This window comes from Salvelinus fontinalis, chromosome 42 (genome assembly GCF_029448725.1).
Source record: "Salvelinus fontinalis isolate EN_2023a chromosome 42, ASM2944872v1, whole genome shotgun sequence".
Lineage (NCBI taxonomy): Eukaryota > Metazoa > Chordata > Actinopteri > Salmoniformes > Salmonidae > Salvelinus > Salvelinus fontinalis.
In genome coordinates, this window is record NC_074706.1 from 25,186,564 (window position 1) to 25,250,514 (window position 63,951).

The 63,951-nt window shown below is 45.8% G+C and overlaps 1 protein-coding gene across 1 annotated transcript; it reads right to left on the reverse strand.

The window, feature by feature from the left end:
- Positions 1-2,374: 2,374 nt before the first annotated feature.
- LOC129841499 (teneurin-3) lies at positions 2,375-57,113 on the reverse strand. Its single transcript, XM_055909789.1, has 20 exons — positions 56,934-57,113; positions 56,553-56,688; positions 54,721-54,864; positions 39,353-39,602; positions 36,062-36,082; positions 32,386-32,618; positions 28,892-29,046; positions 24,474-24,575; positions 24,115-24,288; positions 23,253-23,863; positions 20,220-20,395; positions 18,762-18,997; positions 16,478-16,774; positions 12,548-12,773; positions 11,987-12,315; positions 10,785-11,293; positions 10,215-10,494; positions 9,782-10,049; positions 9,041-9,171; positions 2,375-7,778 (listed from the first exon to the last, which is right to left on the reverse strand). The coding sequence occupies exons 1-20, from the start codon at positions 57,096-57,098 to the stop codon at positions 7,023-7,025; spliced, it is 5,199 nt and encodes a 1,732-aa protein (XP_055765764.1). The 5' UTR covers positions 57,099-57,113; the 3' UTR covers positions 2,375-7,022.
- Between the last annotated feature and the right edge of the window lie 6,838 nt (positions 57,114-63,951).

Here is a 63,951-nt window from a genome sequence, read left to right on the forward strand (position 1 = left end):
TCGTAGTCCTTAAAAAAAGTCCTTATTTACTGTTTTATAGGTGTCAAGGGTTCCGATAGTGCGTTTGCTTGCTTGGCCATAAGGTTTCCTACCCGGTAGGGTTGTCCAGCTGTCTCTTCTTCTTCTTCTTGAGGTCCCAAGGCATACTGTACACTCTTAGGAAAGAAAAGGTGCTATCTAGAACCTAAAAAGGTTTTTAAAGCTGTCCCCATAGAGAACCCTTTTTGGTTCCCATGAAGAACCCTTTCCACAGAGGGTTCTACATGGAACCCAAAAGGGTTCTACCTGTAACCAAAAATAGTTTTCCTATGGGGACAGCTGAATAACCTTTTTTCAAAAAGTGTATGATTGATCCAAGGCATCTTCACCTATCAGGGCTACACAGCTCAGGATCTCGTTCAGTAGCCAGACGTTGTCGAACGTTGCATATAGATAGACCACAAATAGAGCCGACGTGATTCCTTTCATTCTACATGTCAGAGAGGCATATTTGCTCAACATAGCATTTTTCTATCTGAACGTTTCAAAACCTTCTGTCCTGCTGAACGCACCCCAGGCTCTCCGCAGGTTGTTGCTTGTCCTGGGAACTTACTTCCTCAGTGAATGTTACTGGTCAGCTGGAGAATGCACACACAACAGGGGCCTCATTTATAAAAGGATTGTATATGCATTTGCTTAGGATTAGGTGGAGATCATGCATATAAATAGACACTGCTCAATTGCTTAAAAATATGTCCTCTTCGCCCATCTTCAGTTCATCTGCACTGATTGAAAAAGACTTGACAGGTGAAAACAATATGGTGGAATCTCATCATTAGGTTGGCTTTCACCTGCTCAGTTTTTTGTTTTTCAAAATCAGAAGAAGACTTTTTAGGCAATAGCGGAGGTGCATAAAGATGCACCCCCATGCACTTACAAGTTCCTCGTTCTGCTAAGTTCACCGTACTGTACATTGCTCTCTGTTATATTTTTTTTGTACGGTATTAACACAGCATACATGACTCAAATTTCTGCTTCAACACCCCCAAATTGATAAAACTGTTGATTAATTGGCACATTGAACCATATTACACGCTGTAGTTTTAACAACTCAGTGGATAGTGCCAAAACTGTGACGTCAAATCTGAGTTCTGCCATCTGTATGCACGTTCGCCATTGAGAAAGAGCTTTGTCTCAGTGGTACCACCAACACTAGAAATAAATAATGTGCAACCAACAGTAAATGATATAACACTGATTAATATATACACTCAGTGGCCAGTTTATTAGGTACACCATCCCGTTCATGAAAATGGTTCGCTCCTACAGACATTGAGTCACGTGACTGTGGCTTGCTATATAAAGCAGACACGCCGGTTCCAGTACCTCAGAAGCGTCCGGCCTCCTGGGCTCTTCATGCACGACAGTGTCTAGGGTTTTTACAGAGAATGGTGCGGCAGACAAAAAACATCCAGTCAGCGGCAGTCCTGTGGGCGAAAACTGCTTGTTGATGAGAGAGGTGGAAGGAGAATGGCAAGAATCGTGCAAGCTAACAGGCGCGCCACAAACAGGAAAATACTGTAACCGTGCAGTACAACAGTGGTGGGCAGAACGGCATCTCAAAACGCACAACTCGCCAGTCCTTGTCTCGGATGGGGTATTGCAGCAGATGACCACACCGGATTCCACTCAAATCAGCTAAAAACACAAAGAAGTGGCTCCTGCGGGCACGCGATCACCAACCCTGCACAACTGAGTGGAAAAAAAACATCGCCTGGTCCGACAAATCCCTGTCCCTGGTGTGTTGTAATGGTGTGGGGAAGGTTTTCCCGGCGCACGTTAGGTCCCTTGATACCAATTGAGCAATGTTTGAATGCCACACCTTGAAGAATTCAGGCTGTTTTGAAGGCAAAGGGTTACTAGATGGGTGTACCTAATAAACTGGCCACTGTATGTGTATTTCATGAGTGAGTATGTTAAAATTGAACACACACAGTGTAGCCCAAGCCTTTATAATGTAACCAATGAACAGGTCAGATACACGACCTTTTTTATTTCTATGGCCATACCTTTATGTATTATGTTCACGCTATCATACAGTCATTCTCTTTTTGAAAGCATCTTTCAAGGAGATATAATAATGAAGCAGGTGAGAGGAGATGTTTACCTTCCGTCAATAAATACATTAAAACAAAGGTGGATGGATTGATCCGGTCGGCACATCACGTTCGGTAATAGGGATGGTCGATTATGGAGCAAGCATTTGCATCTGTTGAATTAAAAAGGGACTTTTAGCAGGTGCTAAAAGCAAACATGAGGATTAGAGTGGGATATGTGTGCGCATGTGTGTCGATCCAGTACGTTGAGAGTAAATAAAGAGCAGTTTGAGCCGAGCTTCAGAAACCTTCACAGTATGACATGTTTATTGTTATCATGATTGATGTCTGTTGGATCTTTAACATCTGGGAGATAAAAGGGATTGCCTCCCCGGAAATGACCTTTCGGAACTTACATTAAAATTGCACTTTAATTGCACTCTAAAACAGCAATGTTTGTTTATATAAAAAACAATATCTTATGATGAAACTTTCACGGAGGATGTCAATTGAAAGAAAGAAGAAAAAAAATGAACAAATCTCTGAATAAATTAAAAAGATATGTTGTACCTTCTTTACAAAGAGAGGACTGACTGAACAATTAAAATCACTTTTCGCCCATCTGTTTCATTTTCAGAGAACGAAAACAAAATGACAAAATACATAGAAAAATTATCAAATTCCCTCAATCTCCAAACCCAAAACATCAGCTAACCTGTGACTCTGGACAACAGGGTCTTAACAAAAATAAAACTACACATTTTCTTTGCTCAAAGTCTCATCACCACACAATACAGAAGACTCCCAGCTAACACACAACCACCACACGACGTTGTCTCAACGTCGCCGTGTTTGCTGTCCCTTCAGGTCTGTAAACTGTGTGACACCGCAGAACAGATGTGTGTTTTTTGTGATAGGGTGAGAGAGGTGGCTGTGGTGGTGCTAGTGGTGACATCACTATAGACATCATTCTCCAAAATGGCGGTAATATAGTATTTATAGCGACGCTGGTGCATGACTCAGCGTTACGGTCAGCAGTGGTACCAATCCCATGAGCCTCTCCTTCTAAAGTCAGGAAGTTCTTTGAGAAAGGAAATTCCTCTACCTAATCACCATCTTCAGACAAAGCGGAAGGTAGGTATGATGCCTTTAGAGACACGGATCTAAGGCCAGTTTTGTGTTTTACCCCCTAATGGTTAAGTAGGATTGGAGTTGGAGGCTGATCCTAGATCTGTGCCTAAGGGGAAGCTTCTACCTGGAGCCCAGACATAAAGGTTATGACCTGGCATCGACCAGCACTTCAAGGTTATTATATGGACTAAACATTAAGCAATAACGCTGTTACATTGTAGTGCAATATAATACAGAAGCCTTTGACCATGTAGATATGTAAATGTCAGTTCTAACATGGATAGGAAACAATGACTGACGGATGGAAGGGCGTTTTAATTTGTAAGCATGCAAACAATACCCAGAACACATTGCTTCCTGCATGTTTGTGGGATGACCCCTTTTTCAACCCCGAAACACCATTTGCTCCCCTCCTTCTAGCAGTGTCCGCTCCAATAGGAGGTGTCTAACACATTGTTAGACTGGAACATTCTACTTAGTAAAACAGAACAACACAAAAAGTGTATTTTGGGGAAGTGTTATTTTGAGAGATCAGCAAAGTCAAAAGGAAAACTCAGTATGTTGAGTCCTGGTCTTAAGCCACTGTATGTGGCTGGGCTACTTGTACTTTCGGCTGACGATGGGGGAGAGAGGGGCATCATAGTAGCAATGTGATACAGCAGGGGTAGGATCAACTATGACTCCCCCTACAGAATAAATGGCACATGGTACAGACCAAGACCAACCAATAACACCAGAGAAAATCTGACAACAACATAGTCAAATCAACACACAAGCAAACTGGGAGTATAAGTCCTTCCATCTTCTGTCCACCTTGTCACACACATGAATAGAAAAATAAGCTAGGCAATACAATTCAATGATTGATATATATATATATATATATATGTAAAAAATCATAAAGCAAAAAAACAATACTTTCTCATTCGCTAAGTCTTTTTTACAAACTGTTTACAAAAGAAACAGATTTAAACTACTGTATGAGGCGGTCACATTGACTGAAAAAGCAACATGGAAACATGAGAAACTTCTGCGAAAGGGTGTTGTAATCTTCTGTTTGGGTAGCAGGTTGACGCTTATTTTCACGAGTCTTGTCCTAGAGGCAGAACTGAGCGATTTCCCCTTAGGCCAGCTGGAAAGTCAAAGTTGGCTATATTGGAAAAATCCATGAAAACTAAAATTAGATTTTTGGTCTTAATTCAAGGATAGGATTAGGCATTAGGGTTAGTAGTGTGGTTAAGGTTAGTGTTAATGTTATGACTTTATGGCTGTGCCAGCTAGTGACCACTCTGCAGAGCTGCCTCCAGAACAACATTCATGATGAAAAACGCGTTTGGGCATGGCTCCTGGGGATGTAGTGTTCGTGTGACTGGCAAAGTTTCCTCAAGTGTGGTTCAGATCATCACAACAACTAAAATCTTTGAAAAAGTCATAGTTTGGTGTTAAAAAACTTTTCTTTCTCTTTCTGTGGGTGAATATGTGTGTTATCCCCCTCAGGCAGAGCGATGAGTAGGGAGAGTTAGTTCATAGTGCTGATGTCATGTTCATCACCCTGGCAACTCCTTTACATTACACTCACTAGCCATTTAGGTTATGTCGGAAAAATTACCCAGAGTGCACATAGAGCTGTTTGTAGGCTTTTCCCAGGTTTATTCTCTCGCTCTTTTCCCCTCCGGAACTTGAGCTAAACTCTGCCCTTTGCTCTATCTAATGAACCGTTTGATGTGATTGTGTTTGCACTTGATTTTAGCCATGTTTAGGATAAAAGAAGTGAAGTTGGAGGAATACATTTACGAGCATGATGATAAATGGTCCCTTGGATTATGGTGGTGTTGTATCTGTTCAAGTCAAGAAGCTCGTATTTGGTTCTGTTCAGTTCTCACTGCTGCAGTCCTATCTGTGCTCTCTGTGCTGGTACAAGGAACATGAGTTTTTCCAAGCCACCGTGCTTCTACACCTGCATTGCTTGCTGTTTGGAGTTTTAGGCTGGGTTTCTGTACAGCACTTTGTGACATCAGCTGATGTAAGAAGGGCTTTATAAATACATTTTATTGATGAGTTAAACTCTTCCTAAAGTAGGTAGAGAAAGAGCAAAGAACTATAGTGGTTAGGACTGGAAAATTCTGGAAACGATCCCAAAATTACCAGGTTTTTCATGAATCCCAATTGGATCTTCCAAGTTTCTGGAATTTTCCATCCTTAATAGTGATTACGAGAAGCCTTCTCGTTTGAGCTGAGATCTAAGAAACAGCATGGTTTTGTTATAGGAAAAGCAGAAATAATATCTAGGTAAGACAACCAAGGTGTTTTGTTTTCAAACCCTCTAGCTGAAGAAGGACACGCGGCCCTTTCCTGTGTCCTACTCAAAAGTACTTCAAAGGTTCAAAGGCTATTTCCACAAGGTAGGATATACTACCGTACCGTACAGCCAAACTATTCTCCTGCTGTTGATTGTTGTAGTCTAGTATTTCCTAAGACATATGGTTGTCTGACTGACATCGACCATTCAATTGACACTTTTCTAATAAAAAATATAAGTGCCCAAAAAAAACGTGGTTTCGTCTCAGATATCAGGGAATCTGATCAATGAAGGCAAGAAAATTAAAAACCCTACTTGGAATATTCTCAATGCAGAATACAGTAGGGTTGATTTTTTAAATGTTATTTCAATAAGCATTACCCTGAATTATAATAGGATAAAATATTAAAAACTTAATGAAGAGTATAAACAGTAACGTATGACGAAGGAAAAAAAATCTTCATATTTTTTACGATTTTATTTTTTTATGTATAAACACTGTACATAAATTACTTTCTCTAAGAGGCTAATATTGATGTACGGATAAGTTTGGAATTTTTCATCTTAATAAAAAAATCCATAAAGATACTGTCTCACATTGTTTTTCAAAAGATTGATTGGATATGATTCTTTCATTTCATTTAATTGATTAACTTCCTCCATACGTACACACACACACATTGTCTCGATTGTACACACACACACACACACACACACACACACACACACACACACACACACACACACACACACACACACACACACACACACACACACACACACACACCCTCCCGATTCCCAAAACGTCCCACTTTGATCTAGTATTGGCAAAGAAGTCACTTGGAGGGAGCCGTTTTGTCCTTTTTAGAAAGAAAAGCAGGAGAACGAGCAAGTGGTTTCAACAAGTGGTTTTGACTGTCTTGATGCCACCATTGGAGACCCATGGTCCTACTGCGAACAACAACACTAACTTTTTCAGTACGCAAAGGTCAATCAAAGGTCAGTCGTCAGGATGTAGAATCAGATTATAGACGTTGTCCTTTGTAAGAAACCAGAAGGCTTTTTTTCTATTAGTCCAGACGTGTTGTAGTGGTATGCGTATGTAAACACATTTTTTCTTCCTTTTTAAAATATTTTTTCCGAAAGCAAATAGCAGGAAGTCGATTTAAAAAACAAAAACTTTTTTTTCCTTTCACAAAACCGAGAGTTCTGACTTTTCCCCCCTCTCTTTTCAAGAGAGTCCACAGTCCATTCAACGCTGTATAGCACGGGACAAACATCTGCGTCAGTTGGAGCCGCTTTGTTTGATTTTCAGGCCCCACAGTGGTAGTATTAGGTTTAGTTCAGTTTGTGATATTTCTACATTTTACTGTGTTTGTTTCAGCTAGGCGGCGCTAAACACAGCACTAGCCTGGACCCTCCCCCTTTTTAGAGAAAAGGGGGGAGGCGAGGGAGGTTGGGGGGCAGGATTTGGAGGGGGTAGTCTCTTTGGAGGCCAGTGCCGAGGATTCTGTCTGTTACCTCTTCCCTATTTCGCTCTGCCTGAGGAACTGGATGTTGTTAGCGGAGTCTGCTAGCTCGGGGTACTGCTCTATGGAGAGGACGTAGTACCCATCGTAGCCCAGCACCTTCCCTCCGCTCAGCAGCTGCCTCTTCTCCCCCTCCGTCCACAGCCTCACTCCCTCCTCCCCCTCCCTCACCCGTTGTTGCTCCCTGGACCAGGCACTCGCCAACGCCTTCTGCCTGGCCTGCTCCAGAACACGCGCCTTTTCCTCGTCCAGAGTCATGCCGTAGCGCACGTGGAGCGCTAGAGCGCCGTACTGCAGCTCCACGTCGGCGAAGCGCCGAGTCCTGCCGTTCACCACGGTGGTGGACTGGGACACAGTCACGTTGACTCCGTTCTCCAGTGACTTCCTCCCGCTTGTCAGCCTCAGCGCTCCCAGGTCGCTCTCCGGGAGGCTGGTCTTGATGAAGTAGTGCGTGTCGCGTCCCTCCACCGTGAAGTGTAGGTCCTCCAGGTAGAACGCATTGTTGAGGACGGCGGCCACCTTGATGCAGTCCTCGTTGGCGATATTCAGAGTGTTGGTGACCACACGGCCCTGCGTCACCGCCAACATAACACCCTTACCGATCAGCGACTTGGCGGTGGCGAACCACAGCCAGGGTTTTTCCCGGTTGGAGTGCCGGCGGCTCAGCTGGATCTCCGGCATCCTCTCGAAGGACAGGAAAGCCTTGGCTTGCCGGGTCACTTCCTGTTGCACCCCCGAGATGGACTGATGGAAGGAAAGAGGGAGGAGTCAGAGAAGGGGGAGAAGAGAGGGAGGAGAGAGAGAAACGTCTAAGTTACACAGATATCAAATCAGAACTCTCTCTCCTTAACGGACACTTCTATGGGGTTGTTCAGTTTGTAAAGCCTGTTGTGTTTCTTTACCCACTGGGCACACTGTGGTTAAATCCACATTGTTTCCATGTCATTTCAATGAAATTACGCTGAATCAACGTAGAATAGATGTTGAATTGACGTCTGTGCCCAGTGGGTGGCTAATCCCATAGTACTGTGTTATCTCAATAAAAACCAAATTATTCTCCAAAAAACAAGGGACAATATGAAACCAAATCCCAGATTGACATGGTGAAGAAGTGTTCCAGCTCCAGTCATTCAAAGGTTCCTTTTCTTCTAGAAATGTCCAATATATATGGAGACAAAACAACGGAATTTTGTTTTAGCAAGAAAAAGGATCACAGGGAGAACTATGTTAGTTTGTTATGAGAAAAACCCCAATTGCAACGACAAAAAAAAAATAGTTTTTCAGATCAACGCTTAGTTTTTTAAAAATAAATATGGAATTGTTGGGTTTGTGAGGAGCAACAGCACAGCTTGTTAATTTCACAGAGAGAAGAAGAAGAAGCGACAGTCATGGCAACGTAGTTAAACCAATAAGGGACTCATTTGCACTTCAAATACGTATGTATAAGGACTTTATTTAAAGACAAACCGGAGGATGATTCAGCTGCGGTATAATTGGTGTGTATGTGTGTGTGTCTGTGATTTCTCTGTACTTTGTAGCCGTGGGTGAACTGTGGACCACCCTGAACGCTGTTTGTCTCTTCTTCACTGGCGTTGCGTCTTAACAAGCTAAATCAACACGGTGGGTTGGTTGGTCTTCCAGCCAGCTGTGCTGTGAGATTGTGGTCGTAGTTTCAGTTCCTCAGTACAACCACAGTACGGAAATGAGAGTGGAGATAACAAGCTGAGGTTAATAAATCCCAGAGAGAGGTGGAGGGATATGACAGTAGAGATAGGGTATATAACTAGACTAGAAGGAGGAAGGCGGAGGCATACGTCGAACTGGAATGTTGTAATAAACCAGAATGAGGCGGAGGGATATGACAGTGGAGATAGAGGGTAAATTAACCCCAGAGAGAGGCGGATAGTACGATAGCGGCGATATAGAATAAGTAAGCAGAAGGAAGGGATAGGGGAGGATGGATGGGTGGAGGGAGGGAGGTAGGAAGGCGGAGGGATACTACATACCGGCAGGTCGTCCCAGAGCTGGCTCTTCTTCATCTCCAGGGACGGCTGTGTGAGGTCGAACTTGGGGATGGGGAACCCGGGGATGGCGTTGTGAAGGTGGAACCCAAACGTCACCAGCCAGATATTGACATCTGTAACCATGGAAAAGTGAATTACATTGTGACTATGAGAGAATAGGGCCCTGAGGGATATTATGTCCCAATGTTTCAGATTAGGATAGGACAAACTGTATTGTCCCGAGGGGAAAATAGTCATTTCGAGTCATACCTTTCATGTTTAGCCAGAACTATAATCATGTGGAAAGGGTAACTGCTGAAAACAATATCAAAATCATGGTGATGCATAGCAATGAGGTAATATGCCACCGCTAGACAATTACTAAAGTTCACAGCCATAAAATATTCATACTAATAGTCTATTCACAATAGACTGTTTATCTATGGTCATCATGCAATGACAACATGTCCCTACTGTATTGCCATAACAGGCCTTACCGTTCTACATGGCAAGGTGCCAGACAAATATAATGAGACCATGGTTCTGTGCATTGCAGTACATTGGTTTGTATCTGCTTGGCTAAGCTATAGGGAGTAAATCAGAGTGCATTATAGGTCGCATCACAGTCTCTTATCTGTGATGTACTCCATTTGTGACATACTCGTTCTTTTATAAACCATCGGGAAGGTTTATGTCTTACGTAAGCTATAAGCAGTCAACTAGAGTTAATTCACCGTCTCCCACCTGTGACGTACTCCTTGACCTCGTGAACTTTGCTGACAGGGTTGTTGTTCCGGAACATGTACAGGTTGAACGGCGCCGGGTCTTTCCCGACTCTCATCCACGTCCCGATGTCTGGGGTGGTCCAGCGCCCCGCCGGGATGTCATAGTCCCGGTCCCCGAAATGCAGCAGGCGCGTCAAGGGATCGTAGAGACCCCCGTGGAAGCCGATCACCAGGACAAAGTCAGGGTTGGAGTCAAAGTAGACCTCGCCGTAGGCTGTGTACTGCACCTAGAACAGAATCATGAAATACATTGAATAACTATCACCTCACTGGATATGTAGATTTAGATACTTTTAGATTTAGACTAGCTTTTATTTGATTTAATCCAACTAACAACACATAGAGGATCGGGGACTGTACATGAGGCCTTTCCAACTGGTCTGAAACCTTACCTGCTTCAGAAGAAGCCCATTACTACTGAACACTGCTAGAGGGGTTCCGGTGTTGTCACAGGCGATATAGAACTCCTCTCCGCTACTGATCTCCATGGCGAAGAGGTGTCCCTGCAGGTCGTAGTAGAGAGATGTGATCTCTGAGCTGCTGTGGTTGTAGACGTGCGTGATCCTGGTCGGGTAGTTCAGGTCTGCATAGAAGAACTGCAGGTGCTGGCCCAGGCTGGTTCTGGAGGCCACACGGCGGCCCAACCCATCGTAGCGGTACTGGATGGTCCAACTGTTGGGGGAAGGGAGGGAGAGAGAGAGAGAGAGAGAGAGAGAGAGAGAGAGAGAGAGAAGGAGAGGGAGAGAGGGAGGGAGAGAGGGAGAGAGAGAGATTTTACAATTAGGAAACATTAAAGAGTATTAATAGCAGTGAAGGATTAATTATTTGAAACAATTTAGACATTTAAAACATACAAGAATTATCAGCAAACAACACAATACAAATTAAATCCAAGTTGGGTGTATGTTTACAGTGGGGTATGGATGGTACAGTCAGGTAAGGTCACCAATCGTCCAACTAACCTGTTGCCTTTGCTGTAGACACGTTCTAGAAGGCCCTTGGAGTTGTACTCAAAGATCTCAGCTCCTCTCTGTCTCAGGAACCCGTCATCATCCAGCCGGTACTGGACGTCCCCGAGCCGCGTGATACGGTCTCGGAGGTCGTAGCGTAGCGGGGTGAGCCGGGCGCTGTTACCCGGGTTGAGCAGGTGGAGGTTGCCGTTCAGGTCGTAGTTGTAGCGCCACATCATCTTCTCGTTGAGGTAGACCGTCTGGAGCTGACCGTCCACGTCGTACTCGTAACCATACTTGGTCGTGTTGGCAAACGGTCCGATCTTGATCTCGCGTTTGGTCACCCGGCCCATGTTGTCATATTGGATGGTGATCCAGTACATGAGGGATCTGAAGATCTCGTACTGGATCTCCTTGATCCGCCCGTGGACGTCGAAGTGCTTGGTGTAGGTCATGACGGCCGTGGAGATGATCTGGTTGATGTCGTAGTAGATCACACCGAACTTTCCGAATTGTTCCACCTTCAAATCAAATCAAACTTTATTTAATTAAATAGCATTTAAATCACAAACACACTTTTAGTAAAATAATGAAACGTGTGAGAGAGAAAAAAGCGATAAAAGATATAAATAAAATTATGTCTACATACATTTTTGGATTTTTAAATTAATTAAATATAGACATTGATTCTTGAGCAATGTAACTTATGAATGTCTTACTCCATCAGAAAGGTTTTAAAAGGTTTTAGCTGGGCCTCCTAAGTGGCGCAGTGGCCTATGACACTGTGCCACTAGAGATTCTGGGTTCGAGTCCAGGCTCTGTCGCAGCTGGCCGCGTCCGGGAGACCCATGGGGTGGCCCAGTGTTGTCCGGGTTAGGAGAGGGTTTGGCCGGCAGGGATGTCCTTGTCCAATCGTGCACTTGCGACTCCTGTGGCGGCCCGGGCGCAGTGCATGCTGACACGGTTGCCAGGTGCATGGTGTTTCTTCCGACACATTGGTGTGGCTGGCTTCCGGGTTAAGTGGACATTGTGTCAAAAAGCAGTGCGGCTTGGTTGGGTTGTGTTTCGGAGGATGCACGGGCCTCACCCGAGTCCGTAAGGGAGTTGCAGTGATGAGACAAGACTGTAACTACTAATTGGATACCACAAAATTGGGGAGAAAAAGGGATAATATATATTTTTTAAAGGTTTTAGACGTGATTGAAGAACCTCACCTTCCCGGAGATGTCATCAAACTGGTAGAGGTCGATGGGCAGCGGTGTCTCGTTGATGACAGCCTGCATGCTGGTGACCCGGAAGCTGTTGTCGTAGGTATAATCAAACCGTGCATTCACCATGCCGTCCTCACTGAACCGGAAGATCTGCCGGTCCACCAACGGTCCAATCTGCCGGTACCGGATGGAACAGATGAACCCTTCACTCTGGAGGTTCACCGTCTTCAGCACACCGGCTGTCTCATCGTAGGTGAAGCTAACCCTCGTAGAATCATACAAGATCTCCGCCATTTTGTTCTGTCGTCGGTACTTGTAGAGAATTCTACGACCTGTTGATGTAGAAGGGGATGGTTATTCTGTGTACAACACCAACATCAATTCCTAGCAATATTTGTTGAATGGCAATACAGTTTTAGGGAAGTTTTCCAAAACTTTCTGAAAGGGTTCTCTTTTTTTTTGTGATAATAAAAAATAAGAAATGTACTTGATGACAGACGAGACAAGGACGTTAGAGACACTCAACACTCAACACAACCATAGCAGCTCTGACAGTTGTCTAACCTGTCCCTAGGTGGGCCACTCTGAGGAGCTGTCCGTCTTCGCTGTAGTCGACAGTGACCGAGGCGTTGCTCTCCGGGGGGTTGTAAATGTTGCGATAGTAGCCCAGGGAGCGGATGGTCTGCATGGTGTGACGGGCCACCGAAGGCATGGTGACAGCAGACAGGCGGTCCAACAGGTCGTAGTCAAAGATGTACTGACGCTGGCTGTGGAGCAGGAGCACCATGGACTGGAGGGAGGAGGACGGAGATGGAGGGAGGAGGAAAGGGGAGGGAGAGTGATGGGAGATGGGGGAGGAAAGGAAGAAAGAGAAATAAGAATTAATTAACTCTAATGTACATTACAAATTGAAATGGAGCGCTAAGCCAGGAATTAACATTCCACTTCCTGAAAGATTTTCTCTCTTTTAATTGAGTTATCCTTGACCTCCCTCCCTCCCTCCCTCCCTCCCTCCCTCCCTCCCTCAAAACGCAGAACTCTGTTAAATGCACTCCACTGCATTAATTCTAAAGTGTTCCGTAATTATTGGCATTTGCTAGCACTCCTCTCCTTTCTTCTCCTCCCATGTGTGTGTGTGTGTGTGTGTGTGTGTGTGTGTGTGTGTGTGTGTGTGTGTGTGTGTGTGTGTGTGTGTGTGTGTGTGTGTGTGTGTGTGTGTGTGTGTGTGTGTGTGTGTGTGTGGAGTAGTGTAGGGTCTACCTACTAATCTCATAAAGGTAGGCACCAGCGGAAGTCACAATCACTTAGCCAAACAGCAGGTAATTAGCTACTTTGCATAGCGGCGGGGGGGGGGGGGGGGGGGGGGGAGAGTGGAAGTGGATGGTTACGTCTGAAATGGCACCCTGTTCCCTATGTAGTGCAATACTTTTGACCAGGGCCCATGGGGCTGTGGCTAAAAGTACTGCACTACATAGGGAATCGGCTTCCATTTGGGGCGCAGTCGTTATGCTAGTTAGCGGATGGTTGGTCGTAATTTCAACAACAACATTTTTTACTGATGAATGAGGCCCATAAGTAGGAAGTACTAAGGTACGGCACAGAATAGATGAGCAGAGAGCATCTTCGTGAGTCAATAACAACAACAACATCACTCCAGTCCCTCCAGGATTCAGATATGCATCTCTGGCTCTCTCTCTCTCTACAGAGGGAGTCTGCCTGGAGGATCCTTCACCTTGTCTGTCATACATGGACAGACATTACACAACCTCCCCAGGCACTGTGTTTGTGTCCCTGTGTATGTTTATCTGTTTCTCTGTATGTATGTATGTGTGTGTGTGTGTGTGTGTGTGTGTGTGTGTGTGTGTGTGTGTGTGTGTGTGTCTGTGTGTGTGTGTGTGTGTGTGTGTGTGTGTGTGTGTGTGTGTGTGTGTGTGTGTGTGTGTGTGTGTGTAGCTACTGTGGCAACATATGTTTGGCCGGGGATATTTCTCTTGCTGGTCACTCTACCAGAGCTCTTGGCTGGCAGGCAACCACTGGGTGGGCGGGTGGTGTGTGTGTAGTTGTGTGTGTGTGCGCAGGCAGGCAGGCGACGGCCGGGTGGGAGGAAAGGTGTTGGGGGAAACCATACATATTTAATGAGCGAACAGACAAAGGCATGCACGTGTACACACACACTTTTCAGCCCTGTTTCAAACTTATACTGAACTGAAAGATTTTAATGAGTTACAGTTCATATAAAGAAATCAGTCAATTGAAATACATTTATTAGGCCCTAATCTATGGATTTTACATGACTGGGAATACAGATATGCATCTGTTGGTCACAGATATGTTCAAAAAAATTACATTTGGTCGTAAATCAGAAAACCAGTCAGTATCTGGTGTGACCACCATTTGCCTCATGCAGCGTGACATCTCCCTCCTTCTCATAGACTTGATCAGGCTGTTGACTGTGGCCTGTGGAATGTTGTCCCACATGTCTGGTGAGAATGCAGGCCATGGAAGAACTGGGACATTTTCAGCTTCCAGGAATTGTGTACAGATCCTTGCGACATGGGGCCGTGCATTATCATGCTGAAACATGAGGTGATGGCGGCAGATGAATGGCACGACAATGGGCCTCAGTATCTCATCACGGTATCTCTGTGCATTCAAATTGCATCGATAAAATGCAATTGTGTTCGTTATATCTAGTTTATGCCTGCCCATACCATAACCCCACAGCCACCATGGGGCACTCTGTTCACAACGTTGACATCAGCAAACCGCCAGCCCACACGACGCCATACACATGGTCTGCGTTTGTGAGGCTGGTTGGACGTACTTCCAAATTCTCTAAAACAATGTTAGAGGGGGCTTATGGTAGAGAAATGAACATTCAATTCCCTGGGAACAGCTCTGGTGGATATTCCTGCAGTGAGCATGACAATTGCACGGCCGGGTTATGTTGTGGGACAACATTTCTGAGATCTTTTATTTCAGCTGATGAAACATGGGACCAATACTTTACGTTTACATTTTTGTTCAGTGTAGTTTATTTGTCATTATGTAAACGTAACCTCTGTGATCGTCTCTACAGCTTGTCCTGGAAGTGAGAACGGAGAAAAGTTTCTGCTACTCTGGGGAATTAGCTTGGGATCTCTATCTCTCTCTCTGTCCCACCCTCTCTCTCTCTCTCGCCATCCCACCGTCTATCACTCTCTCTCTGTCTTCTCTATCTCTCTCCTTCTGTACTCTCCATCTTTCTATCTCTCTCTATTCTCTCTGTGTTGTGTCCCTGTGGCCTCCCCATGCTGTCGAAACCCCGGCTCCAGCCTCCTCCTCTCCCCTGGGTCTCGTTTCCATAACTCTGGTCTTCACTAGTCCCTCTTAAGCCATCGCTCTGTACACTAACATCCACAAACAATGTCTGTTTTATCTTCCTGCTGTTGCTCTCTCTCTCCCCTCCCTCTCTTTGTCTTTCTCTCTCTATATATCCCTTACTACCTAAAGGGAATATGGTCCTTTTATAGAGCCTGTGCAGACTCCCTTGTATATTTTTCAAAGCATCTTTCCTGTTTTGACACTCATAGCTTTCAAGGGGCCTTCAATTACTTTTGTGGCTTTATTTTTTATATTTTTCACTGTTTTCATCTTCAGAAATAACCTTGTGTTCTTTGTGCTGACAATGAAAATAGACGACTATTCCCACCACTAATCCTTTTATAACAGGAGATGCACCGGTCTTTACAGATTTGAACAGCTCGTCTATGGTTAAAGAGGGACAGAAAGTGGTTGTGTTGGTGTGTGTGGGTGTATGGGCAAAGCTTACTGGGCGTGCATAGGGGAGAATCACAGTGTAGTTAGCAGCTGATGCTTTAAGGCCAGGGTGTAGGAACAGTGCGCTTCGGCACACAGCGGAGTGGAGTTTTAAGAGTGACATTCTGACAGCAAACAAGCAGCGCTGCGTTTGACATTGACCATATCGGTTCAGCTACTCACCAAAAGACTAGTTGGAATGCAATAGATCGGTGATGCAAGTGCATTCACACTAAGTCCTCAACTATTTTTTCACATTGTTTTTGCACTGCCAATATGGGGTGTTTGCTGGTGTCGCTGATCATGGCACCAGAGTGTGTGTATGCGTGTGTGGGTGTGAGTTTTTCAACTGGCAGCACGTTTTTTGAGCAAAAAATATATATATATTTTATTGTTGGAATTTTTATTGTTGGAAATAAAAGAGAGTAAAAACACCAGGAAATAAGCTCCAAGTGATTTTAATTGAAGAAATCTGTTCCCAAGTATTCCCACGCATAATAGAGAGACACGTGATCGTATAGAAATGTAGGCAATGTTTGAAATGATTATGTTTTAGTTAAACATTATATCTGTTTGGGCTTCTTGCGGTCAATTTGTCGACAAATGATTTGTAATTATGTTCCGGCCCCCTGACCATCCGGTCCAGAAATTGGCCCGCGGCTGATTCTAGTTGATGATCCTTCCTCTAGTTCCTACCTTATCCAGGTATGTAAAACTCCAGGTCTTTCCATCGGCGAACACTCGGGACACAATCCTCCCTTGACCATCGTACTCCACCCTCTCTGTGGTGGGACCCCTCTGTAGGCTGGTCACCTGCCCCGTGCTGGAGTAGGTAAGGTTGACTGACAGCAGCTTACTGCTGGGGACCCACAGAGTAGGGTGGCCCTGGGTGTCATACACGATCTTCAGCAGGAACTTCCTGTGGTCGTCGTAGATCTTTTCTGTCCGGAGAGTTCGGTCGTAATCCACCGAGAGAAGGTTTCTGCCATTCACCTTTAGAGAACAGAAGAAGGGTTGGACAGTTTTAACTTAAATATTGTACAAATCCAATAAAAAGGTTCGCAGTCTAAAAAGGTTCGCAGGAGTAATGTTTATTAACAATACATTATTTCGACTTTATACAGATTTGGACAGATTGTTGAACTTTTAAAACAAAAAACTAGCAAACACACAGGGGAAATTATGAAACTGTGAACTGAACCGGCTTTCAAAGTCAATTCCCGACCCAGAACCACTATTTATCGCCTCCCAATGACTCCGCTGTTTGTTTAAACCGCTGTTTACCGTGATCGATTCTCAAGAGCGACACTAAATTCATTTAAGGGATTGTTAGCATTCGATTAGCCGTTATTGTGAAGGGAGTTTCATTAAAGTGAGAGACTGGCTGGCGTGTGTTCAAACTCTTGCTTTTGACTGCTTTCATAACTTAGCCCCTCTAGGAATTCAGCGAGGTGGAGAGACAGAGAGAATGAGAGAGAACCAGAGTGGCCGAGAGAGAGAAAGAGAGCGAGAGAGTGAGAATGAGAATAATATTGTGATGGTAACCATGCAGAGTCTCTCTCTCAGCCTATTGGGAGCTGAGACTCATTTGAAGATGACAGGGGCCTTCGGAATGCCGCTGAGACACGCCGAAATACTAGCCAACAGAACGTGACCCCGGCCTCAATTTATTTCCCATAAGAAAGCATGTCATTTCCTGCTGGGATGGATGCCGTGGGGACACCCACCTAGCCTACCTGCCCGCCCCCCCTTCAGGTTTTCATGTTGCCAGCAAAACGAGGGAACGAGAAAAAAGAACGAGGGAAAAAAACGGCGGATGGATGTCAATATGGCCTTCGTGTTTTTTTTGTAAGCGAAGGCCCCTGATTCCTCCTGGACATTCTTCGGTAATGAGACGAGGAGGCTGAGATCCAGACAGAAACGGGATGAGTCCCAAATGCCACCCTATTCTCTACATAGTGCATATACAGTGTCCCTATGGGTCTTGGTCAAAACTAGTGCACTATATACGGAATAGGGTGCCATTTGGGACATACAGAGAGCAGTCTATGGAGAGAGAGATGAGGACAGACACTAGGAGGAGGAGTGGTTAATACCTCGGAGACCAGCCCTCTTTTCTGACAGAGGGAACGGCTCAGAATATGCAACCCCACCAATAGATGTAGCAGGAAGTGTGTGTTTGTGTCGTTGTGTGACCCATCCATGTGTGTGTCCCATTAGCTTTAGTTCACATACAGGAGGCATCAGATATGGGAATTAGGGAATTAACCCATGGCGAGTCAGCAGGAAAACAAAACCTTTTCCCTTTTTGGATAGATGGTAATGAATTACAGATATTGTCTTTGATGTTGGAGGAGACAAAACGTTGCGGCAATAACACATCGTCGTCCCTCGCTGACCGCTGACACACTGTCACTAATTTGAGCCGTTTAGATGGTGATAACGAGGAGACGGAAACGTTGACAATGAACCGAAGGCTATTTGATATGGAAAATAGTCTCACTTTCTTTCAGTGGTTAAATCCATATCGTAGTTAGCGACAAACCTCGACCAAGACCCGTCCTATATTGTAGCCTATGCTTGAATGATGTCGTGGTAAAAACGAGAAGGAAGCCAAAGATCTGACTAAATCATCTCCGAGGGAAGAGAGAGGCTGTGAAACCCCAACTGTTAGAATCCACATCAGAAACCCCTAGACAGGTAGTAATGATGTTTTAACCAGCTATGCCCGCTGGGAAGTGTGTGAAAGGTGCCAAGCTGTTACAGCAAAAAAAGGAAAAAAGAAACCCCCAATCTCCACATCTGCCTACAAAACAAAATGGCAGCTCCTCTCATAACCCTTATGCCTAACCCTAAATCCAGACAAAATACCTCATTTACCTCTTATAATTTGACGATATAGCTAATTGACTTTTGCAGCTTAAACAAAACAGCAATCAAGCTAAAATGGCCGCCACTCTCCATCATCCTCCCTTCTCACCCTGAGCTTCCTTCCGAACACGATGACTTTCCCCCGGGTCTGCTCTTTGCGGAAGCGCCACTCCACCAGGTTCTGCCCGTTCTCCCCGGGCAGCGTCATGTTCCTCCGTGCCACCGTGGGGTTGGCAGCGCCCGCCAGGATGTGGGGCTCCGTCTGGTAGTGTGTGTCCATCCCGTTGGCATAGATCACCCTCAGAGAGTGGTCGTAGCCCACCTGGTAGCTGTTCCTTAGTTGGTCTGTGGTGGAGAGAAAGTTTTAGTTCCATGAAGACAATAACAAAGATTATAAACTGGGTGGTTGAATGTTGATTGGCTGACAGCCGTGGTATATCAGACCGTATACCACGGGTACGACAAAACATTTATTTTTCATGCTCTAATTACGTTGGTAAGCAGTTTATAATAGCAATAAGGCACATTGGGGTTTGTGGTACATTGCCAATATACCACGGCTAAGGGTTGTATCCAGGCACTCCACGTTGCGTCATGCGTAAGAACAGCGCGGTATAGCCGTGGTATACTGGTCATATACCACTGCCCCTCGGACCTTATTGCTTAAATATGCAACATCTGATTTCAGATTTGAGAACCCCATTCTCCCCTTCTGTTTTATAAAGGATGGAAGATTCCTATGTTGGGTCTGCATTCTCTCCTCTCCTCGCCTTTCCTGTCCTCCTCTCCTGTCCTTTCTTCTCCTCTCATATGCTCTCCTCCTCTCCTCTCCCTTGCTCTCCTCCTTTCCTCTCCATTGCTCTCCTCCTTTCCTCTCCTCTCCATTGCTCTCCTCCTTTCCTCTCCTCTCCCTTGCTCTCCTCCTTTCCTCTCCATTGCTCTCCTCCTTTCCTGTCCTTTCCTCTCCTTTTCTCTCCTCTCCTCTCCTCTCCTCTCCTCTCTCCTTTCCTATCCTCTGCTCTCCTCCTCTCCTCTCCTTTCCTCTAATCTAATTTCCTTTCCTCTCCTATAACTTCCTCTCCTCTCTTCTCTTATTTTATCTCCTCTCTTCCCCTCCCCTGTCCTCTCTTCTCCTCTATTCTCCTCCCCTCTCCTCTCTTCTCCACTCCTCTGTCTACAAACAGACAGTTACTGTTGTATGATTAAGTATATTGATCTCTGAGCTGTCTTTATTTTATGACCTCTTTAATAATGAAAGGGGATCAGGGATTAATGCCCATTGAGTAATTGGTGAAGTCATTAGTATTGTGTTGACGTTCGACTAATCAATGCTGTTGGTTATCAACGTGGCTCATTAAAATTCATGACTGGTATTCACAAAGTTGAGACACACACTCACACAGACATGTGTAAACACACGCGCACACACACACACACACACACACACACACACACACACACACACACACACACACACACACACACACACACACACACACACACACACACACACACACACACACACACACACACACACACACACACACACCTCCCCACCTCTACTTACCCTGGACTAGTGTGTAGAAGGAGTCGATGGAGGAGAGGTTAGTGGTGATGCTGACGTCCTCGTCGCGGCCGGATGTCTCGATGTCCACCGTGATGGCCCCGGTCATGTCCCCGTGTAGGTTGGTCACCACTCCCGTAGGGAACGTCACGTTGGTTAGACGACCTTCACTGTCATAACTGGAGGGGAGGGAGAAAGAGAGAAAGAAAGAAAGAAAAGGGAAGAAGAGAAAGAGAGAGAAGACAGAGAGAGGAGAGAAGACAGAGAGAGAGGAGAGAGAGAAGAGAAGACAGAGCGAGAGGAGAGAAGACAGAGATGGAGAGAGAGAAGAGAAGACAGAGCGAGAGGAGAAAAGACAGAGGTGGAGAGAGAGGAGAGAAGACAGAGAGAAAGGGGAGAAGACAGAGAGAGGGAGAGAAGAGAGAGGAGAGAAGAGAGAGGGATAGAGAGGGGAGAAGATAGGGAGAGAGAGAGGAAGAGAGAGGAGAGAAAATAGAGAGAGGAAGAGAGAAGGGAGAAAGAGGAGAGAAGAGAGAGGGAGAGAGAGGGGAGAAGATAGAGAGAGGAGAGAAGATAGAGATATGAAGAGAGAGGAGAGAAGACAGAGAAAGGGAGAGAGAGAAGACAGAGAGAGGGAGAGAGAGGGGAGAAGACAGAGGGGAGAAAGCAGAGGGAGAGAGAGAGAGGGGAGAAGACAGAGAAAGGGAGAGAGGGGAGAGAGACATATGGAGGGAGAGAGAGGGGAGAAGACAGAGAAAGAGAGCGAGGGGAGAATACAGAGGGAGAGAGAGTGGAGAAGACAGATAAAGAGAGCGAGGGGAGAATACAGAGGGAGAGAGAGGGGAGAAGACAGAGGGAGAGAGAGAGAGGGGAGAAGACAGAGGGAGCGAGAGAGAGGGGAGAAGACAGAGGGAGAGAGAGAGAAAGGGGAGAAGACAGAGGGAGCGAGAGAGAGGGGAGAAGACAGAGGGAGGGAGAGAGAGGGGAGAAAAATAGGAAAATATATTTTGAATTGTTTTAAGAATGTCATACCAAGAAACATTTTGCTAAGTGATTTTGAATTTTAAGACCCCTTGACGTAGACCCCTTGAAGAGTTAGCAGGTAGGAGGTTGAGGGGACGATGTATGAATGGCTGCTGGTTTGTACGAGGGGATAGGGGTCAGGGTTTGGGTTCAGACTCAGAGGCAGTCTTTTTGGCAAGGGCTCTGTGGTAAAAGTTTGGGGCTATAGAAGCTGTATCGTGGATCACACTGGCTTAGCTGACTAGGGCCTTTGCTGTCCCATTATGGCTGGGAGTCTATTTTGGTGCCTGGAGGCAGTGTCAGCGTGTGTGTGTGTGTGTGTGTGTGTCTGAGCTAGCCTGCTATCACATTTAGCGAGAGATGTAGTGACAGCCCTGTGTCTGCTGGTGTATGTCTGCTCTGGGAGTAACACGCACTTTGTGACTCTCTGTCTCACACTCTTCTCTCTCTCCTCTCTCTGTTCTCCCACTCTCTCTTTCCCTCTCTCCCTCCATTTTTACATATTTCCTCCATGGTGACAGTGGGTGTGGCTCCCAGATGAGCTCCACTCCAAGCATGACACACACACACACACACACACACACACACACACACACACACACACACACACACACACACACACACACACACACACACACACACACACACACACACACTGCATAATTTACAACTATTCCTCCATGTGTTGGAACGTGGTGCAAGTACAAGGTGAAACGGAACGGAAAGTTTTATATAAAGATTTCCCCTGAGTTGTGTGGCGTGTGTGTATGTGTGTGTATGTGTGTGTATGTGTGTATGTGTGTGTGTGACAGGGTTTTGCTGAGCAGGCATTGTTCAGCCCCTACCTTACTGATACTGATCAGATGGAAGTACAGAAAAGATGGCTGCTGGCTCTATAGTATACACACAGCCAATCACTAGAAGATATAGGATGATGAAGGACATCTTCATGATGTCAGAGTTAGGACTTAAGGGACAAGGGACACTCACAGAAATGGGGACACTGACACTTCCTTACACAGTCTGAGGGTACAACAGAGGGAGAGAGACTTCTCTTACAGCAGCGTTCTCAAACACAACCAGTGGGGCAGTCAGATAGTCAGTCAGATAGTCAGTCAGTCAGATAGTCAGTCAGTCAAATAGTCAGTCAGTCAGATAGTCAGTCAGTCAGATAGTCAGTCTGCGAGTCAGTCAGATAGTCAGTCAGTATGCGAGTCAGTCAGATAGTCAGTCAGATAGTCAGTCAATCAGTCAGATAGTCAGTCAGTCAGATAGTCAGTCAGTCAGATAGTCAGTCTGCGAGTCAGTCAGATAGTCAGTCAGTCAGATAGTCAGTCAGTCTGCGAGTCAGTCAGCGAGTCAGTCAGATAGTCAGATAGTCAGTCAGAGAGTCAGATAGTCAGTCAGCGAGTCAGTCAGATAGTCAGTCAGAGAGTCAGTCAGATAGTCAGTCAGCGAGTCAGTCAGATAGTCAGTCAGAGAGTCAGATAGTCAGTCAGAGAGTCAGATAGTCAGTCAGAGAGTCAGCGAGTCAGTCAGATAGTCAGTCAGAGAGTCAGTCAGATAGTCAGTCAGCGAGTCAGTCAGATAGTCAGTCAGAGAGTCAGTCAGATAGTCAGTCAGTGAGTCAGTCAGATAGTCAGTCAGATAGTCAGTCAGATAGTCAGTCAGCGAGTCAGTCAGATAGTCAGTCAGATAGTCAGTCAGATAGTCAGTCAGATAGTCAGTCAGCGAGTCAGTCAGATAGTCAGTCAGAGAGTTAGATAGTCAGTCAATCAGATAGTCAGAAAGTCAGATAGTCAGATAGTCAGTCAGATAGTCAGTCAATCAGATAGTCAGATAGTCAGTCAGATAGTCAGTCAGTCAGATAGTCAGTCAGTCAGATAGTCAGTCAGATAGTCAGTCAATCAGATAGTCAATCAGATAGTCAGTCAGATAGTCATTCGGATAGTCATTCGGATAGTCAGTCAGAATGGGGCCCCAAGTCAACGCTGGTCAGTAAGTACTACTTACTCATAGAAGGTGGTCCATCCTATCTGTATGGTCTTGGTGGCGAGCAGCCCACTGTTGCCGTGGTAGGTGAACAGCACCAGCTCTTGTCCCTGGGCCGTCAGTGTCTTCAACCCGCCATTGGTCCCGATTGTCAGCCAGATCACCTGGTTGTCCGGGGCAACGATCCGCACCGGCATCCGGTTGGGGTCGCGGCGGATCCTCAAGGTGTTGCCACTACTATCTGTCACCGCTGTAACGTCCTCCTCGTTGCTATAGCTGAAGTTGTACTTGTAGTCACCGGTGACGAGAGACATGGTGAACTGGTGGGTTCCGTTGGAATCAAACACGTAGAGCTCCTGGGACGACGGCGAGGCCACCTCGAAGGAGCCCGGGCCGGAAACGGCGGCGCCCGACGGCGGTTGGTTGCGGCGGACGGCGCGGATGCGGATGTTGCCCAGGTCGGCCACGTAGAGCGTACCGTCGGGCGAGACGACAAGCGAGGAGGGCGAGTTGAGGCGGGCGTCTTTGGCGTAGCCGTCGCCCGTCTGGTAGCAGTCGCAGTTGGCGTCGTTCTTGCAGTCACAATCGGACAGAGCTCCGGCCAAGGGCGTGATCTCGCCGTCCGTGGACACCTACATGTACATGTAAAGTTGAATCCTTTAGCAGATGCTCTTATCCACAGCCAGTTACAACCAGTGCAACGAGGGTAAAAAACAATGACATAACAATCATTGAAAGGTATTCAAAATAGGCGCCGTCCGCAAAAACAAAGCCAGCAAAGAACGACAAGTACAACGGTACGTTGTTCTTGGTCACCCCCCCCCCCCCCCCTTCGTTTGCATCTCATGACATGTTATTGTACTATATTATAATACTATATGACCTGGCGGATGCGATGCATCTTCTTCTCATCAGTCTCGGCGATGTAGAGCACGCCACTGTAGGAGAGGGCGATGGCAGCAGCTCCCTCCAGCATGGTCTGCACCGCCCGCTTGCCCAGCGTGTATTCTATACCTGGCACCTGGCAGTGCATGGGACGTCCCGCCACGATGCGCACCTGTTGGGACACAGCAACAACACTCGTCAAAGAGGTGACCAGTATCTTGGCGAAGGTTTATTCAGCCCCAATGTGTCAGTGCATCCTTCCATCTCGCCTTACCCATCATGCATTGTTCCCACTACCAGCATGAACTTATTTGTGTATGTAATAGAAGCGTTCCTAAGTGGGAGTGTGATGGTCACCTGTCTGTTCTCAGTGATCTGCAGCACCACATTGTTGTCCAGGACATAGATGGAATTATCCATGGGGTTGATGGCCAGGGCTGTGGGCCACTCCAGACGTACCTACAGCAGAGCAGAGCAGAGATTCATTAGGATCCTCATTATCCGACGCCAATGGTGACAGCTAGCCTTACTGGGGTCTGACACGTAACCAAAAAGACATTACAGACCCAAAAACATTAAACCATTTACATCCACTTAAAGGAGAAGAAAATAAATCAAACAGAACCTTTATTAGCCTCAAGGGGTGAAAACTATTCGCAAAAGTTCCGTAAAGATGACAGAAACAAACAAATCCGCCCACAAACACAGAACAGATGAGATGTGAGTCTAGTGCTGCTTTGCACCCCTCCGGCCCCACTCTACCCCCTCCTTCCACCCCTCTACCCCCTCCTCCCCCCTCTGAGCGTCTGGCTGGGACACTGATGAAGAAGGATCCTTTACTTCTCAGGACTTATGCATTGTGTGCTTCACTCTGATTCAATTTAAATCAGCCACCGGGTCATTTATTATATTTTAAGACAAACACACACACACACGTGCACGTGCACGCGCACGCGCACACACACACACACAGACTGGCGTGCACACACACATGCGCACACAGACACACACACTCTGCGAATTGATACGCTCCCTCATCGCCTGAGGGAAGCAACTCTCTGCTGGCAAAACAAAGAGGAGAGAGAAAGAGAGACGTAAACGTTAAAGTTTTATTGTCTAAACGAGACTTCTCTCTCATTCTCTTTCTACCTGTAGAGGAGCAGGGTATGCAGGCAGACAAAAGGGTATGCAGGCCCCCCAGCCCACCCCCCCACCCCCCAAAACACACACACTTCTGCACCATTAGTGTTGTAGAGCTCCGGGCACAGCGGTAGTTAGGGGCCTGTCGTCTTCACCCCACCCCCGACCCTGAGTGACCTGGCAGGTTAAGCACCTCAGCAGAGGACCATTAAAAGGTAATGATGCTTTTAGCCTTCTGCTTGACCACATGGAAGCTCTTCCCTGCCAGTTACAGACCATACATTATACATGGATAAAGCTGCACTATAAAGAGCCACTATTTGGGCACTTGGTACCATGCAGTGACTGGAAGACAGACGGTGTTTCTTCCTTCGCCTCTCAAAGTGCTACAAATACTTAACCCCTGCTTTTTCCCCTGTGGAAATGGAAGTGGAGGAAAGTTGAGGAAAATGAAATGACAACAGAGCGTTCCTGTCTATTCAGATGCACAAAAACATCAGTTGGAAGCCATTGCCATCACGGCGGAGTTCAATCGTCAACTTCTCAACATAGCTCCTGGAGAGAGAGAGTTGGAGAGAGAGCGTTGGAGAGAGAGAGTTGGAGAGAGAGAGTTGGAGAGAGAGAGTTGGAGAGAGAGAGTTGGAGAGAGAGAGAGTTGGAGAGAGAGAGAGTTGGAGAGAGGGAATTGGAGAGAGAGAGCTGGAGAGAGAGAGTTGGAGAGAGAGTTGGAGAGAGAGAGCTGGAGAGAGAGTTGGAGAGAGAGAGTTGAGAGAGAGAGTTGAGATAGAGAGCTGGAGAGAGAGAGTTGGAGAGAGAAAGTTGGAGATAGAGAGCTGGAGAGAGAGAGTTGGAGAGAGAGAGCTGGAGAGAGAGAGCTGGAGAGAGAGAGCTGGAGAGAAAGAGCTGGAGAGAGAGAGCTGGAGAGAGAGAGAGCTGGAGAGAGAGCTGGAGAGAGAGAGCGTTATAGCCTTGAAAGCACTGAGGCAAGAGATGTCGGGGACTCACCTCTCTACAGTACAGTATGTGTATGGGAACATTTTATTTCATACCCCCGCCATGTTGAGGTGACAGTGGTTGGAGGTTGCAGTGTAACGCGTGGATGTGTTTCTGCTGCCTGTTTTAACTGACACAGAGCTGTCTTCAGTTTGTTTTTGCTCCATTGAGTCCCAGGCTGCTTCCCGAATGGCACCCTATTCCCTATTTAGTGCACTATCTAGGGAATAAGGTGCCATTTGGGACACGGGCATACTTATTCTCCCTCTCTGGCTGGCTGCGCTACACTGTGTCTCTTCCCCATTCTTCCCCCCGGACACAAGGGTACTGCATATATGTTCCTCTCTGAATAACTCAACTCTGTGTTTCTCTCTCTCTTTGTCACTGGGGACTCTCTCCCTCGCTCTGTGATTTTGACCGTGCAGAGGAGAAGAGGATGAGAAGGAGGAGGAGTGAGTCCAAAGAAGAAAGGAAGAGAGGGATGGAGAGATGGAAAAGAATGATCTGAGCGAATCTGTCTCTGGGATTTAACGGTCTGTTTTGAGAGACGGGGAATCGGGGGAAGTGAGGTGTAGCTCAGGGCGCACACACACACACACACACACACACACACACACACACACACACACACACACACACACACACACACACACACACACACACACACACACACACACACACACACACACACACACACACACACACACACACACACACACACACACACACACACACACACACACACACACACACACACACACACACACACACAGACAGATCTAGCTAGCAGTGGAAGGCACAGGGGACTCAGAGACAACACAACAAATACCTGACTTGCCCACACTGGTTATGCATTACATTAGTTCAGCACACTGTCAATATACTGTCAGTCAGAAAAGTGACATTCTCTTGGGCTCTCAGTTTGGCAACAAACATCAACGAAACTACCACCATCTAGACAGCACCATTAGTAGCCTATCACTCAAGATAACCCACTTCAGTTCTTCCCTAAAGCTCAAAATAGCCCATTCTGATTGGATAATCCAGGAGAAGCGCCTAGTAAGACCTCCAATAGGGGAGGCCACTTTCAGGAACAGTATTATGATTGACACATCCTATTCCCTCATAATCCTCAGATGATTGCTGTCTTTCAACAATAAAGTGAGATCCAAACTGGACCCTGAAATACCTGGAGTTGGATTTGGCCCTTAGAAAGAGCTGAAGCTGAGGGCCATAGTGGTGTCTGGGGTTGGGGTCAGTTCCATTTCAATTTGACAATTCAGGAAGTGAACAACTGTAAAACTTCAATTAGACGCCGAGTTTCAAATGATCACCTGTCCCGTTTAATAGCTGAGGAACTGCACACATTTCAGCAAATACAAGCCTGTTTCAAATAAACGCCGGGCCGAAATGACTTGTTTATGAGGTTACCATGAATTACCATGAATTGTTTACAAGGTTTAATGTTTGATTTGTTACATTGAATAATTCAGTAATGACTCGAACAATTATGACAATCATCAGTTTATATTGCCAATAAGAAACTGCTAGCCACTGGCTGCTAACAGCTGAGAACTGCTAGCCATTGGCTGCTAACAGCTGAGAAGTGCTAGCCATTGGCTGCTAACAGCTGAGAACTGCTAGCCATTGGCTGCTAACAGCTGAGAAGTGCTAGCCATTGGCTGCTAACAGCTGAGAAGTGCTAGCCATTGGCTGCTAACAGCTGAGAAGTGCTAGCCATTGGCTGCTAACAGCTGAGAAGTGCTAGCCATTGGCTGCTAACAGCTGAGAAGTGCTAGCCATTGGCTGCTAACAGCTGAGAACTGCTAGCCATTGGCTGCTAACAGCTGAGAACTGCTAGCTAACTGGCAAGCACAAACACAGTCAAGAGCCCTAGAAATCGGCAGAACCGACGAAAATGCACAAGGAAAAGTCTTGAATGTTTTTTTTTTTAGGTATAAATGTCACCAAAGAAACGTGACACAGTGTGTAAAAGATAACACATTAGTGCAGGAAATGTGCAAATGAGCAAAAGCGGTGATCACTAAGGAAATAGACTGTCTCTAATAAGCACCTGTTGTTTTTAGTGATTGAAGCAAATAAACACCCAGGCTATTACGTTTTAGAGTCAACATGAAACTTTTCTCATTGTGCCATTTCAGTTTACTTCCTGAATTGGTTGAATTGAAATGGAATCGTCCCCAACCCTGGCACTGTACCCTACGCCATAGGGCTGAGTTCAGCTGTGTTGGTTGACTGGGGGCAGGTTTGGGGTATAGGGAGCGGCCAGCAGGGGGAGCTTAAGGCCTTTAATAGGGGGCACTGCCACTCAGTAGGGGAGAACACAACACACACTGGCTGGTTCTCCCAGATGAGACAACATCTCTGTCAATATTAGCCAGTCACACCATCTACTACAGTCTACATCACAGAGGCTATATGGACTGAGTGTATATTGCCAAATTAGCACTTTGATGGTTTCAAAATGCTTGATATAGTAAGGGTGACAGAACCATGTTTGTATATGTATGGCTCTGAACGATGACTCAGGGCCGCCATTAAGATAAAGTGAGTCCAGCAAACACTGGAGGTTTGGTGTGTGTTCGTGTTCAGGTGGATGTCCCTGTGTGCATGTGACCCACCTGTCTGATGTGCATGCTGGTGTCACAGGTCAGGGGTCGGGCTGAGGTGAGGTCGTTGGAGCCCAACAGGGTGGAGATGATCCCGTTACGATCCACCTTCCTGATCATGGTCCCGTCTACGAAGTAGATGTACCCGTTCTTATCTACCGTAATACCTGGAGTAGCGGGACAGAGAGGGAAAATGATGAGAGGTAAGCTGTAGATGTACCAATTATTATCTACCGTAATACCTAGAGTAGTGGGACAGAGGGAAAGGAAGGAGATTTAGTAGAAGTAGATGTACTTGTTCCCATCTACCGTAATACCTGGAGTAGAAGCAGAGAGATGGAGACTGAGATAGTTGCACGTACACATACCTGTGCACGTGCACATTCACACAGACATACTATACGCACATACACACACACACACCCATGCACACGCACACAGCACCTGCCAGCCTGTGTATGTACAACGAGTGTGTGTGTATGAGTGTGGCTTGGGCATTTTTCAGGTCACTGCAGAAGGAAGCACCCTGTGAATAATTCACATTTTGATGTCTAGTGTTGAATTATTTCACAGCGCAGAAGAGGAAGGGTGGTAGGGAGGTGGGAAAATAATTAATTTTCAGCGCCATCTCTGCATTTTAAAACCACCCCAAAATCAGAACAATAGAATATTTGGGGGACGGGAGCCTAGAAGAGAGGAGGAAGGGAAGAACACACCCATGTTTCTGGTGGGAGGGAAGGATGGAAGGAGGGAGGGGAGGGAGGAGCAGGGGGGTTAGTTCATCTGCACTTCACATCCAAATGGATGAGAAACTGACTGTTGCTATGGTTGCGACAACAGCGGCTAAAAGCAACTTCTCTCCCCCCTTTCTCCTGTGTGTGCATCTGAGGAGGGGTTCGAGCTCCTGAGGCGGTGTGTGTACCTGCTCCACTGCTGATCCTGTAGGGAGGGGGAGGAGGGGGGGGGGGGGGGGGGGGGGGGGGTGAAGGGAAAGAGGGATGGGGAGAGGGAGGACAGAAAGAAGGGATGGGAGAGGAGGGGTGTTTAAGCCCCTTGCCGCATTCCGCCATGACCTGCAAGCTAATCAAAGGAGAGACAGATGAAGAGAGGAGGAGGATGGGATGAGAGGAGAGAGAGAGAAGGATAGAAGAGAGGGAGGCGGTGATAAGAGATGCTGAGTGGAGAGGGTGGGATGAAAAGGGAGAATAGGAGAGGAGTGGCAAGGCTGAGAGGCGGCATGTTGGAAATGAAAACACCCTCTCTTCTCTCCATCCATCTCTCTTCTCTCCATTCTACTCTCCATCCCTCTCCTCTCCATCCCTCTCTCTCCTCTCCATCCCTCTCTCTTCTCTCCATCCCTCTCTCTTCTCTCCATCCCTCTCTCTTCTCTCCATCCCTCTCTCTTCTCTCCATCCCTCTCTCTTCTCTCCATCCCTCTCTCTTCTCTCCATCCCTCTCTCTTCTCTCCATCCCTCTCTCTTCTCTCCATCTCTCTCTCTTCTCTCCATCTCTCTCTCTTCTCTCCATCCCTCTCTCTTCTCTCCATCTCTCTCTCTTCTCTCCATCTCTCTCTCTTCTCTCCATCCCTCTCTCTTCTCTCCATATCTCTCTTCTCTCCATCCCTCTCTCTTCTCTCCATCCCTCTCTCTTCTCTCCATATCTCTCTTCTCTCCATATCTCTCTTCTCTCCATCCCTCTCTCTTCTCTCCATCCCTCTCTCTTCTCTCCATCCCTCTCTTCTCTCCATCTCTCTCTCTTCTCTCCATCCCTCTCTCTTCTCTCCACCCCTCTCTCTTCTCTCCATCCCTCTCTCTTCTCTCCATCTCTCTCTCTTCTCTCCATCCCTCTCTCTTCTCTCCATCCCCCTCTCTTCTCTCCATCCCTCTCTCTTCTCTCCATCCCTCTCCCTTCTCTCCATCCCTCTCCATTCTCTCCATCTCTCTCTTCTCTCCATCTCTCTCTTCTCTCCATCTCTCTCTTCTCTCCATCTCTCTCTTCTCTCCATCTCTCTCTCTTCTCTCCATCTCTCTCTCCATCTCTCTCTTCTCTCCATCTCTCTCTCTTCTCTCCATCTCTCTCTCTTCTCTCCATCCCTCTCTCTTCTCTCCACCCTCTCTCTTCTCTCCACCCTCTCTCTTCTCTCCATCCCTCTCTTCTCTCCATCCCTCTCTTCTCTCCATCTCTCTCTCTTCTCTCCATCCCTCTCTCTTCTCTCCATCCCTCTCTCTTCTCTCCATCCCTCTCTCTTCTCTCCATCCCTCTCTCTTCTCTCCATCCCTCTCTCTTCTCTCCATCTCTCTCTCTTCTCTCCATCCCTCTCTCTTCTCTCCATCCCCCTCTCTTCTCTCCATCCCTCTCTCTTCTCTCCATCCCTCTCCCTTCTCTCCATCCCTCTCTATTCTCTCCATCCCTCTCTCTTCTCTCCATCTCTCTCTTCTCTCCATCTCTCTCTTCTCTCCATCTCTCTCTCTTCTCTCCATCTCTCTCTTCTCTCCATCTCTCTCTTCTCTCCATCTCTCTCTCTTCTCTCCATCTCTCTCTCTTCTCTCCATCTCTCTCTCTTCTCTCATCCTTCTCTCTTCTCTCCATCCTTCTCTCTTCTCTCCATCCCCTTCTCTCTCTAAGCCCTCTGCTGCTAGCGATGACTCGCTAACATTTATTTGCATTTCTCTACTCTCTCTTTCCCTCTCTCACACGTTCCCGCCCTGCTAATGGTCTTCCGACTCGCTCTATAACTGCGGTTTAACAGGCAGCTGTGTGTGTGTGTGTGTGTGTGTGTGTGTGTGTGTGTGTGTGTGTGTGTGTGTGTGTGTGTGTGTGTGTGTGTGTGTGTGTGTGTGTGAGAGAGAGAGAGAGAGAGAGAGAGAGAGAGATAATGTGTGTATGTGTGTCTCTCCATTAAAATCTAGACTAAAAGCTTGTGCCTGCCAAAATCTCCCAGCTACTGCTCAGCCACCTCTCACCTCATTACCGCCGGTGTGTGTGTGTGTGTGTGTGTGTGTGTGTGTGTGTGTGTGTGATAGTCACACCTGTGGGTTACAGACAGGTTTTATGGGGGCTGGCTGGTGCGGCGGGACAGACAGACTGACAGATTGTCTGAAGCAGAGTGTTGGAGGCCATACTAAGCGATGCTACAGTCCAACAATATGTGGGAAGTTTCTGTCAGTCTGAGTCTGTGTGGTTGTGTTCTAATGCCATGGTAGCATAATGGTAGCATAATGGTAGCATAATGGAAGTATAATGGGGACGGAAGCTTGCGGGGGAAGAGTGCCTTTTACCAAGGGTTAGTCTGTTTTGCTCTACAGGGAACTGTGCATGAATTATATGCCAGACCATATAATATGTGTGTGTGTCTGTGTGTGTCTATGCGTTTTTGTTGGTGTCTGAACCAATGTCCTGTGTAGTTGTGTGTTTCTCTGTGAATGTATTATGTCAATCATTTTGTCTGTACCAATTTTCAGCATGTGGCAGTGTGTGTGTGTGTGTTTATTCCTCTGTCCCCCTACCTTTGGGCCCCATGAGGAGGGCCTCTGTGGCCTTGCCCCCGTCCCCGCAGCGTGCCTCGTCGAAGGGGGGACACTGCTCCCCGGTTCCCGCCACCACCTCTCCGTTCTGGATCAGCTCCTTGGTGCCCGTCAGGACCTTGGGACGGTAGATACGGCGGGAGTTGGTGTCTGACACGTACAGCTGCCCCGTAACCGGGTCCGTCGCCAGGTAGTACCGGTGGGCCGGGTTGTTGCTACGGAAACCAAAGTGGAGGAAGAGGCGACAGTTAGGGACGGTGACATAGGGACACTACAGAACTCACACTACAACTTGACATCCACACTTCACATAAAGATACCGCACCACCCGACAAGGAAATTAAACAAATGAACACGAAAGGACACTGAAAATGACAGAGGGGATCAGGCTGCTGTATTCGTGTTGTGAAAGACCAGAGGGAGGATGAGAGGGCAGCGTCCATTTTGTGCCTGTGGCACATCATACTAGAGGTGTTAGAGGAAGGGGCACACGGTTCCACAGTGGCATATGGCCTCAGCCGGGGTGAACCTAACGCGATGCGACTGCCGATCACTATCGTCTGACACGCTCCTAATGACGCCCAGTAACCTGTCACATTCGCTCCATCATCGCCTGCTTGGTGAGCTGGGCGCCGGCGGTTGCCGTAGCGGTTGATGAAAGTCAACAACTGATCAACAGGCGTCAATTAGGACGGCTTAAAATAGGGGGAAGGAGCCAGACACCTCACGCCGAGGACAGGCTGGCTGTTTCTAATGACACACTCATCACTAGAGAGATAGAGAGGGAGAGAGACCGAGAGATACAGAGAGAGACACTGTATATAGACATAATATGACATTTTAATGTCTTTATTCTTTTGGAACTTTTGTGAGTGTAATATTTACTGTTCAATTTTTATTGTTAATTTCACTTTTGTTTACTATCTATTTCACGTACTTTGGCAATGTAAACATATGTTACCCATGCCAATAAAGCCCTTTGAATTTAAAATTAAATTGAGAGAGAGAGAGAGCAATATGTCTGGTCTATCCAGGGAAAATAACAGGTGCAGGCTTCAGCGTAGGGGATCCAAGATAAACAGAATAATTTTTTTTTAAACTTATTTTCTGTTACATTGGAGGAAAATCTACTTTTGGGGCATTTGACTGTCTTTGCACTTTGCTCTCACTGACACTCCACTGTTCTCCTAGTGCCCACTTCACTTCCAGGTAAAAGTAGACAGGAAACATTCTGGGAAGTAGCTGACACAGAAGCGTGGCTTTGAATATGAATCTGACGTCAGTGATTCCTCAGTCAGAGCAAGAACGGTTACGAAAGAGTGTCGCTTCGAGCAGGCGTAAAACATCAGACAGACACCACTCCTCCATATTGAGGTGAATCTTTACATTTCTTTAAGAAATATGACACGAGGCAGGTGTTTCTTTGTCGCTGAGGGCTAAAGACAAGGAGGATTTACACAGAGGCAAACACAGAGGCAAACACAGAGGAAAACACAGAGGCAAACACAGATAATAAGAAGCTGCATCTCAAAAGACAGACAACATTGAATGATATAAAATGTTTGTGTTAATGTGTGTGTGTGTGGATACTCCTTCAGTTTACAAAGCTAGGCGGAACAGGGGGGCAATAACACTAGTCTTAACGACACTCCCAAACGGAGAGAGACGTCTGTGTGTGTGTGTGTGTGTGTGTCTGTACCGGGTGTGTGTGTGTGTGTGTGTGTGTGTGTGTGTGTGTGTGTGTCTGGGTGTATGTGTGTGTGTGTGTGTGTGTGTGTGTGTGTGTGTGTGTCTGGGTGTATGTGTGTGTGTGTACCGTGTGTGTGTGTGTGTGTGAGGGACTAGGATGAATGCGTCTGACACTAAAGGAGTCTCTATGATGCATTAGGACGCCTCGCAAATGAATGGTCCCAAATAGAACATTATTGTTGTTACCATGAAGTATTGAGGAATGAAAGAGTGGGGACCCGTTTCTATTTTCACCACTACTGTTACTTTCTATTTTCACCACTACTGTTACTTTCTATTTTCACCATTACTGACACTATATTCCCAGGCACAGTTATTCCCCATGGCTCCATTATCATCATGAAGGAATGTTCTTCATCTCCCCTGATCATTTTCCAGATATCCCACCCCTCTCCTCTTTATAGAAAAGCGCCTCCTACATTTCTCCATTTCTACGATGACAGCACAGCACATGCCGTCTGACGTATAAAGAATAGGCCTGATTTAGTGCAAACCAACGCTAGTCAGGAACACAGAGAGCACCTCTCCTCTTCTCTCTCCTCTGAGCACCACCATAGTTCCTCCTCTCCTCTGAGCACCACCATAGTTCCTCCTCTCCTCTGAACAGCACCATAGTTCCTCCTCTCCTCTCTCCTCTGAACACCACCATAGTTCCTCCTCTCCTCTTCTCTCTCCTCTGAGCACCACCATAGTTCCTCCTCTCATCTGAACAGCACCATAGTTCCTCCTCTCCTCTGAGCACCACCATAGTTCCTCCTCTCCTCTGAGCACCACCATAGTTCCTCCTCTCCTCTGAACAGCACCATAGTTCCTCCTCTCATCTGAACAGCACCATAGTTCCTCCTCTCCTCTGAACAGCACCATAGTTCCTCCTCTCCTCTGAACAGCACCATAGTTCCTCCTCTTCTCTTCTCTCTCCTCTGAACAGCACCATAGTTCCTCCTCTCATCTGAACAGCACCATAGTTCCTCCTCTCCTCTGAACACCACCATAGTTCCTCCTCTCCTCTGAACAGCACCATAGTTCCTCCTCTTCTCTTCTCTCTCCTCTGAACAGCACCATAGTTCCTCCTCTCCTCTGAACACCACCATAGTTCCTCCTCTCCTCTGAACAGCACCATAGTTCCTCCTCTTCTCTTCTCTCTCCTCTGAACAGCACCATAGGTCCTCCTCTCCTCTGAACAGCACCATAGTTCCTCCTCTCCTCTTCTCTCTCCTCTGAGCACCACCATAGTTCCTCCTCTCCTCTTCTCTCTCCTCTGAACACCACCATAGTTCCTCCTCTCCTCTGAACAGCACCATAGTTCCTCCTCTCCTCTTCTCTCTCATCTGAACACCACCATAGTTCCTCCTCTCCTCTTTCCTCTGAACAGCACCATAGTTCCTCCTCTCCTCTCCTCTCTCCTCTGAACACCACCATAGTTCCTCCTCTCCTCTTCTCTCTCCTCTGAGCACCACCATAGTTCCTCCTCTCTATCTAGACTTGACCCCGGGTCTTGTCCTCACTCATCTTTGTCAAAGGGCCCCAACCGTACAATAGAGAAGTATTGAGTTGAAAATAGACCCCTCAAAACCCCTCAAAATGTTGTTGTTGTTAGTTAGCGGTTGTGTTAAGTAAGGTTGTGTTAAGTTGTCTTTTACAATGTTCTTCACAAATGACTAGGGGTTCTGGATGGTTCTGGATGGTTCCAGCGGGTTTGTAGGCAGATAAAGGAGTCCGATTCGCCGAGAGCTGATGTCGGCCAATCCGCTAGAATGATTCTGAAATCCCTCCAAAGCCTTTCTGTAAAGAGAGCGACTGTATTCTATAGATGAGCTGCCACTAGGGTTTACACAGGGAACAGAGAGAGAGAGGGAAACAAGACTGGTATGGATCTGTGGTACATGGTTATATTGTTGCTGAGGCTTACCTATGTCTGAAATCTTTATTTCTTAGAGGAGCGGAAGCAGAAGGGAACAAGAAAGAGAAGGGAAAAAAGAGAGAGATAACAGAAGAGTGTTGGTTAGTCAGGATGGAGAACACACAGAAAGAGAGAGATAATAGAAGAGTGTTGGTTAGTCAGGATGGAGAACACACAGAAAGAGAGAGATAATAGAAGAGTGTTGGTTAGTCAGGATGGAGAACACACAGAAAGAGAGAGATAGCATAATAGTGTTGGTTAGTCAGGATGGAGAACACACAGAGAGAGAGATAACAGAAGAGTGTTGGTTAGTCAGGATGGAGAACACACAGAAAGAGAGAGATAATAGAAGAGTGTTGGTTAGTCAGGATGGAGAACACACAGAAAGAGAGAGATAACAGAAGAGTGTTGGTTAGTCAGGATGGAGAACACACAGAAAGAGAGATATAATAGAAGAGTGTTGGTTAGTCAGGATGGAGAACACACAGAAAGAGAGAGATAACATAATAGTGTTGGTTAGTCAGGATGGAGAACACACAGAAAGAGAGAGATAACATAATAGTGTTGGTTAGTCAGGATGGAGAACACACAGAAAGAGAGAGATAATAGAAGAGTGTTGGTTAGCCAGGATGGAGAACACACAGAAAGAGAGAGATAACAGAAGAGTGTTGGTTAGTCAGGATGGAGAACACACAGAAAGAGAGAGATAACAGACGAGTGTTGGTTAGTCAGGATGGAGAACACACAGAAAGAGAGAGATAATAGAAGAGTGTTGGTTAGCCAGGATGGAGAACACACAGAAAGAGAGAGATAACATAATAGTGTTGGTTAGTCAGGATAGAGAACACACAGAAAGAGAGAGATAATAGAATAGTGTTGGTTAGTCAGGATGGAGAGCACACAGAAAGAGAAATATAATAGAAGAGTGTTGATTAGGCAGGATGGAGAACACACAGAAAGAGAGAGATAACAGAAGAGTGTTGGTTAGTCAGGATGGAGAACACACAGAAAGAGCGAGATAACAGAAGAGTGTTGGTTAGTCAGGATGGAGAACACACAGAAAGAGAGAGATAACATAATAGTGTTGGTTAGTCAGGATGGAGAACACACAGAAAGAGAGAGATAATAGAATAGTGTTGGTTAGTCAGGATGGAGAACACACAGAAAGAGAGAGATAACATAATAGTGTTGGTTAGTCAGGATGGAGAACACACAGAAAGAGAGAGATAATAGAAGAGTGTTGGTTAGCCAGGATGGAGAACACACAGAAAGAGAGAGATAATAGAAGAGTGTTGGTTAGCCAGGATGGAGAACACACAGAAAGAGAGAGATAATAGAAGAGTGTTGGTTAGTCAGGATGGAGAACACACAGAAAGAGAGAGATAATAGAAGAGTGTTGGTTAGTCAGGATGGAGAACACACAGAAAGAGAGAGATAATAGAAGAGTGTTGGTTAGTCAGGATGGAGAACACACAGAAAGAGAGACAGGTCCTGCCATGGATACAAAGGAAGAGAGATGTTTGCACACACACACGCACACACACACAAATACTCATACACAAAGACACATTAACATACAACACATATATAGTCAGGCAGTCAGAGAGTTAGACCCCCCCAGACAAACACACAGCCGTCACAGTTGTTGAGCAGTGGCAGCTCTAAGCAGTAGTTTCCCCCTCCTGCCACAAGTCTTAACCAGAGAGAAGGAAACCATGAATGATTCACCTGGGAGCTAGCATTAGCGTTCCACACTTGTGCTCCAGGGTAACAGGCTCATAATGGTCTATTGATTGTGTTCCAGACAATGAAGAGGCAGGGCCTAAACAACAGCGTTAGCACCTCCGGTGACTAGCCAGGAGGCTGGTATTACTGTATATGCCAACGCTGCGGAGTGACTTTTCATTTATAATACCCATGTGCACAAGCACGCGCGCACACACACTTTTTCTAATTAGTTAATTTAATTTACAGGACTGGGCATTATCCACCAAGCCAATAATGAAATTGAGTTAAGCCTGGGTGCATTACTGTGTGCTGAGAGAGAGAGAGAGAGAGAGAGAGAGAGAGAGAGAGAGAGAGAGAGAGAGAGAGAGAGAGAGAGAGAGAGAGACTAGTGTTGTACTTGTATACATGATTATATGTACTATTATTACTGTTGAAATGAACTGTATTTCATTATCCTCATTGCATTGTACTGTATTTACTGGAATGCTGTAGCCTACCACTATACTGCTTTGGCAATATCAACAAACTGTATTCCATGCCAATAAAGTCTCAATTTGAATTTGAATTAGAGAGAGATTGAGAGAGAGAGAAACATAGGATATATTTCATCAGGGGAAAATGTGAGAAGGTAATTTATGAGCAGTGAGTGTTCATAACATGGCTAAAATGTCCTGCAGACCAGGTTAGAGGAGTGGCTGTGTGTGTGTGTGTGTGTGTGTGTGCCTTCCATAACATCTCTGTATCTCATCATTGTAAATGACCAGATAAGACTGACCACACTCCACATGTAGTGAGTGTGAAATTGCATTTTTACTGAAACAAATCAATGTGTGTGTATCAGGGGGTAGCTCTTGTGTCATCCAGCCATCCATCACTGCATTCTCCTGTCCATCTCCCTTCCCCAAACCATTGTTTGAGGGCCTGGCAACCTGAGCTCCACCCCTTCAATCCATCCATCCATCCACCCACCCAACCCACCCTCCCTCCATCTATCCATCCATCCCTCTTTCTCTACAAATGCATGTTAGTCATTCATCAGAAGTAGGTAAAACAACCACAGAACAAGAACATTGCAAAAGTAAAACCATCTTCAATAAATAAACGCTATCATCAACATCGGTTTGATTCAGACTAAAAGAAAAGTACAACAAAATAGGCTGGTTTTCCCCCTCTCTCCATGCTTACCTGAGCTCCATAACACTGGTTTTCCCTCTCTCTCCATGCTTACCTGAGCTCCATAACACTGGTTTTCCCTCTCTCTCCATGCTTACCTGAGCTCCATCACACTGGTTTTCCCCCTCTCTCCATGCTTACCTGAGCTCCATAACACTGGTTTTCCCTCTCTCTCCATGCTTACCTGAGCTCCATAACACTGGTTTTCCCTCTCTCTCCATGCTTACCTGAGCTCCATAACACTGGTTTTCCCTCTCTCTCCATGCTTACCTGAGCTCCATCACACTGGTTTTCCCCCTTTCTCCATGCTTACCTGAGCTCCATCACACTGGTTTTCCCTCTCTCTCCATGCTTACCTGAGCTCCATCACACTGGTTTTCCCTCTCTCTCCATGCTTACCTGAGCTCCATCACACTGGTGACGTTCCCAGAGGGGAAAATGCGTCTGATGTAGTTGAAGTCCCCGACGAAGAGGCTCCCGTCGGCACCACAGGCCAGCGCCACGGGGGCCAGCAGCTTGTTGCCCTCCGCCTGGCCGTTACAGCTGGGGCACGAGATGCTGCGTCGCCGGCCGTTACCCATGATGCTGCTGATCACTGGGGGCTGCTGGGAGATGAACACGTTCTCACCGTTGCCCTTGTACAGGATGCCTGGATGGGGGGAGAGGGAGGGAGAGAGGGAGGGGAGAGGGAGGGAGGGGGAGGGAGATTAGTTGCTGTGTCAAAGTCGTGTGTCATTGTGATGAGTGGAAGATTGCCGAAAAATAAGCGAATTGCTGTTGTTGGATAAAGCTTATACACGTAGCCTTTTGTACATGGTGGTGGCAAACGTGCCTGAGGGATCAACGCAACACTCTGAATGACCAGTAGTTGCGACAGTTTCACTTGACCAGATGATCACCACAGGAAAGTCAAATCAAAGCGTTACAAACTCTCTTCACTCTCTCTTTCACAGAACAAATTCAGGCCAATGTTGTTCTTCATTTTGAACTCAACACCACTTCCTCGTTAATCCTCGTCCCAAGGCGAACCAGCTATGCAGCCAGGAAATAAACACTCAATGCTTTAAAATTAGACCCCAAAATATTATATTCACGCTTCTCGCAGAATTCAACGCCACACACACACGCACGCACGCAAACACACACACACACACGCAAACACACACACACACACGCAAACACACACACACACACACACACACACACACACACACACACACACACACACACACACACACACACACACACATCATTAGCATTTCACCAAAAATGTGTAATTAACACAGGCTTTGAATATGGTATTTCTCAGATGATTTTCACCTCTGTGAGAATGCGATCTGAAGGAACCGTAGCAGGGTTTAAATGGGTTGACACCACAGCTGCTCCTGTCGTCATGATTACGGGCTTTTGATCATTGGAATGTTCATTTATGTGGTGCTGGGACTGAGGGCAGGTTTTTATCTGGTAATGGTGGTCGTTTGGAATTGATAAATGGTGTTAGCGCTGGTGTATGGGGCTGGGGTGATGAGGGTGTTATTGGTGTGGGGCACCCTGGGTAGGTGTTGGCTGAGCTTGCACCTCTCTCTCATTCAATTTAATTCAAAGGGCCTTATTGGCATGGGAATCATACAGTATGTTTCCATTGCCAAAGCAAGTGAAATAGATATTCTCTCTCTCGTTCGCTCTCGTTCTCTCACTTTCTCAAAAGGGTTTCATGGGATCACACAGCGTGGGAGATGGAAAGATGCATGTGTGTGTCACCACACATTTAAGAACATTAAGCCTCCCCCACCAGTAACACACAACTGGGTGCTGATTTTAAAAAACAGTTTAAAGACAAAAGGAGTTCAGTGGGATCAGCCGTTATGTGTAGTTTTCAAAGCAACAAATATGTAAAAACCATCTGCACCTAGTATAAAATGCAGTACTTTAAACCACTGCTATTCTGAAATAGCCTCTATCAATAAATACAATTATCTGTATATAAAAAACTAAAAAAGGTACAAATTCTTAATTTCTAGATTTAAAAAAAATGCGATAATCTAAATCATTACTTTTGTAGCTAACACTAAAAATTGCGGACAATTAAAATAATAATTACAGCTACTTGATTGTCTGCATATTCATAGAGACATAACTTAAATATGATAAAGTAATAACACTCTTAGCAATGTGATAAAAACACTACATACAAAATTATAACATTCATATTGTTCTGATTACTAGCTATACTTATTGTAATACTTATGATAATAATAATGATGAAATAATATTGTAGTTATTCAATACATCATTATTTTAAAAATGACATTAAATACTTTTAAATCATGCTATAATATTGTATATAATATTCCATTATATCTATAACTTAAATAATATTATAATAATTACTAAGTACAGTATCATTAGTGTTATCATCATCCGTATCAATAGCTTCCTCAACAATGTATTTATCTTTGCGAATACATAACTTTTTAATTACTGCTCTTATTATCATCAATTATTTCCCTCCGGCAGTAAAGGAAATAGCTACCAAATCAATACCATTGCAGCCGGTTAATCAATCATTCTATTCCCTCAGGTCTGGTGCCTTGACATCGTCCCTGTCTCAGGTTCCTTTCTGCTCCATATACTTTTTGGGCCAGTAATGGGCACCTAAAATGTCTTACTGAATATTTGCTCTAAAATATCAACCCTGGTATAGTCAAATTAAAATGAGTGCTGGCGCCTAAAATTATTTTTGGCAGCTTTTTCTTTCCACTAAAAGCACTGAATATACTATAGAAATGAAATGAACACTATTGAAATGTTTTGGGAATATTGTGGGGATATATGGGGGTGTTTTGGGAATATTGTGGGGATATATGGGGGTGTTTTGGGAATATTGTGGGGATATATGGGGGTGTTTTGGGAATATATGGGGGTGTTTTGGGAATATTGTGGGGATATATGGGGGTGTTTTGGGAATATTGTGGGGATATATGGGGATGTTTTGGGAATATTGTGGGGATATATGGGGATGTTTTGGGAATATTGTGGGGAGATATGGGGATGTTTTGGGAATATTGTGGGGATATATGGGGATGTTTTGGGAATATTGTGGGGATATATGGGGATGTTTTGGGAATATTGTGGGGATATATGGGGATGTTTTGGGAATATTGTGGGGATATATGAGGATGTTTTGGGAATATTGTGGGGATATATGGGGATGTTTTGGGAATATTGTGGGGATATATGGGGGTGTTTTGGGAATATTGTGGGGATATATGGGCATGTTTTGGGAATATTGTGGGGATATATGGGGATGTTTTGGGAATATTGTGGGGATATATGAGGATGTTTTGGGAATATTGTGGGGATATATGGGGGTGTTTTGGGAATATTGTGGGGATATATGGGGGTGTTTTGGGAATATTGTGGGGATATATGGGGATGTTTTGGGAATATTGTGGGGATATATGGGGATGTTTTGGGAATATTGTGGGGATATATGGGAATGTTGTTATACTAAGCTCCCCCCAGGATGTACGAAGCTTACCTCTGTGCTCTGCCATGCCCTGTCTCCTGAGGGACATTGGAACAAACACACACCCTGTACCACTACCCACAGGCCCTGGCCCACTCTGCCCACCCCTGCCCAGAGACTGGCACTGATTGGCTGGCGCATGACAGGAACAGTTTTTGATTGGCTATGGGGGATCCATGGTAGGCTGAATGAGAGCTAGATAGAATGAGAGATAGAGAGAGACGGGAAGAGAAAGTGGCCGAGGGTGCTGCTGTGTGGATTTTGGGTTGTGTGATGTAGCCAGTGGGGTCGTGTTTTCAGTTTGATCCAAAACACTGGGGTTTAATATCCGGCCTGAGGATATGCTGGTGGAGGGGAGAGGGCTTGGGCGGCACACGTGGTGTTCTGGTAATCGCTTGGCTAATAACAACAGGAACTAATGCTAGAGGCAGTGTGTCAGTTCATTGGGTAGCCTACAGCCAGGGGGTAGTTTTAAGCTTTAGAAAAAAACTAATATAAGCCTCGTGGTCTGATAAGTACAAAATACAGAACACGTTTTACAACATGCAGTCTTGTTTTGACTTTGTGACTTTCCTCAGTTTCTTTATGATCAGCACCCCATCACCATAACAGGGTGCTGCTGACGAGGCCTAACAGTGGATCAAACAGACTGGACCTGTCCATCAACTCACAGGGGGGTGTTTTATCTGTGCTGGAGCGAGGTGCGGTGCGTGCACGAGGCAGCAAGGTGTGGAGTAGAGGGGGAGAGAGAGGGAGAGGAGAAGCCTTTGATCTTCACTTCATGGCTCTGGTTGGATCAAGGACACCGGGAGAGAGACCAGGGTCGGAGGGAATCACGTCCGGCAAACGGACGCCGTTTAAAGATGGCAGCGCAGCCGTGGCGTGGCCGAGCGACATGAAATAGAATAACGAATGTCTGACGGAGGGAAAACGTGAGTCTTTGCACAGACAACAAACATGAAAGTACATAAAGTACATGGACACAGTGTACAATACACCGATGTAATGTACACATTCAAACACCTACTTTAAGGTCCTCAAGATCCCTTCACAGTCTCAGGATAGAGTGGTTGGCTGTACAACATAAGCAGCTGTTGCTGGTATTGCCTTGATGCGTTCAAGTAGTATTGTATCGATTCTCAAGCATATCGCATTCATAACTGCAGCAAAGGTAGGGAAAGGACAAGTACGAATAAAAGCTAGAATACTGGGTGGATGTTTAGGTATTGCTGCATATAGAAATGAATTTCTTATTTTATGTAGCAGTTGATATACAAAACATTAAGGACACCTGCTCATTCCATGACATAGACTGACCAGGTGAATCCAGGTGAAAGCTATGATCCCTTATTGATGTCACTTGTTAAATCCACTTCAATCAGTGTAGCTGAAGGGGAGGAGACGGGTTAAAGATGGATTTTTAAGCCTTGAGACAATTTGAGACATGGATCGAATATGTGTGCCAATCAGACGGTGAAGGGGCAAGACAAAAGATTGAAGTACCTTTGAACGGGGTACGGTAGTAGGTGCCAGGCGCTCCGGTTTACGTCAAGAACTGTTTCTTTTTTTGTTCAGTATAGCTTTAAAAACAATCTTTCAACGGCTTGCCAGTGGAGAGAAAGGGAGAGAGAGTGAAGAAATAGAGAGAAAGGGAGAGAGAGTGGTATGAGGGATGGATGTATGGTTGGGTAGGTCATTTGGGTCATTCAGAAATAACAACAACTCCCAAAACTGCTGTCATCTTCAGAGCTCGCAATTACGCCTCAACCACAGCCTCCGTCAAAACTTCATGTTATTATTTCCACTTCCTCCCGACCGCCCAGCCAAACCACACCAGTCTTGTCCCTCCTTTCTCTCGCTTTCTCATTCCTCTTTTTTTCTCTCGCTCTTTAGTATGTTTAGCAGAACTCAGAGGACAGAATGACAGAGAGAGAGAGAGAGAGAGAGAGAGAGAGAAAGGAGGGGGCTGGATAGAACCCTTACTCTCACAGAGAACTACTAGAAGCAGCGTCACCAAAGTTATTCCACTGGGATACCAAAGGCAGTGCAAACAGGACCAAGTTTTGGTGTAGTTATTTTGGATGAAGAGGGGGAAGAGGAAGAGATGAAGAGAGGGATGGATGGAGGAGAAGTGAGGAGGAAAAAGGGGGGTTTTTGCTTCAAAGAAAGTACTTCAAAGGATGGCTCCACGCTGTGTGCCTTAAATTATTCACGTCGGGCAACATGTTGGAATTCTGCGCAGCCGCTTTGCCACTTGCTAGGTTTATTAACCGCTAGATGAATGACGTCATCTTAGAGAGAAACCCCTCTGTGAGTGAGCCCCGGCACAATGAGGGTCCGCACCGCCAGCCCGAGCCCCTGACCAACCGTAGCCAAGCACCGAACCCCCAGCTGAACCCCCTAAATCTCAAGTAGCTAGTTAGCATCTTGCCCTCTGATCACCAGGAGCTTTCATCGATTAGCTGATTGAGCGGAGTTAGCGGTTAGCGATAGCAGTGATGGATCCTGCTGAGTGGAGCTGGCGTTAGCTATAGCAGAGCGGGCGGCTCAGCGCCGTGCCTGTTTGAAAGGCTGATGTGATTGGGTGATTGGGGCTGTGGAGCGGTTTGGATAATGTGTGTGTGTGTGTGTGTGTGTGTGCTGGAGTGCCCTAACAAAGACGGATGGGGCTGAGAGAGCACACACATATGCTACGCCGTATATTAATACAGGTAGCAATCCCCACCTGCTGCATTCGTATGGTTTCGTCTCCTCTGAGAGATGTTCTGTAGGTGTTGAACTCCTATATCAGAGTCATTGGGAACATGGGCTGCGTCCCTAATGGGCATTGATAGTAACTCCTCCCTTAGGAACCACAGACATGGTCACATTAGTGTAACAATGCAATAGGTCTGTATGGTGTATTACACCATCAGGGTAACAAGGGGTTAATATAATCCTCTGGTTCTGCCTGAATGCATGCATTATGAACGAGCGTGTGTGTTTGTGTGCGCGAACGAGTAGAGACGATAAAATATGCCGGTACACATTTTCCATTATTGAGACGGAGAGAAAGCGAGAGGATAACCGTCTTGGGCGTGTCAGAGAGAATCAGCATAATGCACTGTAATGGAGATTAGTGGACTGGACTGGAACCCGGCCCGGACTAAATATCTACAATACGGAAGCTGACATCATAGTTAAATGGAAGACCATAACATCAACGTTTTGGGTTGATTGTAAATGTAAAATGATTGGGGAAGTATTATTTTCCTGAAGACTGCGGTGTATTGTTCATGACGTATTTGAATAATAATGATCATTATTAGGAGAAATGTCTATCCTCACTAGAGTTCTATTCTACTCTGTTCTATTCTGATTCTATTCCGTGCCCAGCCATGGCTCTTTGTGGTGCTGACTTTGACATTGACCTTGAAGCCCTTCTGTTGAGCCGTTAACACTACAACAGCCAAGACGGCCAATCTGGCCATTTTCAATTTTGGAATATCAATAACCTCATTTCATTAAAAACCTCGAACCCACCTTTTCCTAAATATGTGTATTTTAAACTCTAGCGATACTTTGAGATAAATATAATAAAGAAAAAAGTTTTGGGGCATTTCATCCTCAAAGCGCCACTTGGGTCAAAATGACTGTACGCATATTTAACAGTAGCATAGCCTGGCCTCAACCAGGAGCCTATCAATAGACGCCAGTCTAATAAATCCATTTAATATAAACAATCACAAAGAAATCCATTCATATTTAGTTTAGGAAGGTCATAAAAAAACATTATACAAGACAATGTATTTAAAAGAACAGAATAGCATGTTTAGAGTTGTATTCATCTGTGCTTAGTAGGCTATGGCTGCTAATGATGCCAATGACGTGTTAGTTTAGCAGACATCACAGGCCCTGCCCTACCACAGTCAACACACATATATTTCACAGTAAGAATATAATGGAAGATTACAAAAATAGCCCAAATGGCTTTTGCTGATCGTCACCGGGACTCAAATGAGGAACGCGGACACGTGGAGCTGCGGTTATTCTAGGAAAAAGTTTTATTTTGAAAGAGAGACCATCTGCACAAAATGTTTGGCGAAAATAGCTTCATTAGAAACCTTGGAATTGGCTCTTTCTGATAGGGTAAAGGAATTGTAACTTCTGGAAGTCTGTAGGATGATATGGAAGAAGTGCTATGCGATTCTGATCAATCAATACATTTTCTGGCGCACGCACGCACGCACGCACGCACGCACGCACGCACGCACGCACGCACGCACGCACGCACGCACGCACGCACGCACGCACGCACGCACGCACGCACGCACGCACGCACGCACGCACGCACGCACGCACGCACGCACGCACGCACGCACGCACGCACGCACGCACGCACGCACGCACGCACGCACGCACGCACGCACGCACGCACGCACGCACGCACGCACGCACGCACGCACGCACGCACGCACGCACGCACGCACGCACGCACGCACGCACGCACGCACGCACGCACGCACGCACGCACGCACGCACGCACGCACGCACGCACGCACGCACGCACGCACGCACGCACGCACGCACGCACACACACACACACACACACACACACACACACACACACACACACACACACACACACCTCCCACTCTCAGGTGGAATTTCTGCCCTAGTCACCCTTCACCACTATATTCCTCCCTAGCAGGAAAGCCTTAGGTGCATGTTTGTGTGTGTGTATGTTTGTATATGTGTGCGTGTGTACACACCACCTCTCCTTTTGGGACTCTTGTGTGTGAGGGGAAATCAACAATAACAAATGAACAGGGTCCTGGGTAGGAAAACGACTCAATCAGTAAGGCCCTGGACTGACCTACCAGGGAAAACACCACTGTGGCCAGGTGCTGTGTGTGTAGCGTGTGTAGTGTGTGTGTTGTATGTGTGTGTTTGTGTGTGTAGAGCGAGAATTCTCCCTTTCTATCGATTTCATTGAAATAAACTGCAACCCATGTGTGTTTTAGCGTGTGTAACAGCGCGGAACAAAATGTGTGTGACTATTTTACAATCCGGTACAGTGCCGGTCAATAGTCATTAACCAAAATCTATTTCTCATAATAATCCTTCTGGACCTGTCACTGCTTCTCCCGCCTGTCTTTCTGTGCTAAACACCTTTGTCTGTTGGTATTTCACGCTAGTTGCTTGTCCACACTTAATCTAGGTATTGACTATAAGAGCTTAATCTAGGTAATGGTTATAAGAGCTTAATCTAGGTATTGACTATAAGAGCTTAATATAGGTAATGGCTATAAGAGTTTAATCTAGGTAATGGCTATAAAAACTTAATCTAGGTAATGGCTATAAGAGTTTAATCTAGGTAATGGCTATAAGAGCTTAATCTAGGTAATGGCTATAAAAGCTTAATCTAGGTAATGGCTATACAAACTTAATCTAGGTAATGGCTATAAGAGTTTAATCTAGGTAATGGCTATAAGAGCTTAATCTAGGTAATGGCTATAAGAGCTTAATCCAAGTAATGGCTATAAGAGTTTAATCTTGGTAATGGCTTTAAGAGCTGAATTTAGGTAATGGTTATAAGAGCTTAATCTAGATAATGGCTATAAAAACTTAATCTAGGTAATGGCTATACAAATTAATCTAGATGATGGCTATAAAAATGTAATCCGTCATAGCTATAAAAGATTAATCTAGGTAATCGCTATAAAAGCTTAGTCTAGATAATGGCTATAAAAACGTAATCTAGGTAATGGCTATAAGAGCTTCCCTGTGGTGCTTGCTTGGTCTCTGAAAGAGTTTGACTGTCTCCAGCTCTTCTGACGTCAACACAACCAAGTATTTTGTTGGATTTTCAACTCAGAAGAATTGGAAAACAATAACAGCTCCCTAAAGTGAGACACTACAATAAATGACGTGGCCGAGGAAATGGAGAGGGAGAGAGAGGAAGAGTTTAAAATGGAGGAATGAGAACGCAGCACCCCGGCTTCCCCAGGTGCCAAGGACTCCAGTGGGATTGTGGGTAGTGAGGCCCACCTGCTGAGCTGGCTGCTGGAGCTACAGCACCACAGGCCTCTGAATAGGCCTGATAAGGAGAGATGAAAGGAGGAGAGAGAGAGACAGAGAGAGGGGGAGATAGAGAGAGGGAGGAGAGGAGAGAGAAAGAGAAAGAGGGGGGAGAGGAGAAAAAGGGGGGAGACAGGCCCAGAGGAAGGAGGGGGGACATCACAGGGTTTCACCACTCCAGGTTCTTCCGTCACTACATTACACGCTCCCAACCAATCAGAGACGAGACGGTTCGTAAGAGGATACAGGAAAATGTGTGTGTTAGTGTGTGTGTACGCTATGAGAGAGAAGGTGTGTGTGTGTGTGTGTAAAAACACCTGCCTCCTACTGCCTTTAGGTAGGTAGTTTTATGTATGAGAGAGTGCTGCCAAAACACACAGGACCAGGAAAAAGGGAATGACAGAGAATGAAATATTGAGAATGAGTTTGTGTGAGAGATGTCTGGAGTCTACGGGGTGAGTTGGGCACACTCGGAAAGTAGAGTGCTTCTTTTCCCCCTGTCCATGAATGCTGTCTTTCAGATTACAGACATCACTGCTTCCCCTGAGAGACCTGTCGTGGTTGCAGATGCCGGATGGACACAATAATAGCTGCCAAACACTATGTTATCTGGACCTGCACACCCACTAGAGAAGAGGCCGGCCAGGTAGAAGAGGGGGATACAAAAACTAGTCAAAGAGAGATGGGGGGGAAGTGTCAAGTTGTGAGTCCACTTAGAGAACACACTGGTGTTGTGACACAGGAAGGAAGACATCGTCGACACAGGAAGTGTTTGAGGGCCAATCAGGGCTTTGAAGCCGGCAGACAGGAAGTTGAAAGGATGGAACTGCCTGACGGAGGAAAAAAGGAGTGAAAGCTGTGGCTTCATCTCGCCCATCTCTCTCTCCTCCCTCTTTTTTCGCTCTCTTCCCCCTCTCCTCCCTCTCCTTTCTCTCTCTTCTCCCTCTCCCCCCTCTCTTTTCCCTCTCATCTCTCTCCCCCTCTCTCCTCCCTCTCTTTTCCCTCTCCTCTCTCTCTTTTCCCTCTCATCTCTCTCTTCTCCCTCTCTTCCCTCTCTCCTCACTCTCTTTTCCCTCTCCCTCTCCTCCCTCTCTTTTCCCTCTCCCTCTCCTCCCTCTCTTTTCCCTCTCATCTCTCTTCTCCCTCTCTCTAAACTGTCGAGCGACTGACAGATTCCTGGATTCCTAGCGGCCTTACGTAAGAGGAATGTCTGAGATGTCTGATGAAAGATGTGTGGTAATGATAGTCTATGAGGAGAAAGCTGTGATGTGGCCGTCTATCACTTAACTGCTGCTGGCCAACACTTCTTACATGTCTATCTAGCGGGGGGTGACATAATGAGTGTGTGTGTGTGTGTTGTGTGTGTGTACATACATGCGTGATATAAACCAGAAAGCACAACAGGCTCTGATTCAGATATCACTGCAGAGGGAGAAATACTAGAAGCTGCTCGCAGATTGAAATAAATCGATGCATATAAATGCATCTTTCAAGGAAATAAATATCTGGACATCAATCTCACAGTGAGAGGGATCTGTTAGTCAGTGTGTTTGATCTGGGTGTGTAGTGCAGTGACACGCACGAGACCCACACACACACATCGCTGCTGTGAGGGCTCAAGTTCTCGGCTAGTGAAAGCCCTGGGGATTTAGAGAGAGGGATGACTGGTAATTTGATGGATGTGGTGACAGATAGAGGACATTGGGAAGGAGGGATGAAGGAGGGAGGGATGGAGGGAAGGAAAGAGGAAGGAGAAGAAGGGTAGTGTGTCCGCTGCCATTGTACTGTGATATGTGACACACTTCCTGTGGCCAGGGGAAGAAGAGAGAGACTAACAACAACAAGGCTGTCATTACAACCACATAAACAACAGTATAGTTAAAAACACTATAACCACATGGAGGAAAACAAAACATATTCTACAAGAACCAATATCACTCCCTAAAAACACAACCCTATGGAACAATCCTTGGATAACTTTTCAGAATTCACAGATAAATTGGTCCACATGGAAAACTAAAGGCAAATGAGCCGTAAATGACTTGGTAACAGGAAATACATTTATTTCCATAACAGAATTCAAAAGTAATTTTGGACTGACCAATGTAGATTGTTCCAAATACATGCAACTTAAAAGTTACATATCACGAAACAACTGTGTTGTGGCGGCCTTTTTGGCTCTGTAGAGCAGTAACGCAAGTCCAGTGTCCTATCTGGGTCCTAGTAGGTGGACTAAAGGACTGAAGGACAGGAACTGTGTTGTGGCGGCCATTTTGGGGAAACAGAGCAGTACAGTGTCCTGTCCTAGTAGGTGGACTGAAGGACTGATGGACAGGAACTGTGTTGTGGTGACCATTTTGGGGAAACAGAGCAGTACAGTGTCCTGTCCTAGTAGGTGGACTGAAGGACTGATGGACAGGAACTGTGTTGTGGTGGCCATTTTGGGGCTACAGAGCAGTAATGGAGGTCCAGTGTCCTGTGAGTAGGAGGCTGGCTGAGATGCTCCAGTAATGGGGTCTGATTTCTGTGCTAGCTGATGGAGTAATGGGGCCAATCAAAGGGCCAGGGATGGAGATTGAGATATGGGGTTGTAATGGGGTGGTTGGGGTAGTAGGTGTGTGTGTGTGTGTGTCGAGGGCGGGTGAGTGTGTGTATGTGCGTGTTTGGGGGTCTTGGGAAAGTGGGATAAGGAGAGGGGTGACTAACTGGGACCCAGAGGAGGGTGGGAGAGTGGGGGTGTTGGGTCTGGGTCAAACTGCCAACTGTATGTGTAGGGTGTTCGTATGTGTGTGCATGTGTGTGTATGCATGTGTGTGTGTGTGCATGTGTGTGTATGCATGTGTGTGCATGTGCGTGCATGTTTGTTTGTGTTTGTGTGTGTATATATGTGTGTGTGTTTGTATGTGTGTGTGTGTGTGTGAGATGAAAGACTAGCGGAATGCCTTCAGACAGCTGAGACTAAGCCGGAGAGTTGAAAGAAGGCTTAGTGTCACTAAAGAGTCGGATGGCTGAAAGAGCAAGACCCCGTAAACTCCCCCTGTACCACTGCCCTGGCAACCTGATCCTGACTGACGACGATCGCCCCCGACAACCAAACAACCGGACACGTGACTGTACGTTCATTAGCTGGGTGTGTGTTTCGTAGCGGGCTACGAGCATTGTGAGTTAATGTGTGTAAACCAGAGAATGAACGGAGGGGAAGCGTTTAACAGCATTTAGGATTCAGCGCATCAATGTCCTTCAGCCAGATTTTTACTCACACTACTACAGAGCCTGTATTCGATATCAGACACTTTGTCATTCTCAGACTACTCCTTTGCTTCACCCTCAGCATTGTGAATATTCAGAATAATGTCTATGGCTTTGATCGCTGCAGCTAGTTACTGAAGTGACTTGCTTATGACACATTTGCAGTATTTGTTTGACAGTATTTTGTCATTCAGCTTCAGTATGCTGAGTGCAGAATGTGAGTGACTGAATAAGAGCGTCTGCTACAGGACTGTAATGTCAAACATGTCGTCTGATGGTTGACGGTTGGTCGTTTTCTACCGTTTTATAACTTCCCATAACCACACATTCATTCTGCAGGCCTTTTGGCTCCTACTACAATAGCTAAAGCTATTTCCAACCTACTCTACTGTTTATGGCAGTGGGATAATCTTTTCCATACAGTAAGTCTACAGAGAGTAACAGAGGTTATGGAAACGATAAGGTCAAGGTTGTACGAGCTAGGGTTGTATAAAAGTTCCCTCCTTTTCCTAACTCTGTGGGTATAAACTATAAACGTGAGTTGCTACAAAGGAAAGTTCCGTTTAATCATCAGTTTATTGGCATAGGGTCACACATTAAAAAGAGTGTAGATTATAACGTTTTAATGAAGCTAAAGTCATATATTCTGTATATACGGTTGTAAAATTCCTGAAACTTTCAATAAATTCCTTGCTTTTCACGAAATTCCAGTTGGATCTTTGGGACGTCCCTACCCCAATGAAATTGAAAATGTTTAATGTAAGGGTTAGGGTTAAGTACAGGTTAATAATAGGTAAGGGTTAGAGTAGGGGTTAAGGTTAGGTTTAGGGTTTAGGGCATGGACGTCCCAAGGATACCGGATAGCAGTCTCCACCACTGCAGCCTCATCTCATCTCCAGCCTCATTACTCTAGTAGATTGGGCCTTCACTAGGAACCAGCCTTATCCCCTCTGTCCCTATGGACATCCAATGTGTGTGTCTGTTATAGACATCCACTCTGTTAAGAGTCTGTCTGGGAGGGTATTTATGACAGGCAAATCTAGCGGACGCCCGTCCCTGTCCCGGTCTGAGCTGATCTTATCTCCCCCACTCCTGTCATGGTCGTTTGGTCGTCTCGACGATGGGGCTGATTCAATTAAGACGTGTCAGTTTGAAAAGTGGACGGATGTCAAACTTCCGTCGTTTATCTGATTTAAACACTGGGGGGAAGCTGAGGCGTCCCGGGCTGTACCCATACTCGTTCCAACTAATGGTTTCTGTTTTTTAGGATGTGGATGAGGGTTGGCGGTCGGGGGGGAGTTGAGGATAAGGGGATGGTGTGTGGGGGTTTTGCTACACATTCACTTATGAACACATCCTGTCTTAACCGGTTTTTACCTTCTTTAAGGGCTTTAGACATTCAGTATGTGTTAGGGATACTTAACCCTCTCCTCCCTCCTCTCTCTCTACCTGTTCCCCTCCATCTCTTTCCTTACTCCCCTCTCTATCTCACCCCATCTCTTCTCCTCCCTCCCCTCTCTCTACCTGTTCCCCTCCATCTCTTTCCTTACTCCCCTCTCTATCTCACCCCATCTCTTCTCCCCATCCCTCTCTCTGTGCCATCTCTCCCCCTCTGTTTCTCCTGTTGAAGTGCCACTGGTCAGGGTAGAGGCTGGCATACATCACAGCTTATCTGATGTCTTGTTGATGACATGGTGGCCCGTAAAGTATCTCTCCATCAAGGTCCTCTGACAGAGAAGTCGATGATGCTCTTCGTTTGGTTAGCAGTGTTTACATTAACATGAGCGCTAGATGAGATACGTTGTCAGTCAGACCCTGTTGTGGCTTACACACACACACACACACACACACACACACACACACACACACACACACACACACACACACACACACACACACCCTCCCCGATTCATTCCTGTCTACTGTGATGTGACTTAGTGTTTTTAAAGCTCCTCACCGTGTCTGTACGATAGATAGCACCTGTAATTGATGCGCTGTTGAGCTTCCTGTTTAACAAGCTTATGTCAGCGAATAACGATAAGCCCTGTGTAAATCTGTTGAGAAGGACCACTTAGGTAGCTTCTAAAGGTGAACAAGGCATGAATTAGAGTTACGGCTGTAGGATAGGCATTAAGCTGGAGGTAGAGGTGGTGGGGGAATCTGTACATGTGTGACGAGCAGGGGAGAAAGACGGCTCCTTCTCCCTGAAGCCACGGAGGTTCAAGGCCGACCGTGGTACTGCAGGGATTATTGGCATAAACCAGTGAATGGAAAAACATGGTCAATATTCCTGTAAATAAAACGTTTTTTCGAAAACAATCATGGTACCAATAATTGCTTCTAATACATCAGATGTATTTCCTTGAACTGATTATTTAAAAATTGCACACAGAAGAAGTTCTAATGATAATTTAGTTGGTAATGGCAGCCTGCAGTACCCCAGTCAGCCTTCAACTTGAGTTACTCAATGAGAGGGGGCAGCACTGAGCTAGTCTGCAACGTCACTTCCTGGACTAGTTCTAACAGCGTATGTTATGTCTCCATGAGACGCCATCTTAACAGACTTCACTGGGCTTCAATGCGCTATTGAGTCTTCACATAGGAAAGAATATTGTCAGATGATTGATGGCTTTGTCCATTCATATGCACAGTCCTTGGTGATGAGTGTGTTGTGTGTTTGTGTGCATGTGTGTAAATGTGAGTTTGTTTGTGTGTGAGAGAGTGAGGGAGAGAGAGTGTGTGTGGGGAGGTCCCGTATGTGCGTGTGAGAGTCCCCATGCATGTGTGCTTGGTGCATGTGTGCTTGGTGTGTGTGCGTGTGTGTGTGTGTGCTTGGTGTGTGTGTGTGTGTGTGTGTGTGTGTGTGTGTGTGTGTGTGTGTGTGCGTGTGCGTGTGCGTGTGTGCGTGCGTGCGCAGTCATGTTCCTACCGTTCTGGATATCCAGTATATGGTGTTTGTCCAGCGTCCAGCCTCCCATGTTGGACGCGTCCAGCTCATAGCCCTGCAGTGTGGCTGTCCTCTTCTCCCACAGGATCAGGTCCAGACACGACTCGTACTCAAAACCCACTGACACTACAACACGAACAGGAAGGAGGGTTAGCACAGACACTGTTAATGACAACACTCCAACAGACTAACGACAAGTACAAGCCTAGACAATGTTATTGGTATTATCATTTTTTTTGTCGAGGGACTCTAATTAGTCGTCTTACACAAGTACAATTCATCTCTGCCATCATATCTCAACAGCTCCACTCAGTTTGTAATAATATAACTTTCCCAAACATGATAATCAGCTTCTTACAGCTCTTTTTAAACTCCTATCTGTCTTCAGCCGATCACATTACGACAAACCCCCCTCCGAGGGGGCAATAATGGCGCAGGCCAAATTACCAGACAAACATAATGCAATTGGGAAAAAACAACCGCTGACGAAGGGGAGGTTAGAAGGTGAAAACCCAATCAATCGATATGACTTGGGCCTGGGCCATTTCTAATAACACCCTCCTATTCCTTCTCCTATCTCTTCCTTCCTGGCAAAGCAAGAACACATTAGACTCAACAATTATAACCCTGCAGCGTCTACAGGGTCTAACAGTTTGTTTATGTAAAGGCGGTCATTTTCTATTTATTTACATATGAGAGAAACATGGGTAGTTTTACACTGGCCAACTTCCTTTCCCTCCCTCCCCAATCCCACAGGACTGAGAATAACGTGCCGCGGCATGTCTGCCTGCCTGTCAGGGACTCGGAGTGAAACAGCTTGAGTGTTGGGTGACAAGTGTGTTTGGGGATGTCATTGTGAGCACAACCATCAACGGTCTACAGAAGCAGCTGCACCGCCCGGCTGTATTTTAGTTAGAAGGAAGCCCCATCTTTTGCCATGACCTTCAGAAAGCTGAGAGAGAGTGTGTGTGTGTGTGTGTGTGTGTGTGTGTGCGTGTGTGTGTGTGTGTAAAAACAAGAACAATGCCTTCCTCTCGTGGTGGTTGTTGTGTTGTAGAGTTATCATACACATGTGAAAAGAAAACACCGGAAGAAGAAAAAATAAGAGAGAAGAAAAAAAGGCCGAGCTCGGTGGAAAAAATGAAGAACGGACAGAATGCATTAGCATATCATCGTGAAGACAGACATCACACAGACTGATCTGAAGGCCTCAACGTTCTGTATTAGACCAAAACACTTCCTTAACCGCTCAGCCTACACATCTGACTGAAGTCAGTTCTTTGACAGCAGTCTGTTAGGGGCTTCCTTGGCATTTACAAAGAGCTGTTTAAGCAAAAGGCAAATGTAATGTATGTGCTTTACACGGGCTTAGGAAAGGCGGACAAAGGAGTACGCTGTACGTTAGCATCACTGAAGAAATAGTATGTGTGTCTGCCGGTCACCTTTCATGCCCAAGAGTAACTGTCCTTTGGGGACAAATCAACCTTAAAAGGGACATTTCTAAATGTCCGGCACCACCCCAACATCAACATATGTGAAAATGGCGTGTTTTTATGTTTTGTAGAAACAAAATAGAGGAAGACAAGTGTTTCCAATGACATCGTCAACCAATTAGTAGACAATTAGTAAGCAATTAGTAGGCAATTGGTTAAAATCACACATTTGAAACATTTATCTCCCTCTATCTTTTCCCCACAAAACATCGAACGCACGTTGATGTTGGGTTGGTGCCGGAGATGATGAATATGAAGTTGAACATGTTTTACATTTCCCTTTAACTCGTAGCGTACTTTGGCCTGCTCCACAGTACTCACCGACTGCCTCAGACAAGCCGTAGACCTTCTGGTTGTAAGCGTCTGTCTTGTCCCAGATGAAGGTGTAGGAGAGGTTGGGCTGGGCAGGGAACCACTTCTGGAACAGACGCCCCACCACCGCCACCATCAGGTGCACCTGGAATAGATTATGGAATAAACTCATTTTCAGACGGGCATTATAATGGCCAGCTAGGGCAAGACTTGACTGTACATTATGCTCAAAAGGCATTTGACATCCAAATAAATTGTAGCTTTGGTTTTGTGTTAGCAAATTAAACCAAAAACATCTATTCACTGTATTTTGGGTTGTAAGACCTACAACACCTACGGAGATAGCAATGCCAGTCGCAATTTAGGTACACCTAAAGAAGAAATCCCTACCTTCATGAGGTTGAAAGGCACACTGGCCTGCGTCATGGTGACCTTGAGGACAGGCTTGTAGCCGGCTGCCCGCGAGGACAGGTACAGCAGGTTGAGGTCGCTGCCCGGGATGGACGTCTCCTCCTGGAGGACCTGTTGGGGGGGACGGGGGACGGGACGACACATCAAAGAAGAGTGGGTCAAGAAGGGTTAGTACATCTTAGCACACCCTGAGAGGACTGGAGTGGAGAATGTCATCTTTGAACACTTTTCAGGGAGAACATCAAAGCAGAAAGGGTTCAGAAAAGTCTCAGTACAGCTACACCCCGGGTGGTGTGGCAAAGTGACAAGAGAACGGAGAGGTCACACGGAGGCAAGAACGCTATTCATTCATCTGTGAAAACTATTTGGAGAGAAAGGAAGAAGGAAAATAGAGAGAGACAGATCTCCCTGGCCCGTTTTCTCAGCGTAGTGACTGTCCTCGTATGGAAGCCCGTTTCATTTAACCATAAGCAGGGGTTATCTTCTGTGCAGAGCGCCTCCACTGTGTGTGTGTGTGTGTGTGTGTGTGTGTGTGTGTGTGTGTGTGTGTGTGTGTGCCCAGAGCTCCGCCACTGTCTATCCACTGTCTTTTCATTAGTGTGATGCTCCAGAAAGCCCTGGCTGTTAGGTCTCTCTGTTGTTTTTAGCCTCTCCTAACACCAACACATTTCACCCTCTTTTCAAAGCAGGGGCCAAAGAGCTCCCTGGCTGAGATTTGGAGGGTGAGTCAGTGAGGGTATGAGGAGGTTGGAATTAAATGGAAAATGACCTCAAATCTGTACACATCACATGCACTGAGGGTATTTACTAAGTCTATTAGATTCCAAAGACCTGTCACTCCACACAAGTTTACATACAAAACTCGTTTTTCAACCACTCCACACATTTCTTGTTAACAAACTATAGTTTTGGCAAGTCAGATAGGACATCTACTACTTTGTGCATGACACAAGTCATTTTTCCAACAATTGTTTACAGACAGATTATTTCACTTACAATTCACTGTATCACAGTGGGTCAGAAGTTTACATACACTAAGTTGACTGTGCCTCTAAACAGCTTGGAAAATTCCAGAAAATGATGTCATGGCTTTAGAAGCTTCTGATAGGCTAATTTACATCATTTGAGTCAATTGGAGGTGTACCTGTGGATGTATTTCAAGGCCTACCTTCAAACTCAGTGCCTCTTTGCTTGACATCATGGGAAAATCAAAAGAAATCAGCCAAGATCTCAGCAAAAAAATTGTAGACCTCCACAAATCTGGTTCATCCTTGGGAGCAATTTACAAACGCCTGAAGGCACCACGTTAATCTGTACAAACAATAGTACGCAAGTATAAACACCATGGGACCAGGCATCCGTCATACCATTCAGGAAAGAAAAGCGTTCTGTCTCCTGGAGATGAACGTACTTTGGTACGAAAAGTGCAAATCAATCCCAGAACAACAGCAAAGGACCTTGTGAAGATGCTGGAGGAAACAGGTACAAAAGTATCTATATCCACAGTAAAACAAGTCCTATATCAACAAAACCAGAAAGGCCGCTCAGCAAGGAAGAAGCCACTGCTCCAAAACCACCATAAAAAAGCCAGACTACGGTTTGCAACTGCACATGGGGACAAAGATCTTACTTTTTGGAGAAATGTCCTCTGGTCTGATGAAACAAAAATAGAACTGTTTGGCCATAATGACCATCGTTATGTTTGGAGGAAAAAGGGGGAGGCTTGCAAGCCGAAGAACACCATCCCAACCGTGAAGCACGGGGGTGGCAGCATCATGTTGTGGGGTTGCTTTGCTGCAGGAGCGACTGGTGCACTTCACAAAATAGATGGCATCATGAGGTAGGAAAATGATGTGGATATATTGAAGCAACATCTCAAGACATCAGTCAGGAAGTTAAAGCTTGGTTGCAAATGGGTCTTCCAAATGGACAATGACCCCAAGCATACTTCCAAAGTTGTGGCAAAATGGCTTAAGGACAACAAAGTCAAGGTATTGGAGTGGCCATCACAAAGCCCTGACCCCATTTCTATAGAACATTTGTGGGCAGAACTGAAAAAGCGTGTGCGAGCAAGGAGGCCTACAAACCTGACTCAGTTACACCAACTCTGTCAGGAGGAATGGGCCAAAATTCACCCAACTTATTGTGGGAAGCTTGTGGAAGGCTACCTGAAACATATATATATATATGTAAACTTCTGACCCACTGGGAATGTGATGAAACTAATAAAAGCTGAAATAAATCCTTCTCTCTACTATTATTCTGACATTTCACATTCTTAAAATAAAGAGGTGATCCTAACTGACCTAAGACAGGGAATTTGTACTAGGATTAAATGTCAGGAATTGTGAAAAACAGAATTTTTATGTATTTGGCTAAGGTGTATGTAAACTTCCGACTTCAACTGTATTCACTTTCTAGCTCTAGTCTTTCTCTCTCTGTCTCCCCCTCTCTCTCCTCCTTGTCCCCCTCTCTCTCCCCCTGCTCTGTCTCGCTCCCCCTGTTCCCTCTCTTTCCTTACTCCTTCTCTCTCTCTTTCTCTCCTCCCTCTCTCCTTATTATACTCTCTCTTTCTCTCTCTTTTCTCCCTCCCAGAGGTATTGGATCAGTCTGTATTTTCATTAGATGGGGAGGGAGGCTTGACGTGGGTCTCAGTGAGCCTTTGATATCCAATATGGTCGCCCAACGACAACAGAATCAATCAAAATAAAAAACAAATTGAGGGTGGAAAAAGTGACGGGTAAAAGGTAACATATTTCGTGGCTAGGCCACCACGGGTTTACCACACGGACACACACACACACACACACACACACACACACACACACACACACACACACACACACACACACACACACACACACACACACACACACACACACACACACACACACACACACACACACACACACAGCCAGTGTCACCGTCGCCACAGACTTAATTACCATGTGCGGCGGGTGTGTTTTCTTTCGGGTAAACTGTGTGTCTGCACATACCGTCTGTGTCCTGAACACACTCCGCCAGCGAAGGGACCCCACCCTGGTCTCCCCAGCTAGCTCTAATTACAACGTCTGGCCTAAGAGCATGTTTCTCCTGGCTTTAAACTAACTCCCGATAGAAACACTCTGTTATTACATCTTCTCTGGTGTGTGTGTGTCCCCTTTCTAGTGTGTGTGTGTCTGCTTTCTGGTGTGTGTTGTCTTTTGCAATCTAGAAGGGGGCAATTTTTTTTAACTGCATAATATAATAATAATACCAACTGGTAATTCATTAAAGGGTTTAATGAGCGGAGCCGAGATCAAACAATAAACGGGTGCTTTATTTTGACGCGCCACCCGCCATTAAAGGGGAAGTGTAATGAAAACATATGGCTATGGGGGTAATGGACTGGCGCTGTATCTTAAAGGGATGCTATGTGATTGGGTCCTCATTGCCAGCATCCCAAAGTATCCCCTTAAAACGACCGCTCCTTTAATAACACACATTGGATAATGCCATAGGTTGGGCTTGGGTCAATAGTTGGCTATGGCGGCACAAGTACTGCCAATCCATCTTATTGGATGAAACACCTCAACAGAACCTTTCCTATAGAACTTTTGTTACATACTTTTGTAATGTCTTGGCTGTGCAGTTTTATGTCGTATGGGAACGGTGTGGAGACTGGAGAGGCGCGAGTGTGTGTGTGTGTCTGATCTGGATAAGGATCCGACAACTCTGAGTAATCCAGCAGATATGAGAGAGAGCTCGGTCTGCAATATCCACTAAACCACCGAAACCAATACACTACCTCTATCCAAACAAATAGGCTGAAAACATAGCAACAGACTACACTGTTATACTTGTTGGTGTCCAGATCAACTGTTATAGACAGCTAAGGCTGCAGCTCAGTGTGTGTGTGTGTGTGTGTGTGTGTGTGTGTGTGTGTGTGTGTGTGTGTGTGTGTGTGTGTGTGTGTGTGTGTGTGTGTGTGTGTGTGTGTGTGTGTGTGTGTGTGTGTGTATGTGTGTTCAGCTAATAACCGCAGGCTACAGTCAATCCCATGACCCTGCTACCACCTCAGACTGGATTTGGTGTGCACCAACATCACATAGTGTAAACATCTCTAAAAGGAATATCTCGACTCAAATCACCACGCAGGAGGATTTTAGAGTCATGCCAAATGTGGTTGGGGAGGGAAAAAAGGTTTTTCTACAGTATTTCTCTGGGGATAAACCTTAACTTACAGCTTTGATTTGAATTGAATAGATTTCACTATTTCACTATTTGTCTGAAAAATGCTTACAGGATCTATTCTGTTTGACACATGGGAAGGCGATCAAGTCACCACTCTGTGAGGGTTCCGCGTGTAGCGTGACCTTGTCTAAACTATTTTCTAAACTATTTTCTAAACTATTTCCTTCTGGTTCTTTGTGTTAGTATAACCCGTCAGCGGTAACAATGACGCCTATATATTGGGTGCTGGGACCTGAAGAATTTAAACTATTGGTTTCATCCAGACACTGAGAACCACTGTCTCATTGTGCTCCAACTGAACACACTTGGCTAACCTTTATTTGGTCTTCTGCTTTCATTCTTTCTCCTCTGTGGAACAGCGGGCACACAATAGCGCGTTATCCACAAGCCACATAACAGCCAAGTGTGTGTGTGTGTATATGTATGTCTGCGTGCATCCCACGTATTATCCCAAGCCACATAACAGCCAAGTGTGTGTGTGTGTGTGTGTGTGTAGTCCAAAGTACTTTCCTCAGCAAGACTGTTCTCTTCGAAGGAGGACTCTTAGTGGACATGTCTGTTACCGGTTATAGCAGCTCTCTGTGACTGACTGCTTTGGTACGGCTTCGTGTTAGTGCTGGGTTCCTTTTACTGTGTTTTTCCTTTCCTTTCCACACACACACACACACACACACACACCCACACACACACACACACACACACACACACACACACACACACACACACACACACACACACACACACACACACACACACACACACACACACACACACACACACACACACACACACACACACACACACACACACACCCACACACACACCCACCCACCCACCCACCCCTTGTGAAGGCCCCTGGGGCATAGCTGTCCGACCCCTGTGTCCCTTTATAAAACGCTAACCTCCTTCACCACCCGCCTCTTGTTGCATGAGCTCTGAGGCTTTATAGTTCTGCTCATAACAACCGGAACTAATTCAAATCAGGACCGGATCGTTTGGGGACTGGCTGGGCTGGGGCACGATGCCTGTTACTGTGTGCTTGTCTCTGTGTGTGTATGGGAGAGTCTGTGAGTGTTTCTGTGTATTATGTGTGTGCCTGTGTCTGATTGCTTGCGTTTCTCAGTGTGTGTTTGCATTACTGTCTGTACTGTGTTTATGTCTGTGTGTGTTTATGTCGAAGTGTCTGTGTGTGTGTGTGTTTATGTGTGTGTGTGTCCCGTGTAGCTCAGCTGGTAGAGCATGGCACTTGCAGCGCCACGGTTGTGGGTTCGATTCCCACGGGGGACTAGTATAAAAAATAAAAATAAATATATGCACTCACTACTACTGTAAGTCGCTCTGTAAAAGAGCGTCTGCTAAATGACGTAAAATGTAAATGTAAAAATGTCTGTGTGTGTTTATGTGTGAATGTCTGTGTGTTTGTGTGTTTACGTTTGTGTGTTTCTATGTCTGTGTTTGTTTATATCTGTGTGTATGTCTGTGTGTGTCTATGTGTGTTTATGCCTGTGTGTGTCTATGTCTCTGTGTGTGTCTGTGTTTATGTCTCTGTGTGTCTGTGTTTATGTCTCTGTGTGTTTATCTCTGTGTGTGTCTATGTGTGTTTATGCCTGTGTGTGTCTGTGTTTATGTCTGTGTGTGTGTGTTTTTTCTGTGTGTGTTTATGTCTGTGTGTGTCTGTTTATCTTTGTTTGTGTTTATGTCTGTGTGTGTTTATGTCTGTGTGTGTTTATGTCTGTGCGTGTCTGTGTTTATGTATGTTTATGTTTATGTCTGTGCGTGTTTATGTCTGTCTGTGTTTATCTTTGTTTGTGTTTATGTCTGTGTGTGTTTATGTCTATGTGTGTTTATGTCTGTGTGTGTTTATGTCTGTGCGTGTCTGTGTTTATGTATGTTTATGTTTATGTCTGTGCGTGTTTATGTCTGTCTGTGTTTATCTTTGTTTGTGTTTATGTCTGTGTGTGTTTATGTCTATGTGTGTTTATGTCTGTGTGTGTTTATGTCTATGTGTGTTTATGTCTGTGTGTGTCTGTTTATCTTTGTTTGTGTTTATGTCTGTGCGTGTCTGTGTTTATTTCTGTGTGTGTATGTGTTTATGTCTGTGCCTGTCTGTGTTTATGTATATGTGTATCAGTGTTTATGTCTGTGCGTGTCTGTGCCTGTCTATGTATATGTCTGTTCGTATCTGTGTTTATGTCTGTGCGTGTCTGTGTTTATGTCTGTTCGTATCTGTGTTTATGTCTGTGCGTGTCTGTGTTTATGTCTGTGTGTGTTTATGTCTGTGCCTGTCTGTGTTTATGTCTATGTGTATCAGTGTTTATGTCTGTGCCTGTCTGTGTTTATGTCTGTGCGTGTCTGTGTTTATGTCTGTCTGTGTTTATGCCTGTGTGTGTGTCTGTGATTATGGCTGCGTGTGTTTGTGTTTATGTCGGTGTGTGTCTGTATTTATGTCTGTGTGTGTCTGTGTTTATGTCTGTGCGTGTCTGTGTTTATGTCTGTGTGTGTCTGTGTTTATGTCTGTGTGTGTCTGTGTTTATGTCTGTGCCCGTCTGTGTTTATGTCTGTGCGTGTCTGTGTTTATGTCTGTGCGTGTCTGTGTTTATGTCTGTGCGTGTCTGTGTGTATTGTTTGGCTGATGGTGCAGAACACAGTCTTATTAAAGTAGTGCTTTAGACTGAAGGAGTGCCAGAGAAGAGAAGAGGGGACTGACGTTGGGCCAAGAGGAATCAAAGTCTATCTGGCCACACAGGAGAGTTGAGAGAGATAG

What these genes read in the sequence shown, in the direction of transcription:
- LOC129841499 (XM_055909789.1), bottom strand. Translation starts at nt 57,098, where the DNA reads ATGTGTCGTCCCGTCCCCCGTCCCCCCCAACAGGTCCTCCAGGAGGAG. An exon ending in GGATGGACCACCTTCTATGA is followed by an intron (nt 20,396 to 23,252) that starts GTAAGTAGTACT and finishes CCTCCCCTCCAG; the next exon opens with TTATGACAGTGAAGGTCGTC. An exon ending in GTCTACAGCAAAGGCAACAG is followed by an intron (nt 10,495 to 10,784) that starts GTTAGTTGGACG and finishes TTCCCCCAACAG; the next exon opens with TTGGACCATCCAGTACCGCT.